Source organism: Pinus tabuliformis, chromosome X (genome assembly GCF_031772625.1).
Source record: "Pinus tabuliformis cultivar Carrire ecotype Pingquan chromosome X, CPIR1, whole genome shotgun sequence".
In the NCBI taxonomy this organism is placed as follows: Eukaryota; Viridiplantae; Streptophyta; class Pinopsida; order Pinales; family Pinaceae; genus Pinus; species Pinus tabuliformis.
This window is the reverse complement of record NC_142308.1, coordinates 1113300523-1113372611: the sequence shown is the minus strand read 5'-3', so window position 1 is coordinate 1113372611 and position 72089 is coordinate 1113300523. Positions and strand designations below refer to the sequence as shown.

General features: G+C 38.2%; 1 protein-coding gene and 2 pseudogenes across 1 annotated transcript; all 3 read right to left on the bottom strand.

Annotated features, from left to right (window-relative positions):
- Window positions 1–33912: 33912 nt before the first annotated feature.
- Window positions 33913–34709, bottom strand: LOC149143705 (BTB/POZ domain-containing protein At1g21780 pseudogene; annotated as a pseudogene).
- Window positions 34710–35494: 785 nt separating this feature from the next.
- Window positions 35495–36046, bottom strand: LOC149143704 (DCD domain-containing protein NRP-like). Its single transcript, XM_089451910.1, has one exon. It carries the CDS (start codon window positions 36044–36046, stop codon window positions 35495–35497), a length of 552 nt encoding a protein of 183 aa, XP_089308036.1.
- A 4108-nt stretch (window positions 36047–40154) lies between these two features.
- Window positions 40155–40978, bottom strand: LOC149143703 (BTB/POZ domain-containing protein At1g21780 pseudogene; annotated as a pseudogene).
- Window positions 40979–72089: the final 31111 nt, after the last annotated feature.

Genomic DNA, 72089 nt, shown 5'->3' with positions numbered 1-72089 from the left:
CTTCATAATCATATGAGGGATCAGATTCCATCTCTGCTAGTGGGTGAGCTGTCTTGATGAGAAGTAGGTGATTTATGATGTTCTTGATTTCTGCCACCAAGGGAAAAATATGTGAGGGACTGTGGAGGGAGGAAACAATGAGGGATTTTTGGGACTGTTGGGATAGGGTTTAGTTAGGGAAACAGGGGATTAGGGAGTAATTTGGGAGTTTTGGGTATAGCACTAGGGTTTGGGAATTTGTATTTAGGAGTTGGGAAATGGGAATTGGGATAGAAATAGATGATGTTTTAGGAATATGTGAGTTTAGGGAATAGGGGAATCAGGTGAAAAATGAGTGAAGGAGTGAAAGGTGAAAGAATGGGAGAATGTACTTGGCAGCCACAACAACCAATGCAAACCCTAGGCAACAGTTTCTTGGGAAATAGCAAGAGGGTAGGGTTTGATTTTCTTTAGACAACCACCATAAGACAACCACCATAAATTGTATGAAAAACTATTTTACTAGCAGTGATAAAGGCTCAACCTACTTGCACAAATGAAGATCCAAGCGTTTTGGGCGATTTGGAGTGAGTTGTTGAAGAATTCGGGCTTGGCAGCTCTATGCGCCGTGCCTCAAACCCAACGCACCGCACCCTTTATGTGCACTGCACCCGTTCACTTTTACACTGGAAATCGCAGCCCTATGCGCCGCGCCTGCTATGTGCGTCGTGCCACTTGCCCAGTGTGCCGCGCTTCTGAACTCAGACAACTTTCTCCAAATTTCTCTTGCTTGCTCTCAAACACAGCTTTGCTTGGCTCAAACTTTGTCTTTGAATGCATATGAGCCTTTCAACTGAAGAAATGACTTATATACAAAGACCTTTAATTTTTATTTCATAAAAACCCACTTTCATAATGTTTGGAATATGACTTTATTTTTTCAACTCTGTTTTTGAGCTTTTTCACTTTATTTGAGCTTGTGATGAACTAAATGTCTTGTGTTTTGTTTGCTTTGCATGGGATTGGATTGGAGCTACTCAGGCTAGGGAAAGTGACCAGGGTTGCAGGTGGAGTGATTTACATATGAAGGAAATAAAATTACATGAATTTATACAATAAAATCTGAAATATTATGTTTTTCCTCAAAAAATACATCTCTGAGCACTTGATTATGAACTTTATTGATACTGGAACCTCCTCATGTGCCTACTGACTATTATTGGACATTTTGAAACCTTTTTTGATGAAACCATAATGAAACCTAGACCTAATGACAATGAAACCCTAGAAAAGACTTTTACAAACTTTAAAGATAAAAGGTGACAGTACATGATATTGATGAGTAAACATGAGTCAGCAGGTAAATCACATGAGGGAAACTATAGGAGAAGCCACTACCGTCAGATGATCCATGTGCCTAATGGAATGCAGCTGACTGGGCAGGACACCTAATATGCAATGCAACAAGAGGATTTGATCTCTGACGGAGGGATGAAGATACCGAAACTAACATTGGCTCCAATGGGGATGGTAGCTCCTTGGAGGTGCCAAGAACTACAGATCTCTGGGAAAGCAGGCAATGCCTTTTTCCATTGGGATATGGAGTCAATAACTTCGACAAATAAAAACCAAACTCTTGACTCAAAACTGGACTCAATTTCAAGACTGAAAACGGACTCAAAACCGACTCAAACAAGACACTCAAAAGCTGAAACTGGACACTCAGCTGAAACTATCTTTAAACTGACTGAAACAAAAAAAATGACTCAAGACTAAAACACAACTAACAAACTGGAAAATATGCTCAAAATGGAGCTTATTCAATACAACCTACTTTAATTGTTCCTTTCATCACCTGATCAAGTGAAATGAAACAACCAATGCAACCAAGTAAGTATTCCGGCTGCTGTTTGAATTCTCCGCAAGTGCTTGCTTAGGAACAACAAGAGAGAACTACTGAAAGGCAACTCCCATGAAAACTTAAATACAGACCCGTTGAATACTATGGATTCTCTATCCACCTCCAAAAGCACTGCATAAGGATCTTGAAGTTCATGCACACTGGGACTTAGATCATCCAATGAATTACTTTTCTTCTCCTCATACCATGAATGCAAACTTTGATCTGAGCTTTGTGACGAGATTCCTGCTAAAAATGACAAAGAAACCAGCTGCCAGATCAGATTTATATCAGCACACGTTTCAAGCTCACATGTAGTCAATGGAGAAGGACTTGAACTGTAGACATCATCCAACACATCAGCTATTGGATCATGAAAAACTTGAAAAGACTGCTGCAACCCATTTTCTATTGGTTCCGATGAGATTCCATGATTTCCTACAGGCTTATCATTTGAAGATATATTATGAAATTTACCCTTCAAAAACTGAAATGATTCAAAACAAAATGGTACGGAATCATCTTGTATCATTTGATCGTATGTGCCAGCTTCCAAGTCTTCATCTGCAACTTGACAATCAATGGCATTCGGGGGCTGCAAATCTGGATATGAGAAGTCTTGAACAAGGTTTTCATTGCCCTCAAGATGGTCCAAATCAAGACTTATCGACGATTGACTTATGATTGCATGAATGTTGTCTCTGATGAATTGAAACGAAGCAAAACAAAAAGGCAAAGATCCTTCACTTACTTCAAAATTTTCTGCACTTTCCTCGTCATTTCCATAGCTGATATGTGATGGCTGAACATTGTATTCGAGCTGCTGAAAGTGAACTTCTTCCTCCCACAAACTAGCTGCTGATTTGTCTGCAAGATTAGCTTCTGTTTGGAGAACATAATCATCATCATACTGATCAAATTGAGGCAAATCATCAGTATAAAAGACATCATCAAGCGTACATGTCATATCAACAGATCTCTCTTCTCCAAGATGATATACAAAACTATCATTATCAGATCTATGACAACCGGGATAGGAAAGAAGATGTTTTGGATCAGCAACTTATTCTTCTTCAATCAGTGAGCCATGGGCTTGAACATCATAATCATTCCTTGCGGTGATCTTTTGCATCATCTCTTCCACAGCACTTGCCAAAATGTCAAGCTTTACCTCTAAAGATGTCGATTCCTCTGGATCTATGTTCTTCACCTCTTCTTCCTTCAAATTTTCCCTTCTGATCAGCAAATGAGCCTCTACATCTACTGCACTGTTCTGCATCTCTTCAAGTGTTGCAAGATTCCTTTCTCTCAGTTGAAACTCCATTTCCAGATCAAAGGCACCCGGGTAGTGCAAGAGAACGGATCCAGGGGGAGGTCTTATATTAGCCGGCATCGAAAAATAGACTTGATTAAATCTGGTAGAAAACTATTGTACTGTCTCCCCTGGAAATCTTTTTAGTTGGTTATACTCTTCTATAATCAAGAAAGGGTTTTGTCTTACCACCCACCTGTCGAGGAAAACTTTGATGAACTGCTGGAAATCTGAGATGCTCGCATCAAGCAGGGTTTTGAACCAACTTTTGACTTTGCCTTGCAAAGAAAGAGCAAAAAGCCTAATACTGACATCTTCTTCATAAACTTCAAAAAGGTTAAGAAAGGACTCAAAATTCAATACATGTCTCTCAGCAGTGATGTTGTCGCGTTCACCATCAAATCTTGGTAGATATAGGTCATGATTTTTAGGGAAAGAATGGGATATAGGAGGTAAAATCAGAGGCTTGTATCGATCTGGAATTTTACAAGGTATAGGGGTATGTACAGTAGGTATAGAATCAATCTTGGTCTCTTGAGGTTCATCAGTTTGAAGATGGTCATCACAAGATTTGGAAGAAAGGTCTTGATCAAGATCAAAGGCATACGAATCTTTGGTATTTACAATCTTCAAAGGGAAGGAATCAAATGCAGGCCGAGGATCTCTTCTCGAACATAATATACTGTGCAAAGCCTTCTTGACATTCTCGGGAAAATAGAAGAATAATTTAGAACAAAGAACAAAATGTCTTGGATGAAATTCCAACTTGAATACTTGATCTTTCCATATTGTCCTTCCATGTTTCTGCTGGTCAGGTTCATCCTCCAGTGGAGTCCTTAGATCTGATCTTGAAACTGATTTGGAATAGCCAAGTGAATGATTTCAGCCTTTCCAGTGTCTGATAGTTGTCCACCATCAACAATCAGATCTGAACTTGATACATGTTACTGGGGCAATTTGCAAGTCAGATGTTCAGCTTATAAGACTAGACCAGAGATTAATTGAAGCAGTTTTTATCTACTTATGCACTCGCAAAGCAAGTGCAGCTCGAAGGCTACCTGGCTAACTTCAGGCTCCATCTGTAGTTCATAAACTAAACAACAATAACAAGCAAACAAACTTGTTCTTCCCCAGTACGGTTGCCACTATGTTAGTGCCTAAATCTACCTTAGGCTAAGAAAGGTAGGATCTAGGACAACATCAAACCACGCTTAACCTGGTAGCTTGCCCTACCAGGTCGGGAGATGGATCTCTCCGGGTCAATCTCAGCAAAAGATGATAGCTAAGGCTCGAGATGACTGATATACCTACTGATCTTAGGCTAGGTATATGTGCAAATATTTTGATTGAATAAAATGATTGTTTTGTTGGCTTAGACGGAAAGGCAGATTTTGGGTGTGGGGAATGAGGCTTAGCCTTGCAGAGGTCTCAATGGGGCAAGGTAGGCAACTGATTTTGGCACTTCAAATAGAATGAGATGGAGGGATTATATAGGTGAGGAGTTGAAGAGGGCAAGAGAAGCCATGGATCCTCTCCAAACAGCTGAAAACATCAAGAAACTAAAGCAAACCTCAAGTAGAGTGTTGCAATTTCAATGGATTCTACTTTCACTCTTGTTTGATTTAGTTAGGAAGAAATAAGATAGATAATGTCATACATAACACATAAACAAATACAGAAGAAAGAACTGTACCAAAACAAAGTGCCACAGGGATCCCAAAGGGTGCTGCAAACCCTGGTCTCAATTCCCTAGCCAAAATGCTAATATGAGTGTACAATGAAGCTCCAGGCTTTCTCAAGAGTCCAACATGTTAATGACTGAAAAACCACATAATATAGACAAACCATAGCTCATCCTAGCCTTTAGGGGTCGAGCTCACATGTTTTTTAGTTGTTCCAACTAATTCTAAACTGAAAACTAGAAATTAGGCAGTGGAACAGCATGCCTCTAGAAACAAGGGAACTGATTCATTCAGTTTCAAACAACTTTTTAATTGATGAATCTACCTCCACAAGTGAAAATTTGACATATTTACATCATGATCCATCAATTTACATTAAATTACATCACAAAATTGACACTAAGAAGGTGAAAAAGTCAAACTGGCAAAAGTTAGGCGAAAAACAGAGCATTCCTGGTCAAACTGCGCCAAATTTCCTCTATGCACCACGCTTGATTCTCTATGCGTAGCGCCTGTTTGGACCCACTTCTGGAGGCCTTCTCAGTGTCAAAATTCACTCCAAGTGTGCTTTTTGGAAAGGTCTACCTGTATACTTTCCAACCCAAGTGGAATTTTTCAATTTGGCCTCCATTTGCCCCTCCAGAAGTCAGTTCGCCCAACACTGCTTCCTGTGTATCAAAATAGGGGTAGAAAGGTCATTTTTCGAGTGTTTTTGACCCTTTTGAGGGCTCAAAACCTATCTAAATTTCTTGGCCATTGGAAGGAAATCATATTTTTTCATGCCAAATCCAAAAATGCTAAGTTTTTGTGATTTGGAGGCTCCTATCAAAAGCGAGCGCCACGTGGCGCGACGCATAGAGCAGAAAATCCTGTTTTTTGTGCCAAAAATTCCAAAAATGCAAAAAGTGCCCCAAATTTTTTGAAATTTGGGTTGAGTCTTCTCCATCAAGCATTGTGTTGGGCCAAGGAAGCCTCAACCAATATCTGAAGTCCTTCATGCTCCTTTCGCCTCTTTGATGCCTTCTTCAATTTTGCCTTTAAGCTCCTGATTCTTGCCTTGCAAACTTTGTTTCTCGCCATATAATGATATGCCATATGTCTCAACAATGTCTTCTCCTTGTTGGCCTTCTCCAACAACCTCTCTAAGTGGATATTGGCTCTTTCAAGCCATGACTCCCGATCGGCATTGATCTCTTGCTCAAGTGAAGTGAGCTCCACCCTCCTCCTTTGGGCAGCTTGGCGATTCTCTCGAATGTTTTGCAACTCCATAATCACTTGTTGATCTTCAAGCTACTTATTTCTTTGCTCCAGGTACTTTATAATCCATTTAGCCCTTTCCAAGTTGAGGGACAAGGCATTGATGTCCATTGGATGATTTCGTTGAGATTTGTGCTTTGCGGGCCTACATCGGTATCATCACCCTCAACGAGAATGAAATCAGTCTCCCACTCACCTGATGGTCCTTCATCCTATAATGGCCTCTTGCCTTTGTGATGAACCTGTTGCGCTGATGACGGAAGTGAGACCCCATCCATCCCAAGTGGAGATAATACTCGCTTAGCTGCTGCGAACAACCGTCTAGTGCCCTTCTGATAAGTGATAAACACCGACATACTAGCGGTCTGTGTCTCATGACCCTCATGCTGATATGAAGGTTCACCTGTCTCATGCAAAACCTCGGGAGGTCCCTGAGGAGCTGTGAAAAACTCACGAGAAATGAAGTCCTCCCAAGTGATGCCCTGCAAGCCAAGCTGATGGATGACCACAATCTTAATGAGAGCAAAATGGTAAATACTGTTGAACTGCTGCTGAGGAGTCTTGTGCTGTACTAGGGTGGTCATTTTCTCAATATTTCGGCACATGAATTAGGGGAGGTTCATCATCCTCACCTTGGTAAAATGCATCAAATAGTGGGGCTTGATGTATGGCTCATAATGCTGCCGGTCAATTTGTTGCCTCTTGTTCCATTTCTCTCCAATGTTAGGAATATCGGTTGCTAGTGAAATAGATTCTAGTGTTAAAGTGAATGTGACACCAGCTAGAGTGGCTTAACCATCATGTAAATGAAGCACAAACAAACGAGCCAACTCATGATCAAACTGAATGCTAGCAACCATCTCACAAAATTCATAGCAGGACTGATGTTGGAAACAAGTGATGGCAAGAGGGCAGGCCTGTAACTCAGCAAGAGTGTTTGGTTCTTCTCGAATATGTTTGCCACCTCTATGAGGCCTCCTGGGGGCACGTACCTCTGCAGGTGAGTCACTGTGTGTCTCCTCTTCATAATCATATGAGGGATTAGATTCCATATCTGCTAGTGAGTGAGTTGTCTTTATGAGAAGTAGGTGATTTATGATGTTTTTTATTTTTGCCACCAAGGGAAAAATATGTGAGGGACTGTGGAGGGAGGAAACAATGAGGGATTTTTAGGACTGTTAGGATAGGGTTTAGTTAGGGAAATAGGGGATTAGGGAGTAATTTGGGAGTTTTGGGTATAGCACTAGGGTTTGGGAATTTGTATTTAGGAGTTGGGAAATGGGAATTGGGATAGGAATAGATGATGTTTTATGAATATGTGAGTTTAGGGAATAGGGGAATTAAGTGAAAAATGAATGAAGGAGTGAAAGGTGAAAGAATGGGAGAATGTACTTAGCAGGCACAACAACCAATGCAAACCCTAGGTAGCAGTTTCTTGGGAAATAGCAAGAGGGTAGGGTTTGATTTTCTTTTAGACAACCACCATAAGACAGCCACCATAAATTGTATGAAAAACTGTTTTACTAGTAGTGATAAAGGCTCAACCTACTTGCACAAATGAAGATCCAAGTGTTTTGGGCGATTTGGAGTGAGTTGTTGAAGAATTTGGGCTTGGTAGTGCTATACGCCGCGCCTCAAACCCAACGGGTCGTGCCCTTTATGTTCACCACACCTGTTCACTTTTACATTGGAAATCGCAACCCTATGCGCCACGCCTGCTATGTACGCCGCGCCACTTGCCCAGTGCATCGCGCTTCTGAACTTGGGCAGATTTCTCCAAATTTCTCTTGCTTGCTCTCAAACACGGCTTTGCTTTGCTCAAACTTTGTCTTTTGAATGCAAATGAGCCTTTCAATTGAATAAATGACTTATATACAAGGACCTTTAATTTTTTTTTCATAAAAACCCACTTTTACAATGTTTGGAACATGACTTTACTTTTTAACTCTGTTTTTGAGCTTTTTCACTTTATTTGAGCTTGTGATGAACTGAATGACTTGTGTTTTGTTTGCTTTGTAAGGGATTGGAGCTACTGAGGCTAGGGAAAGTGACCAGGGTTGCAGGTGGAGTGATTTACATATGAAGGAAATAAAATTACATGAACTTATACAATAAAATATGAAATACTCTGTTTTTCCTCAAAACAGAGTTTTGAGGAGAAATACATCTTTGAGCACTTGATTATGAACTTTATTGATCATGGAACCTCCTCATGTGCCTACTGACTGTTATTGGACATTTTGAAACCTTTTTTGATGAAACCCTAATGAAACCCTAGACCTAATGACAATGAAACCCTAGAAATGACTTTTACAAACTTTAAAGATAAAAAGTGACAGTACATGATATTGATGAGTAAACATGAGTCAGCAGGTAAATGACATGATTGAAACTGTAGGAGAAGCCACTACCGTCAGATGATCCATGCGCCTAATGGAATGCAGCTGACTGGGAGGGACACCTAATATGCAATGCAACAAGAGGATTTGATCTCTGACGAAGGGATGAAGATACTGACACTAACACAGGGTTAAAGCTTAGATTCCTAACTACTTGAGTTATTAAGTGTTGTTCCTTCTCTTTTTCCTCTAGTTGTCTCCATAATTTAAAGCTTTGCAATCCTTACTGGTTTGTTCATTCTAGTTTTAAAGAATAGGTTTTTGAAATAGAATTTTCATTACATTATTTACAATCGTGCCGCAAACAATCTTTTAAAATTTCCATCAATTTCAGTGAATGTCCTGGGTAATGACCTCCTACAACTAAAGTTCGTCTCTAGGGTACAACATTAATTAATATCGTTTTTGGGGATCAAAGGAATGAAGATATCTTTCCCTAGGTGTGAATATCTATTTCTTGAAGGAGAACAATATTTAGCTTATTAGTTACTAATTGTACATCTGATAAGCTCACTAGAAAATATTACACAAGGAAATGAGCAAGCTGTGGGGAAATACTAGGTATCAGATGCTGAGGTTTTTTAAGGAGTTTATATTCTATTTTATTAGCTCTATCATCTATTTTCCTCTATGTATCAAAAATATTATTTCCAACTTCTTCTTTTTTGATACTCTAAAATTTGAGAATGTATATTCTCCATTGAAAAATAAAAAAAGACTTATCTTCTTCCAACATTATTGATCTTGGGTTGATTTCATCCCATGAATCCAATGAGAAAAATGATATTTGAAATAATATTCCTCCAAAAAATGGCTAGTCAAGTCAACCTTGCTATCAACCTAATAAAGGTTTGGGTAAAGTTTTTTATGGTTACAATCAAGATCCTTTTTTTGTGGAAAGACATTATTGTTCCAAAAGAGGTTGCTGTAGAGCGACAAAACTTATTTTTTTTATAATGACAAACAACTTTTTTGGGATTTAAATTTGTGTCGAAAATTTTCATTACAGGGAGAATGCCATTAGTTTGAAGAGAAGTTTTCTGATTGTTCATTCAAGCTTGAATTCTTGCAAGCATAGAATGAAATAAAAAAAATTAATGTTCATCCGATGATCTGGAGTTCATGCAAAGGAAAACATATATTTTATGTCGAAAAAAATTCTTTTGAAAATCCAGTAGGATTTGATGGAGTCATACATTTCAAAGTTGTATTTTTCGTCAAAAGGTGTTATTCTATAATGTTTGTTCATCGGGTTTCCTGCTAAACCGGGCAAACATTCAAAGATCTGTCCTACATTCTCGTGAAGGTACCCCTAATGGATTCAATACCATATCAACTGGTATTCCATTTTTCAAATAGGGCATATCTTGTATGGGCAAACCTATTGAAATAATACCTTTATTACCATGCCTTCCAGCTACTTTATCACCCACTTTTATCTTACGTTTTTGTGATATATATACGTGTACTGTTTCCGCATTATCACCGGAATCATCTACTCTATTGATCCATCTCACGTCGATAACTCGACCCCTTCCACCTATAGGTGCTCTGAGACTTTTCTCTCGCAGTGGATACCTCAATACCAAATATGGTTTTTAATAATATTCCTTGTGGGGTACATAATGATTCTTCTATTGTTTGAGGCGTTAATTTACCTACCAAAACATCACCTGTTTCTATCCAAGATCCTAGCATTACAAGACCATTTTCGTCCAAATGATGAAGTGAATGAGCATCTAAATGAGGTATTTCTCTAGTGATTCTTTCAGGACCCTGGCTCGTCATACATATTTCAATCCTGTATCTTACTATATGGAAAGAGGTATAGATATCTTCATATACCAGACGTTCACTAATGAGTATTGCGTCTTCAAAATTTTATCCTTCCCATGGCATATAAGCTACTAAAACGTTTTTTCCCAAAGATAGTTCTCCGCCTATCGTAGTCGCACCATCCGCCAGAATTTGTCCCTTCTTTACACATTCCCCTTGATGAATTTGAGGTTTTTGATGCGTACAAGTATTGGTATTAGAACGTTGATATATAACCGATTCTGTTCGTACAGTGTCTCCATTAACCGATGAAGTTATATTTACAGCATCGATATACTCGATCCTTCCCTCTTGTGTAGCTATAGCTACACTTCCTGAATCTAGAGCTGCTTGACCTTCCAACCTAGTTCCGGCAATGCACTTCTTGGGTCGAAAAAGTGGAACTGCTTGACGCTGCATATTAGAACCCATTAGAGTGCGATTCGCATCATTATGTTCGAGAAAAGGAATAAGGGAAACTCCAATGGAAAAATATTGGAAAGGAAAAATACTTCTGAAATGGATTTGTTCCCATGCAATAACTATAAATTCTTGTCGGTATCGAGCTGGAGTAATTTGTTCCTCTTGAATTCCTTGATTTAACACCAAAGAATTTCCCGTAGCTATCCGATAGTATTCATCCTCATCTTCTCCCAGTAGTAGATAAACCATATGTTCTTCTCTTGATCTCTCGGAGATCTTATAGAATGGACTTTGTAAAGAACCACAATCATCAATCTTTGCATGAATAGATAATGATGCAACAAGTCCAGCATTCATTCCTTCGGACGCATCGATTGGACAAATACGCCCATAATAACTGGGATGAATATCCCCTGTCCGAAAACTAGCAATTCGCCCTGTTAAGCCCCCAGGGCCTAAATGGCTCAATTTTCGCCCATGAGCTATTTCCGTCAATGGATTAGTTTGATCCAAAAATTGGGATAAGGGGTGTGAACCAAAAAAATCTTGAAAAGTGTTTTTTAATAGAGTTGAAGTGACCAAGTTCTGAGGAGTTGATCTGCGCTTGGATAAAAAGAAGTGCTCAATCCTTTAGGAGAACTAAAAGTAATCATCTTTCTTCGTATCTCTACCATTTATAATGCGTAATGCCCAAACCATTGTGACAGATATACATAAAAAGAGCTGACTAATCTAGTGCAATTTGATCCTATTGATGAAACCCCCTTCTACATCTTAGTAGCTCAAAATAGGATCAATTCATTCAATAACAGCTTATATATGGTAATATTAGCCTGTATGTAATATTATTGGGAGCTATAAATATATTTGGATGTCTCCCATAAAATTGGAAGTCTAACATGATAATAATCATATGGGAGATCATGGATCATAAACATAGTTTCATTCTAGATATGTATATAATCAAACCATCCAATCAAAAAAATTATAAAGTGATGGTATAACCATTTATTGTTTGGAATCTAGTTGTTCCGATTCTTCCCATCGTAAGCGAAATAAGAGAAAATTTACATATATTCTTTGTACGATAACGCATGTGACTATTTCCAATTCTCTTTCGGAACAGCGGGATCTAAGAATACAAATTTTGGGATATCACTTTTATGTGTTTGTAACTATAAACTTCTAAAGAAGTTTTTGTGGCCTATGTTATATTATTTGCAGGTTTTTTTATTGGTTACACAAGAGAGATTTAATCTTTCGTGAAATTACTCACATGGCTACTCTAGAAATTTTCTTACACTCAATAAAATGAATGGATGTATATAAATAAGTTCACTTGATGAGCATTTAAGTTTCAACGTCGAAAAGTTTTTATTCTAGTTTTTCACTCTATGAATAAGGATTAAATATTTAGCAAATAAAAGTTTCAGGGATACTTCATACTTCATAGATCTCAGATCTTATTGCTGACATATTTACAATTTTTTACTCCAACGCCCAACAAAAGAAGACACTTGGTCTGTTGTTTTTAGTGTCTTGCAAGCAAGACATTGTCCCCAATTGGAGCTTGTGTTGTAGCGCGATTTTGGAATAGCCAAAATTTAAAAGCTTTGAATTGCTACAATGGGAGAAAATGTATAATTAGGGACAACTTTTGTAAATAATTTCATTTAAATATATTCACATTTCCTTTATACTCTCATGTTATTGCCTCAAACCCATGAAACACATTTTGGTTTGATGAATAAAAGTGCCTACTTACTTAGCTATTCAATTTCATCAGTGTAATCAATGTTGGGAATTTACAGATGTGGAATCATTTTCATATCGATTTTCTTCAAAAAGATGATTTGTTGGCATGCCCTAGATTTAGGTGTAGAGAAATGTGTAATGGTGGTTTTCCATTGTCTTCATGGTATTATTTCAGTCAAAGGGGAGTTATAGATTTATCATTGTAATAATCCTAGTTGCTAGCCTTCATACCCAACACCTCGATGTGGCATGTGTTGCAAGGATAATAAAAAGTAGTCACATTCAAAGAATTACAGTGCAAATTCATACATAATCAAGTTAGTTCCATACAATGTATTGGTTGGGCCAAAATTCTCCCTTCTTCATTACATTTAGTTGCTTTATGTTAGGAGATGTAATTCTTGTTCAAGTAAGACTATGAGAGTTTGGGAAGTTGCTTTTATCAACTGATTCCAAAGAAGGATATTATTCCTTGGATACTCCTCGCATCATTTAAGTCCACTGTTGAACCCTTTAAGTCATTGGGCATTGCTTTATTGAGCCGAAAGGCTCATTCTACAACCTAGTGTGAAGGCGATATGTAAGTATGTCCTTCCTCAATTTGAAGTTAGACACGTGTATCTCTTAAAATAAATATAAAAATAAAATATTATGTAAATAAAAAAGTAATGATGCCTGTAACCAACATATATCAGTGCACATTAAAATGGTTTGTTTTTGTTTTTAATATATTTTTAAGTATACATCAATATTAATTCATATTAAAATATTTTATTCATAACTCATATTGGTCATTTATCATATACAACATTAAAATATTTAAGAGCGAAATCTTCTGGTAAATCACATTTCAAATTCTTGAGTGAATGCATTTCGAACCACTAAGTGTGGTTCATCATCAGGACTTAGGTGAGTGTTCTGATCCAGACATGCTGATATATATTGTAAAGATGTAAACAATTAGAAAATAAACGTTGAAGGAAAATTAATAAAAAAAATCAGTTGAACGCTAAACAACTAAGGAAAATATTTTTAAATTTAATAAATTATAAAAGATTTAGTAAATTAATTTAAATAATAAAAAATGAACTAATAAATTATTGTTAAAATGAAACTTTCCCAGAATTGAATTAATAATAAGTCAAAACTTATTTTCTATACCTATTTTATGAAGTTTAATTAATACCAATTATTTTATTATTATTATAATGTTAAGAATTATTTACTAATAAAAAAATAGCCTCATGGATTAGTCCCATCCCACAGCCATAGCCGATCCACTAGCCGTGGGCTAGTGGATTAGGCTCATAACCCCCGATATATTGCTCTCTTATATGAAAGTGAAAACTAAATTGTTATTTGTGGTTTGTATCACATTTAGTGTTATTCACTTCCTACATGAGTCGCAACACGTGTCAACTATATGAGAATATCCTAACCCACACAATTTGGATGCTCATCACATTTCAGTTCAAGTGGCTCCAACCCTTTACTATTCGCCACAAGAAACAAGCATTTTTGTCCCCTTTTGCGTTTTTGATGTGCTTTTGAGAATGACAACCATAGTCTTCTGCGACTATCAATATTTGTGGAGCTATAGTTCCATTAATGCATTAGGACAATATATGCCAACCATTAAATTTAACCAAGTACAAAATCCAATAGGTGGCATATACTGCCCCAATGCATTAATGGAACTATAGCTCCACAAATAAATTTATACTCTAAAAAAACAAATAAAATGACATGAAATGAAATATTAATCTAGAAAAACATTGAAAATTTAATCTAGGAAAGCATTAAAAATTTAATCTAGGAAAGCGTAGAAAAATTAATCGAGGAAAGCATGTAAACTTAATCTATTAAAGCATGGAAATCTCTAATCTATAAAAGTGAGTAAATTTAATCTATGAAAGCTTGTAACTTTAATCTAGAAGGTATTTGAAACCTATTTCTATGAAAGAAAGCAACTCTAATCACAAATGATAATGTTTTCGAATTTAAAACTTTTTTTTGTTTTTTAAATGTTGGGTATGTGTTGAGGGGCCTTATAGGCCTATGTTTGTCATCATACATTATGTATCACGTAAATGTTATTACATTATGTACAATCACTCCAACTATATCATCTATGTATAAATATACTCAAAGCTTAATAGAACCTTGGTTGGAAGTTATTCCCAGTATTTTGTTGTTCTTTATGTATTCTCGTAATGTGTGTTCTTGTTGGTATCAAGATGTAGCTTGTTCTTGTTCATGCTTATTGTATGTTTATAACATCTGACATTGTTTCCTCTCCATTTGGCTGGGTGATAGAAGCAATGAATGGAGGTGGTTTGAACCTGTAGAAGAGAAAAGCAAAGAGGATGAATCAATTGAAGAAGTTGCAAGTCAATTTTTTTGAGACATACAAACTGATGTTCGTAAATGCTCATGGATGTTGCCAATGTTGATGTTGAAGACCTATAAAAATAAGAGAAAATTCAAGAAAATGTAAACTTGCAACAACGAAAAAGAGAATGAACGTACATGAACAAAATTAAGAGGATCAATTTGGAAATGATGATCTATCTAATAAGATAGTTCTCATGTCATGTTGGAAAATTGCTTGTGAATATGAAGAGTCTAAAAAATTGCAAAACAACGATTGTGAAAGTTCATAGAAGTTGATTAAAGAATCTACATGTGCCAAGCTTCTGTTGTATCACATATCATTTCAAGATCGGTTCCCTGATGTTGTTCATAAGTGCAACAATGTTGATACCTCATGTCTCACAAGAGGATTGATTCTCAAGAATCACTTGACGTGTTGGGTATTGATCAGGGCAATGAATTATGTCGCTTATACTCCACTAAAAATTCATTGGTGAGGCTACATAAGGAGTCAATTTAATTAGCCACAAAGTGGCATATTTGCATGGCAGAAAGGCTAAAACTTGATCAGTACAGAAATTGTACCTTGCCTCCACTCTCTCATTCACACCTCAAGGGCCCGTCTAGCTCTAGAATTGAAACTTGTCTCTAAAAACAAGCTTCAATGAGTTGCACCACCTCATTCGAACCAACCACCATTGGAGTAGTGTGTTATTGGTATGAGCATGCTTTGATATCAGAAGCACATCCCTCTTCGTTTCTAAGTTCATTTTTGGATTATTCCAGGATTCAATAGTGGAAGGTATATTTTTAAACTATGAAGAATACATTCTCAAAGATAGATAATAGGCATATAATTCATAGAGTGGGAAGGGGACCAACAGGGTTGCTGAGGAAAGAAGAAGTTTTTGATTTTGTTGGCTCAACTATGAAGTTGTTGATGACCATGATAAGTTACTAAAATTGGAATCGATTGGTTTGACTTTTATTATTGCACATTGTTGGCTTCAACTGCATATAAATCGACTTGTTGAACTTCAATTTCATAAAATTTGACCTATTAAACTTCCACTTCATTCTTGGACAATAGCATGTTCTTAAACAAGATGAAGACATATGCAAACACAACTCTTAATCCAACATTGCATTGATAAAAGTTTATTTGATAATTTTGAGGATGAACAAAATTCTGAGTGAATGGAAGAAATTTTCAATCGTTAAAGAAATAGAGAAACGATTCATCGCATACCGATCAAACTTACTGCCCATATCTTCCACGAAATTCTATATACATACAGATTCATGATTATTCTTTTGGAACTTTGTCATATGATTTTTTACATGGAGAGTTGACTAGTTACATTTCGACTAGATTTAATTATCTTCCTCTATTAGAGTCGACTTCTACAAGTTCATGGAGTTGACTTTCATTTCTTTAAATACAACTTTGCAAGTATCAAGAAAATTTGTTCATAAAGCTCAATTTGACTTGACTTTTTTATGCAACTTCGATGTCAACTTCCACCTCCGAGTCATGTTTATCGACCAATTTGGTCAAGGGCGAGGGAAGTGCGACATTTTCCATTGAGGTATTTTTTCTTCTTTTCGCCTTTTTCCAAGATTGAGATGAAAAATTCTTGAACGCAATTCTCCCATTTGAAATGAAAGCCAAAGAAGTGATCTATGAGAATTACCTAACAAAAGTCATTTACGAGGTCAACTTTGATTATAGAATTACACATGGAAGTCAACCACTTGGCCACATGGAGGTAATGTTTATGTTGTTTTCTGGAATCTCAAAAGATGAATTCGAAGGAAGGTATTAGTAAACAGTTACTTCACATGGTTTCTTCTATTTCCATGTTTATTTAGAGGTCAATTTTATTCGACAAAGCCCAATTCATGAAGCCCTATCCTTTATTTTGACTTTGACCTTATTATGAGTATTACATTTTTTTTTGCAATGTTTCATTCTCTACATATGATATTCAACTTCGATGGAATTTAGTCGGGCTGAAGTGATCATCTGGTAGAACTAGCTTTGAATCAACTAGCAAACAATCGATGGAAAAGATAGAGGAATTGAATGTCTTCCAGTAGCAATTTGACTCGATGGTTAGTAGAGCTATTCAAACTTAGTATATTACTAATTTTTTCAAAATATTATGTAGAGCCTTATAGAATTATATGAAGGGGACATTTCATAAGTTGAAATATGTCAGTTTTTTTAAATAATAGTTTCTGTCAACACTTGGTCAATAATAAATTGTTAGAAATCCAGTAGTTTGAGTCACTCCTTCATGTCATTTTAGGCCTATGTTTGTAATCATACATTATGTATCATGTAAATGTTAGTAATATTTGGTAAATTTCTAAGATAAAGTAAAAAAAGGTTGGTTGAGAGCGAGTATAACCACTCCAACTATATCATCTATGTATAGATATAATTAAAGTCTAATAGAACTTGGTTGTGATTTGTAACAGCCTCCTCCCACATCTACCTAAACAACCAGCCAGCTGGGGTAAACATGCGACGAAAGGCCACCATGATATGATTCGACCTCCTAAGTCATAATAAGGAAGTGGAACCAACAGAAACACACCATACAGACATTCAACATCATCTTCCATACCCTGAGGAACCAATCCAACACTTCAAACATCTTTCCCTTGGGTCCCATTGAACTTTTGGAAGACTTAAGCCTCAGTCGCTCTCATGCTATAGGCATGACAGCGTCCAGAAACCCAAAGTCGCTCTCACAGGCTTGCCTGCCAGCGTCCCTGGGATTTGAGTTACACCTCCAAATGAAATGACAGTACTAAAGAAAATGCTTGAATGAAACCTTGACTGGACCCCTACTAGCCATGACAGGCATTTCGTCCAACATATCACGAATATGTAATCTATATGTGTAAATAACAGTTTTAAGCATAGGGGCCTCATACTTAGTTGAGAATCACTAAGAACCATTGATGCCTCAATATATCAAATGTAATTCCATCCATTAGGTCATAGATAAATTAATCATTAAATTACAAGAAAAACATGGTGAAATCCATACATGGTTGTCATAAAACACATACATAACCAACATAATAGCAACATAAATACTCATGAAAATACATCCATACAGACTAAATATAATCCATCAAAATGATCATAGAAATACAAGGAGAAATAACCTTTCATTAATGATGAAAAATCCAAACCCGGGATGGGACTTCCATTTTCTACCCGCCCATAGAATGGTTGAGCCAAATCTCTCTTCAACCATTCACCATCGTGCCATATTCCAAGCATGAATGTGGGATCTCATAGAAAACATCAATCAAAACTCATCTAGGGCTTCTAGAGGCCATTCACCTCAACCCATCAAACAATTATTCCGCCTCATGGTCGGAAATCACAAAACCATCATCAGATCAGTATCTATCCCAGCCATCTAGGGCTCCAGAGTGTTTATCTGAACAAGGCTCTACGACTAGTAACTTAACCCACCAAGGGCTTCAAAGAATTTTTCCAACCAAAGATAGAGGACTAGTAACCCAACCCAAGATGTTACAGGGCTCTAGAGAATTTTTACAACCAAGGATCCAGGAACTAGTAACTCAATCCAAGCTAAGGAAACATGAGAATCAACCAAAAAAAACAATGAAAGTAAACCCACAATCACCATGGCTATCTAGGAAATGGAAAGGCTAGGCAATCAACTGTTGATCCAGGCAATCCTCCATGCAAATGACAGATCACAACCAACAAACCACATGCATATGTCATGCATGCCAAAACTAGTGAAGGAAACATACATGAAACTCGGTACCTGCAAGAAAATATGATATAGTGATCCTTATGCCCTCTTGTGCTTTCCTACTCTTCCTTTGTCTTCTTTCTCCAAGAATCCAAGTATGCCACACCCACCAAGAGTGCTCCAAGAAAACTCTAAGTCTCCAAGAGTATGAGAGAGATAATAGAAGAGAGCTCCACCAAATCCTGTCAAAAACTTGAGCCAAGAGCTTACCAACTGATCCTCAGAAGCCTTTTTATTAATGAGGCGTCTATTTTCTTCATTTTCCATTATTTTCCTTCATTTTCCTCCTCACATGTAACTTGTGACCTTTCACCTCACTTTTCTCCTAATTTCCATTATTTTCATAAGTAAATGTGCCAAAAATGCCATTTTGTCTTTTCAAATCCTTAGCCATTGCATTTTCCAATTTCCTTAGCTATAATAAACCGAATCAACACCCATTAGGATGTTCCCCCTGTGATCTGGATTTAAACAGGAATGTAACAAATTACAGAGATAACCATAAACACGGATATGCAGCGGAAATAATACTTCATTTCATTAATGTAAAATACTGAAATATGCTTACAAACAGAAATGGAAATAAACCAGCTAGGGCGATGGTAGATTATCTCTAAGAAGATATGTGGCGGCTACATGCCTCTGAACTGTGTTACAATGAGGCTTGAAGGCGTATTTATTGTTGAGAAACAATGGAAAACCCTATACATCCAAAAACCTAACCCTAGAAGATGAAATGCGAAATTGTGAGCCCCTTTTGGGTAAATTGGTACACCAACTTCCCGGGGTCGTAGCTTTGGCATACGATCTCTGTTTGACGCGTACAATAGCTCGTTGGAAAGATCTATCCAAGCACTACAACTTTGGGAAGAGAAACATGACTCTATGGACCCTTGTTTCTCCCATATTTCCCAAAAAAACGTCATTTAGGGCCTCAAAATGGCTCTGAAAGTTTAGGACCCGAAAAAAACTGCTAAAAATAGTAAATTGTGTTACAATTATGGAAACTGAAAAATTAAAAGATACAGTTGTGGGGGTCCAAGTGGGATAGGTGGGTGGCCACTAACATCCACCTGGACCATTCCTCCCCCCTTAGGAAGCAATTGTCCCCATTGCGTTGAGTTCCTCCATCTACAAAACTTGGTCCCTGGTGAGTTGTTATGCAATCTCAGATGTGTCCAGTAATGGTGGGAAGCATGGTCGAGGGCGGTCCACATTGAACACTTGGTGCAAGCGAAGAAATGGGGGAATACTGTGCTCCAAAGAATTGTTTCCCACAACCTTTTTAATGGTGTATGGACCATGTCGGAGTGGTCTGAGCTTCTGATGGGTTCTTGTAAGGCGTTCTTTCTGTAGATGCAACCAAACTCTGTCGCCCACCTGAAACTTATGTGGTACCCCTGTGGGTGAGGAGAAGTTGTTCCCGTGTTTTCTCATGACCATATCCCTCTGCTGCTATTGCTGCATCGAGGAACCCTTCGTGGGGGTCATGGATGTGGCGACGATCTTCCCATTACTTTGGGAGCGAACCAGACAAAAAATGATTTTTCTAGTCTAGGAGATGAGCTTGCTGCCTTTCTTAGCAGTGATCAAAGAGGTGGCAGTAGGTGGGGCTACCTTCAGTATCCTATATAATGAATTACCCAAAGAAATAATGACAACGCGAGGCCTTGCCTCATACATAGCATGTCGCCTCCACAAGTATGGCTGGCCTAATAATACATCACAAACATCCAGAGGTGTAACATCATACAATACCTCATCTGTGAAGGGTTTGATGCTATAGGGAAGGCGGCATTGCTGGCGAACTCGAAGATCTCGTCCTTGGTGAAGCCACCTGATACTATATAGCTGCGAGTGTGGTGTAGTCGGTAGGCCCAACCGCTTCACTACCTCTATTGAAATGAGGTTCTTTTGGCTGCCACTATCAATAATGAATTGCAGCGGTGAACCCTTCACCCACATCTGTGAGTGGAAAATTCGCTCCCCCTGTTGGCATTATGATGTATGTGTTGTAATTGATGGCACCCACTTGTGGTAGAACAACTCACTCACAAGTTAACTTACAGATTAGACTCCAGAGATTGAAGCAAGAGAGTGGTTTAAGAGGTATATGTTGGTTCACTTTGTCCAACCGGCGTATACACACGGGTTAACAGAATAAAAGGAGTGTATAACATACACACGCACTCCCATAGAAGGCAAAGCACATACATGTCGAAAACCATGGTTTTGGTCCAAGGTATTTGGTCCAAGGTATCTTTGGACCATGATATTGACCCAAGGTATTTAGTCCGAGGTATTTGGTCTGTGGTATTTGATCCAAGGTATTGGTCCTAAGTGGATTCGGTTCATGATATTGAGAAAGGCCAAAAACTATATAAATAAGAGAGGATCATAAGGCCAGGTGTGCAAGTGAATAAGATTCTAAGGAATACTTCTATCTGAAGCATATTTTATGTTGCAGGGTTATGTTTGGGACTAGATCTGAAATATTTATGTGCACCTTGAGTTCAATATTGGATCAGGATCATGAGACCTGAAATGACTTATTCTTGAATGATCTGATATTGGTTGAGGTTAGATTTGATGTTTTGTAAATGTTTTATTCATTATCTATCATGATCTGGGTTTGTCTAAAGTCTGGAATTGTAGCAAAGTTCTGAGTCAATATTTGCAAATCTGTACACAGGTTTGTCTCGGCCAAAGAGCGTATACACGTAGTTTCTATTCTTTCAAGTAGCGTATACAAAAGAAAGGCTTGATGTTTAGAGATGACTGATCCATTAGATCAGTATTGTTGATTTATTGCTACTGCTATTTTACTGTTGTCTGTCAATGAAGTCTTCTTAGATATGAATGTAAAACTGAATGAATAAGGAGGCTGGTATTTGATTGATTGATTGTATAAGCGAGAAGAAGTGATATCTATCGTTGTTTGTGTGAAGCTCTGTAAGCTAATAGTAGATATTTAGTATATTGTTGGTTGGTACAGACATGATTCAAAATTTTATGTTTGCAGTAGTTTTGAAGGTATACGCAAGTTTGATTAACGGAAGTAACGTAATACACGGATCTTGGGTTCAGCCAAGTAGCGTATCCACTCCGATGCATGGTTTTTGAGGTTACAACTAGTTCTGAATGATGATGCAGGTTTCTGGGTTCAGCAGAGTGTTTTGGTGACAGTGATATGATTGTTTCAGATTAATTGCTTGTTGGTTGATGAAGTTTGAGTTTCTAAATTTCAGATGGGTTATTGATGAGTCAAGGTCTTCATATGTCTTGATATATGCCAGGAGCATCCAGTCTGAAAATTCATGAAACGTGGTCCCTGGTGGAAGAGTGGAGTTTTCTGTAGGTTGGCACCTGCATAGTAGTAAACATATTGGCTAGTACAAGAGCTAGGGGGTTGTAGCTTCCTTCCAGTAGAAGCTAGAGAACGAGAGAATGTTGTAACCTTATGCAGGTAGAAGCCTGCGTACTGGTATGTGTTATCACTTAGAACTAAAAATTTGATGTATATCAATTTCTATCCTAGTCCGATGACAAAGGTCTGTGTTAAGTTTATTTCGTTTTATTTGTTTTCCCTCACTTAGGATTTGGAGTTTCAAAAAGTTTTAACTCAAACCATACTCAACTCCCATTGGTTCTCCTCCACCATCATTGTTCTATAGTCATATCTTGTCTTATCTGAGTCACCATGTCTTTTAGTAATTTCGCAGCGTAATCCCATTCGCCAGTTTCGCAGCGCAATCATGGATAAGCGTTTTCGCAGCGCATCATGATTAGGCCGTTTCGCAGCGCATCATTAAAATTTAAAACTAACAGCGCTGCGAAATCATGGATTCGTGCATTTCGCAGCGAATCTTTCCCGAAATGTCAAGTCCGTTAGGTGAGTCATCAGTTATGTCCTCTCATGTCAGTTTATGTACCTCTCGTATCACGTTTGAACGCTCATTTGCCACTATCACCACCACTATATCTGTTGATATGCACAGAGTATCATTCCCAAGAAATTTTACCGTGCATAAACCTTAATGATGGTCGTGAGTGTTGCATGAGTGAAAAATCTGCTAGATTATGTATTGAAAGGTTTTAAATGGAAGAGTTTAAATTTCAAGCGAGGCTGAATTAACAAGGAGCTGAATCACGATTTCAACCGGAGCTGTTACTATTTGTATGTGAAGATCTCGAAGAAAGAATGGAGAAAAAAGAGCACAGATCCGGTAAATGTCAGAGGACTGAACCTGAGGGCCTGGACATAACGCTGAGAGATGAAGGGGTGAAGAAAGCGTTTAAAGATGCCGGGTGCTGGAACTTTTGCAAAAAGCTACAAGGAGGACATGCGCAGGTAACTAAAGAATTTGCGCTAAACTTCACTGGTTTAAATTCAAAGGTAGCCATGTTAGAAGTGCAGGTTTCTCCAGAAGCAATATCTGCTGTGACAGAGATCCCAAGAGGACAAGAGGAATGGTTTAAGAATTTCAAATTTGACCTGAATCCTTGTAAGGAGTTTTTAAAGGATTCATATGTAAATGAGGATTTAACTAAAGCAGTGCCCAGGAGTTATGTCAAGGAACATTATGCTCTTCTACTCACCTGCATACAGAAATATTTAACCTGTGAAGGAAGGTACAACAAGGTTTATTCTTACCATTTCAAACTGCTTTTGCATTTCACTGGGAAAGTCTCCATAGATCTTCCTTTTTATTTGTTTCGCAGCTTGAGTAAGATGTGTGATAAGGTGCAGCTGAGGAAAGAGGACTGTGAAACCTCTTTGTTTCATCATGGTTTGATCAAGCTGCTGGTTTTAGATGGCCTCCAAAAGATAGACAGAGACTGGAATTCTTTTATTTTCATGGCTGGATTCCAAAGCAAGACTGGCCTCACTCCACAACCAGCCAGAGAATTTACAATAGCTGAGCTCCAAAAAGAAGCAAGAGCTAAAAGGGTTCCAAAGTCACAGCTAAGAAAACCAGTGAAGCCACTAATCATTCAAGATCAACCTCAGAAATCAACAAAGGAAAAAACTCATGATAAGAAGACTATACCTGAAACAAGCACATCTGAAGCAGTCTCAAGGGTAAGGACAAGAAGCCAGATAAATAAGGAAAAAGGTAAAGCCATAGCAGTTGAAGAGAGCCCAGTGTCTAAGGCAAGTTTGAATGATTTATTACAGGCCATTGAATTCGAGCAGTCTGAACCAGTCCAAATTGATTTGACACAGTCAGAGCAAGAAGGTACCAAGAAGTCTAAGGCCTCAAAAAGGCTTAAATTCGATGAGCCAGCTGAAGAATTCATTTTTAAACCCAGAAGACCTATAACAAGGAAATTCCAGCAAGTAAAGGAAGCACTGCCAAGAACAGAGGAAACAGGGAAAGGAACGCAAAAGGACACAAGCAAAACAGTCATCACATCTCAAGGAGATAATATAGCAGCCATAAAGAGTCAATTAGAAGCAGCTAAATATGAAATTACCAAATTGAAGAAGGCCGCTAGAAAACATGCAGTCATACATGCAGAGTATAGGAAAGCTCTATGGAAAGGGAGTGAAACCCTAGAAAACCAGTTGAATTCAGTGGTTGATGGCCATTCACAATTTCACACATGGACAGTACCAGCAATCAGAGAAGCCAGGTACATCAGAAGAATCAATATGCAACTGAGAGCTGGGAATAAAGCTATGAAGAAACAAATTGAAGATCTGAAGGCACAGCTAGGTCAGCTACCTGCTAAATGAGTTTTGAGGCCAAGTAAGATTTTGTTTTAAAATTTTGACAAATTTGCTTGACTTTGTCTTTTTGAGGAAACATAAATCCCTGTGCGACATGTGTAAAGTTTAAGGAAGTTTTGGGCAATCAAATACTCGGCTAATAAGGGTCTCGGGGCAAAAGCAAGCTGTTTTTTTTTTTTTTTAACTCAGCAGTTTCGTAGCGCGCTACGAAACTGCTGTAGGTGATGATTTTAACGCAAACAGGCAGTTTTGAATTATGAGCGGGAATTTTGAAAGGGAAACGCCTAAAGGGTGTGCAAACATCAGCTGGAGCAACAATAGTCAATCAGATCAAGACAGGTGGATGCTTAAAAAAGGTGGAATATTTCAACCCAATTTTAAAATTTCTGTTGTAAAGCCCCTTTATCACCGTTCAAGAGGTATCAAACGATTTGCATACAAGGAACTTTTGCCTGCATACATGTTCATCGATGAAGCTTACAACGCATCAAGAACGTGGCAGTTTTCCATGTTTTGGGTTATTAAAGGCTAGAAGACATGCTTCTGTACATTCGAACTTTTTGAGGAAAACTGAAGCCGAGAAGCAAGGGAAATCTCCTAATACTTCTGAGCAGTTAAAAGATTCAGCGTTCAAGGTCAATATGGAGCATTAAACATCCAGCTCACCCAAATCGAAAGAAGACCAGGTGTCAAAGAACAAGGAGAAGCCATTATGCATGGAAAATAGAGTTAGAGTCATAGTTAATTTAGAACTCTTAAAAAGCTCCAGTCAGCACTTTATTGTATTTATTAGTTAGTTAAATAGTTGATAGGTGTCATTAGAGGTAGTTATCGAATTCCCCTCATGCTGGAGGAGGAAGCTCGAATCAGTTAGAATAAGGACTCTATATATAGCTGAAACAACAATGTAATGAGGGTTGGGAAATTTTATAACAGAGCATTGTTTTGGCTTATGTAAAGACAGAGTTTCAGTAATATAATTGGGCTGCTTTACTTCTCAGGATTCATGAAGGATTTCTATGTTCAGAATGTGTGATTTTATCCTTTCCTTAATGTCTTTTACAGTTGCATAGATGTATAATCACTCAGAATTCACTGATTGTGCTCTGATTTCCTGTATGCATTTATGAGCTGTGGTTCCATATGTGTTATATTCTGAATACTCAAATGTTGAATGCCCTGACTTCTATGTAAAGGCAGTATCATTGTTTACTGAGGTGTTGTTGACCCCATAGGCCCAATGGAAACTTGTTTAATGTTTTTCTAGCATCCATATTTATCACAGATATATCACAAAGAGTTAGCCATCTTATCTTAAGTAAAAATCATTAACCCATTTAGAGAGAGCCCTCTCAGGTTGAGGAGGCTAAGCCTCAACCTAAAGTAGGTCTGAAATAGTTACTTGAAGTCTTCCTGGTCAGCAGCCTTCCAGGACCTGATTTTGAGATAACAGTATGATTCTGCATAAATACAAGATTGTAAACATATTTTCTTATTATTAAAAGAAGACAAAGACTACTGCAGCAGGTGGTTTTCACCCACATTGGGTTTCCACCTTAAATCTTGGTGTTCATGTGTGTTTCTTATGTGTGATGGCTTGTTTTGTTATTACTGCACATAGTTACTGTTTATATGGTTAATGAAGTACTCATGCACTAATTAAAAATCAACATATGATGAATTAACTGAATCATAAGCATGTTGGATATACACTGGTTGCCTTAAATACAGTTGCGTGTACACACGAGTTACCTTCAATGAAGTAGCATATATAAATCTGACTGTAGATTTGATAATACTGATTCACCCCCCTCTCAGTATTATTTCCAATAATTGGTATCATAGCAGGTCCTTCAGAATAAGCTTGATCGCTCGAAGGAAGATCCATCAAGATGAATAATCACGAAAGCATGGGATCCATCAGATCGCCAATCTTCGATGGGAGAAACTTTGTTTATTTGAAAATAAGAGCCATAGCCTATCTATAATCTCTTGGAACAGATGTCTGGGAAATTGTGGAAGGAGGATACAATTTTCCAACAGCAATTCCTACTAACATGGCAGGTAAAAAGCAATATGAAACCAATGCCAAAGCTGTCAATACTTTATTGGGAAGTTTGTCACAATCAGAGTTTGTCAAAGTCATGCAGCTCAAATTAGCCAAAGAGATATGGGAAAAAATCGTTCAAAGCTACGAAGGAGACTCTCAGGTAAAACGTGCTAAGATTCAAATTCTCAGAATTCAGTATGAAACTCTTAAGATGCATAGTGATGAGAGTATAGCTAGTTACTTCTTACGTATAGATGAGGTTTTTAATTGCATGAAGAATCTGGGTGAAGAAATAAAGGAAGTTACTTTAGTTGAGAAAAATTTGAGATCCTTGTCTGCTAAATTTGAATCAAAAGTGTCTGCCATAGAAGAAAAACAGGATCTACAGAATATCACTATGACACAGCTTCACGGAATCTTAACTGCTTTTGAGATGAGAAAAGGAGGTCCATCAGATATGAGAGAAGCTGCATTTAAAGCTTCGGCAAAAGGAAAAGAAAAGGAAGAACACAATGAATCAGGACACATTTCAGAAGAAGAAGATGAGGTAAATTTTGTCAAGAAGATTCAACGGGGTTTTGGAAGGTTCAGAGGTAAGCTACCTTACAAATGGTTTGCTCGTGGTAGAGTCGGTCATTTTGCTGCCAGATGTCCTCATAAAGATAAATATGAAAAAGGAAAATAACATGCAAAAGGGAATAGGAAACGAGTTGGGAATAGAAGGAGTTACTATACTCATGAAGATAATGATGGTTTATATAACAGTGATCAAGATGAAACTAGACAAGATTACAGACTTCTCATGGCTTATGATAGTAATGATTTTTGGGAGAATGATGGTTTATCTAATAATGATGATTATAAACTTCTCATGGCTTATGACAATGATGATTTTTGGGACGTTTTAGAAGAGGAAAACTTTCATGAAGAAATATCTAAACTCAAATCTGTTTAGAAGAAAAGAATATGATCATAGATACCTTGACATACCAACCTGCCGAAAAAGAAAAACTCAATCAAAAACTAGAATGTGAAATTGTGGGTCTAAGAAAAGATCTTGAGAAAACAAAATCTCTCAATCTTAGATTTGCTAAAGGATCAGAAAATTTAAATGAAATTATCAAAGTTTAGCGTTCTCCTCTGATAAAGATAGGTCTTGGATATACTGAAGAAGCATCTCAATCAGAGAAGTCGTCAACCTCCACCAAAAGCTATCTTGATGCGGCAAAGACCAGTGAACAATATGACAATCGTCAACAAAGGTATAAAGCTGATCACCAGGTAAATCATAGTCAATTTTCTCCAAGGATGAATATCAATAGAAGCCACAACCAACCTCAGGTAAATATCAATAGAAACTACAATCAACAGGTAAATAGATTCAACAGTAGCAGAAACTTATTTAATGGGAAATGTTTTTCATGTAATAATTTTGGGCACAAAGCTACTCAATACGTTGCTTACAAAACCATCATGACTAGAGAAGCACGAAATCAAAGGAATGTAACAAGGATAAAGAGAAATTCCTATAATAACTTTTCTCCTCTTGAAAATGAAATAGAATTCTCAATCTGTAACAACTTGGTCATGAAGAATCTGAATGTAGGAGAAAATTTCGGCAAGCACCTCAAAAGAAGCAAACGCCATTAAATCCCAAGATATGGAGAAGGCAAGAATTTCAAACAGAAAAGATGTGATATAACCTTGTATGCAGAAGGACAAGAAAATCAGTGGCACATCGATAGTGGATGCTCCAAACACATGATAGGTGACAAAGAGAAACTTCACTCATATAATGCCTTAGAAAAGGAGAAGAATGTCTCATTTGGAAATGACACTCCAACTGTCATAAAAGGTAAGGGTTCTGTTTTCTTGAAAGAAAAGGTTAAAGCTGGAAATGTTATGTATGTAGATGGTTTAAAGCATAACCTGTTGAGTGTCAGTCAAATGTGTGGTCAAGGAAATGAAGTGGTGTTTTGATCAAATAGATGTGTTGTTAGTGAGCTTGATACATGAGAAATCGTGATCAAAGGTACAAGAACTCCAAACAACTTATACATACTCAAAGGAGAACAACAATAGTGCTATCTAAGCAAAAATGATGAAAACTGGCTATGGCATAGAAGATTGGGACATCTAACCTTTTCTCAAATAAGAAAAGCATGCAAACTCAAGGTTGTTCATGATCTTCCAGATATCAACATCCCAAAAAATACAATATGCAAACCATGTTAAATCGGTAAGCAAACCAAAGTTCACTTCACGGAAAAAGAAGGGTCAGCTAGTAAGCCTCTTGAACTTGTCCATACTGATTTATGTGGACCAAGAAGGAAAAAGTCACCTCGTGGAGAAGAATACTTTATTTTGTTCATTGATGATTTTTCCAGAATGTGTTGGATAGGTCTTCTAAAGCATAAAGATGAAGCATTTGAAAAGTTCCAAGCCTTCAAAGCTTTGGTTGAAAATGAATCAGATCAAAAAATCAAATGCCTCAGATCTGATCGAGGAGGGGAATTTATATCGGATGAATTCTTTGACTTTTGTAAACAACATGGAATAAAAAGGAAATTTTCCACCGCAAGAACTCCTCAGCAAAATGGCGTGGTAGAAAGAATGAACAAAACAATTAAACAAATGACTCGAGCTATGCTAGATGAATCAGGAACTCCTGCAACCTTCAGGGGTGAAGCTGCATTCACCACCGTGACTATTCTCAACCAAGCAAATGTTCAAGTAAATAGCACTCAAAATCCACATGAACTTTGGTATGGGAAGACTCTTACTATAAAATAATTTAAAGTTTTTGGAAGCAAATGTTTTATCAAAAGGACTAATGAAAAACTTGGTAAGTTTGAACCTAGAGCAGATGAAGGTATTCTTCTTGGTTATTCTTCCAGAAGTAAAGGATATAAATGTTATAATAAAAGACTTGGGAAAATTGTTGAAAGCATTGATGTTGTAGTTGATGAAGCATGCAAAAACCCGAAACAGATAAAATCAATAGAAGATTATGACAATGAGGAAGATGGGGATTACTTTCCCACATCAAATCAAAATCATATTGAAGAAGAAACCAATGAAGCACCAAAAGAAGATATAATGATAGAAGAAAAGACTTCGTCTAGGTATGTTCAGAAAAATCATCCAGAAACTCAAATTTTAGGGGAAAAGGAGGCAGGTGTACAAACAAGAAGAACTATTACAGGGACCTCAAGCTATCTAGCATTACTATCCTCCACCGAACCTCAAAATGTAAATGAAGCATGAAAAGATGAATGTTGGGTCAAGGCTATGGATGAAGAAATTGAGATGTTTGAAAAGACTAACACTTGGGAATTAGTTCCTAGACCTCATGATAAAAATATTATAGGAACCAAATGGATGTTCAAGAACAAGTTGAATGAAAATGGAGAAGTCATTAGAAACAACGCCAGATTTGTTTGTAAAGGGTATGCTCAACAAGAAGGTATAGACTTTGAAGAAACTTTTGCACCTGTTGCCAGACTTGAAGCCATAAGAATGTTTATTGCTCTTTCTAGTTTTCAGAAATTCAAAGTATACCAAATGGATGTAAAATCAGCCTTCCTTAATGGAGATTTAGAAGAAGAAGTTTATATTAAACAACCAGAAGGATTCATTCTTGGAAATGATGCAAAATTTGCATGCAGACTCAAAAAGGCTCTCTATGGTCTAAAACAGGCTCCAAGGGCTTGGTATTACCGCCTTGACAAATATCTACACCAACAAGGTTTTACAAAAGGTTCTACAGATGGCAATTTATATACAAAGATTGAAATTGATAAATTGCTAATTTTTATCGTTTATGTTGATGATATCATTTTTGGTAGCAATGAAGAATCCATGAGTCAGAATTTTGCTTTAGTAATGCAGCAAGAATTTGAAATGTCCTTGCTTGGTGAACTTACCTATTTTCTTGGTCTACAAGTTCAGCAAACTAAAGATGGTATTTTTATTTCACAAACCAAATATCTCAAGCAGATCTTGAAAAAGTATGGAATGGAAGATTCTAAACCTGTATGTACTCTAATGGTAATAGGATGCAGTCTCAACTCAAATGATGAATCAGTAGCAGTACATCAACCAACTTACAGATCCATGATTGGCAATCTGCTTTATCTAACAGGTTCCCGACCTGACATCATGCATGTAGTAGGAATAGTTGGAATATTCTAAGCAAATCCAAAGGAATCCACCTTTAGGCAGTCAAAAGAATCTTCAAATATCTTCAAGGAACTCAGGACTTTGGACTATGGTATCTTAGAGATGCAGATCTCACTCATCATGCATATACAGATGCAGATTGGGCAGGAAGTGTTGATGATAGAAAAAGCACTAGTGGTGGTGCGTTCTATATGGGTTCCAGATTAGTGTCTTGGTTAAACAAGAAACAAAGTTCAATTGCTTTATCTACAACTGAAGTAGAATATGTGGTTGTTGCATCTTGCTACACACAACTACTTTAGTTGATGCAAACTTTGCAAGGCATTCAGATCACATGTACTCGACCCATCTCCATTCTATGTGATAATACAAGTGGCATCAGTATTTCAAGGAATTCGGTCATTTACTCCAAGACCAAGCACATACCCATCAAGTACCATTTTTTATGAGAACAAGTGCTTGAACAAAAGGTCAAATTGGAGTATGTCCCCTCCAAAGAATAGGTTGTTGATATATTCACTAAACCACTACCCAGAGAAACATTTGAATATCTCAGACAAAAGTTGGGAATAGCTGCGGCATCATCCTGCTGTTAAATCTATTTTTTCAGAGGAAGGTTATTATACGTGGGTTTCATGAAGTGTAGTCGTGTATACACGTGAGTTTCTATGGCTAAAGGAGCATATATGTTTTTCTGTCAGGAAAAATAGTGGTTCAGGCTCTGATATGGGTGCTTTGTCTGATGTTGATTATTACAGTCTAACGATATGCTCTGTTCATTAATTTTTATCTGACTGAAAAGTATGGCTTAATTAATGACTTGTTAACAATGCATAGGTAGCATAGGTTCAGGGGGAGCATTAGCCCTCACACGCATTTTGCATTGTTGGAATTATGGTTGCTGAGTCCAGCTATGGCTTCAGATATTTATACCATTTGTTTCTTAAGTCATGTAAAAGTCTAGGGTGTGATATGACTTCTCATACATTTGAATGAGTCCTATTGGACAAATGATGTAATTTATATCCCCACTTTGCATGGGATGGATGATGTAATATTTATTGTATTTCTGTCATGTATAAACAATTGGTATATCCCCACTTAGTTGGGTGAATGTGTCAAATTTGGTATATCCCCACTTGATTAGGAGATTGATGTATGTATGAGTCATTGGTGATAGGAAGGTCAAACTCACATAGGTGTGTTATAGAGTCATGTTATTCTTTTGTAAAATATTTTTGCAGACTCTGCATGTGCTCAGGGGGAGCATGGATGATTTAGTGCATCTCGGCATCAACGAGTTTCAGCATATGCCTTGGGGGAGCATGATCAATGTTTATATTCAGCTGATCAGATATGAAAGCCTTCACTTTGGTCACTCCTTTTCCCTTGATATCAAAGGGGGAGAATATCTTGGTCTCCCCTTTGCCCTTGATGATAAAGGGGGAGAGTATTTTGCTGTTGGTTGTTATCTCTAACAGTTTCTACAGCTTGCAGTAATCAACACCAACTTGGTTGCGATCAAGTCCAAAGGGGGAGATTATTGGAATTATGATGTATATATTGTACTTGATGGAAACCCACTTGTATCAGAACAACTCACTCACAGGTTAACTTACAGATCAGACTCCAGAGATTGATGAAAGAGAGTGGTTTAAGAGGTATATGATGGTTCACTTTGTCCAAGCGGCATATACACATGGGTTAACATAATAAAAGGAGCGTATAACATACACACGCACTCCCATAGAAGGCAAAGCATGTACATGTCGAAAACCATTGTTTTGGTCCAAGGTATCTTTGGACCATGATATTGAGCCAAGGTATTTAGTCCGAGGTATTCGGTCCGTGGTATTTTATCCAATGTATTGGTCCTAAGTGGATTCGGTTCATGATATTGAGAAAGGCCAAAAACTCTATAAAGAAGAGAGGATCATAAGACCAGGTGTGCAAGTGAATAAGATTCTAAGGAATACTTCTATCTAAAGTATATTTTATGTTGCAAGGTTATGTTTGGGACTAGATCTGAAATATTTATGTGCACCTTGAGTTCAATATTGGATCAAGATCATGAGACCTGAAATAACTTATTCTTGAATGATATGATATTGGTTGAGGCTAGATCTGATGTTTTGCACCTGTTTTATTCGTTATCTATCATGATCTGGGTTTGTCTGAAGTCTGGAATTGCAACAAAGTTCTGAGTCAATATTTGCAGATCTGTACGTAGGTTCGTCTCAACCAAAGGGCGTATACACGCAGGTTCTATTCTTTCAAGTAACGTATGTTAGCGCTCGAATCGGCCTCAGGATGAATGAAGGCAAAACTCGAGGCAACATCAAACCAAGCTCAACCTCGTAGCTAGCCCTACGAGGATAGGAGAGGGCTCTCTCCAGGTCTATCTCGATAAAATGACCAATAGAGTCCGAGATGACTTAAATGATAACTGATTTTAGGCTAGTAAAAAGATAAGAAAGGGTATTTTGATAAATGACTGGGTTTTCTGGGCAGCGTGGGGTCAAGGAACAACATGAACAGAGAAGTTAAATCAAAGACATAGATTATCTCCTGAGGCAAGATAGGCAAGAGATTTAACATCAAATTTGAAATACTGTGGAGTGGGTGAACTGTTGAGAGGTTGACAAGGGCATAGAAGATGAATCCTTGTCAAACAGAAGAAAACATTAAATATGAACACTTTCCCAAAGCAGAGAAATAAATTGGATTCTGCCTTTCTCACTTTAAAAGCATTCAGCTGAAAACGATTATGAATGAACTATGAAACAGAAACAAGAGACATATGAAACAGGAGAAGAAACACATGCTAAATTCATACCGCAAGGATCTCATGAAACAGAGCTGTACCATTCAATTATTTTCTCTGTCAAATCTGTACAATGAAGCGCTGGGTTTTTTCCTCCCACACTTTCCTCAGAACTCCAGAACCCTTTACAAATGATCTTTCATCTAATAAATAATCTCTGCCATTAGGAAATGTGCTAACCCAAACTGGGGATTGTATAATTATTATTGCCAGAAATGAACAGCCAACAATCAGTAACTGGAGCAGCGTTACATTTTAATTTTCTCTGGTGACCAATTAAAAAATCGAAAAAATGTAACGTGGATCCCATGGAATCATGATTGAGGACAAAAATGGGCGAGCGTTCCTATCTCTCTGCCACGGTAGATGTTTTGCGCTCTCATTTTGGCTTTCGATCCTTTCATCTTCCCGCTACCGTTTAAAACCAATTTTTGTAATTAGCGACAGATCCATCAAATTTAGTATATCTGGAACCTTGGATTCCTTCATGGCCTCTGTCGAATTTATCAGCAGCCCTCAATAAAGCTATTCTATGGTTCCAAAAGTCCTCATGTTTGATACCTCCATAGATGTAGCTTAGAAGAGCCATGCAAGCTTCCACAGATATGTCTTCAATATTAATTATCGATGATTCTATCTCTTTGAGATCATGCAAGAACATACTCTCAAAAACAGGGGATCGCGCTGCTAAAACAGCCCGATGTGCTCTAACACTACCATTAGCAGTATTAATAATTACATCCGTGTGAAGACCATCATCCAACATACGAGAAAGGCATTTTAATGCACCCTTAGTTGCTTGACACTGCATTGCTCCTTCATTGGGCCATATTGAACAAGCTTCTCCACCATTCATGGTAGCAATTTTCAGGTCCAGGAACTCCACATCAATTATAAAACGTCCATGAAAGCTAGAATCTATAGGCCACACAAAATCCTCACTGCTGCGGAGCAACTTATCATAGACTGGTGATGTCCAAGGTCGTCGACTTACTCCTGTTCTTCTCAATCGAAAAGTGCTAGTTCCAGATTCCGACTCTGAAGGCATCAGACCTCCGGTAAGAGCAGGAGCCCAAGCTTTCAATCCTCCATTGTGCAAGCCTTGCAGTTGTCTCTACCTTTGACTCGGTCATGTTTGTTGCTCTTCTTCAGTTCTTTTTTCTTTATGGCTAATGCCAATTGCAGTTATGGGCACAAATTTGCAGCTGGAAACAACAAGGGGAGAGGTTAAGGAAGGAGAACAGGCTCGTTGGGAAAGCATTTCATCGGGGGACTGCTCTTGTCTCCTGCTCATCCTATTGCATAAAAAAAAAAAATCATATGTGCCCAATCCGAATGATTTAGTCAAGTCCTTTGTTTGAAACGCTGGCGTCACTTCGCTGGATTTATAAAACAAGTTCTGTGGAGCCAACGAAATACTATTTGTACACCGAAATATCTAATGGAATTACATGTTTCCCACAAAGCCATGGATGAGAAAGGGCCTGAGCTGCACTCATTCTTTTGCCTATATCTTTGTTAAGAAGCCTTTTCACGAAATCCTTAGCCTCAGGAGAGATAGAAGGCCATGGTGCTAATCGCCTCTTATAAACTGTCACATAGGTTTCCAGTGATTGATCAACAAGAGGAACGGGATTTCTTTCGACACCATAGTGTAGCATCATTTCTCTGCCAGACATTGCTGGGACAGGATCATAAAAGGATGGTTGGGGATTACGAATGTCTCATGTGGTGGAGCTCCAGAAAGATGCATTTCTCTTTCAAACACAACTGGATGAGGGTTATGTGTCTGCAAAGATAGGGCATCTGGCTTATATGCCATATGCCCAGCGTCAACGTAACCTACATATTCATATTCAGCTCTGAACCTCTCTTCCTTATTTCTAATAGCTTCTTCCCTTAATAATCTCAAGCCTTCCTCTCTACTCCTTGCCGCTTCTTCCCTTAAAAGTCTCGATTCCCTTAACCATCTGTCCTCTCTTTCAGAACCAAAATCTAAATTACTGCCACGTCCATTCATTTGATGTTGCCTGCTCTCTCGCAACATTCGTGAGAAATAGGCGTGAAAGATTTTTGACCTGCTCTGCACTGAGTTCAAACTTGAATTTGTTTCCTCCATCGACATAATTATCTTTGATGGCCTTCTTGAATATTTCCTCAGACAATGGTACACAATCCCTATCAATACGAAATCGAACCTGAGCAGGAAACGACCTCCTGGATCCTCTGAATGCATTTTGTTCTAACTCGTTGCCACCCGCTGATGTAGCTTTATAAATGCCATACATTAATCTTATGTCGGAGTCAAACAAAAATAGCTTCATTCTGGGATGAACATTTTGTACAAGCTCCAATTTAGCTGATGGCATGCCAAAAACATGATATCGGAAACAATCCTGCTTAGTTGCTGAGTTGCACATAAATATCAACCCAGCAAATTTATTCTTCATACGAGAGACTCCATTAGGATTGCTTGCGACTGCAACATCTACACGAACTTCAAGTCCTTTATTTGCGCACTTGTCTTGACTTTCGTTATTTGGTTGTGCCATAGTGTTCCTTTGCAGTGAGAGACCCCAGAACATGAATTTTCTTCCCAAACAGCTACACGGCCTTCAACAATCTGACGCAAGTTAGAGGCGGTTTCTTAGAGTTTGAGGTCCCTGGTCGATTAATAAGCTCAATGCGATCCTCAAATATTCGTCCCAAGGCGAATTCGTGCGTTTTTGAGCAATTGGAGTGAATCTGGGCAATTCTCAGGTTTCCTGGTTGTGTGCGCCACGCAGCACACCCAGTGCGTCGCGCCGCACCAGTGCGCCACGCCAGAGGAAAAATGCACGGTGAATCTGCACCCAATGCGTCGCACGGCACATGTGCGTCGCACCATGTGCTCTATGCACCGCGCACCCAAATCCACACACAGTTTGCCTTGTGTGAATGTAATTGCTTTTGATTCTTCTAAAGCGACCTCTTCCACTGATTTGCTACTCACATCTTCATATTCATACACATTTTGTGCATGATTTTCCTTAGTAGTAAGAGCATGCTTTTTCAATTGCACTTTTACTGATTCTGCAGAATCTAATGAACTGTTCTCATCTTCAGAAAACCCGGAATTATCTTCATCCACAGAAGAAGAAATCGAAAAGTAATAGCTTGATTGTGATCCCTGTTATCATTTCCAGTATGCAATTCAGTGCACCTTGAAGATTCAGCAGAATCCTCTTCGCCATCGCCAACCTTAACAGACGTTGAAGACAGAGCAGACAAAGCACTCTCAAATTCTGGAGCATCCGAGCTGTGGACTAGGGTATCAACTCCATCCTCACGATCCTCGACATGCCCTGTATATTCCTCATCACCTGCTGATTCTTCATCGCATATACTGTTTGAACCATCCTTGAAATAATTCGAAGCATCTAAAATCTTGTTTTTGAGAGTTTTCCACGGCTCTACATTATCTAACTCTGTAGTTATGGAGTGTTCTACACGTTTGGAACTTTTGATGCTTAGAGAACCAAGCCTTGAATTTATTTCATCCAAATCATTTTTCGAAGATATCTTATCTTGTCTCTGTTTAATGCTAAACCCTTGGCATCCTGCATTGCTTCCTTCAGAATAACCACCATCATCTTTTTTACTAGTTGCCGATTCATTGGACACCAAACAATGAGAACTCAAAGTAATATCATCATTAGAAGCTTTACACAGTCTTCGTCTTCCAGCTACTCTGACTTTACCTGTTTTCTTCCCGCAACAAGAAAATTGGATTTGTTTTTCAAAATTGGTGTGATATCCTACTTGGATTATCCAACATTATTTGATGAAGTTTCCTTGGTGAATTTGATTTGGACAGAGGATTGACGAGACTGAGTCTAACATTGGCTCCAATTGGGATGGCAGCTGCCGCTCCGTGGAGGTGCCAAGAACATCAGATCTCTGGGAGAGCTAGACAGTGCCTTCGTCCATTGGGCTATGGAGTCCATTATTCCGACAAACCAACATGACTCAATTTATTGACTAAAACTTGACTCAAACTGACTCAATGCAAACTGAAATGACTGAAAAACTTGACTCTAACAAACTAACTCAAAATGGCAAAGACCTGGACTTAAAACTTAAAGCTTGGTGGCAGTACATGGCCACATGTGTTTCTTACAAGACAATATATCCTCAAACTACATCAAAATGCCAATGCAACCAATCAAGAAGATGGCTTCTTGACTGATTTTTCCTATCAGATCTTCTGGTCAACAGTACAAACTGATCACTGGGCATCCAAAAACATAGTTGACCATGATCTCCTTCATCACTGAACACTGCAATAAACACTTTCACTGCTGACTGCAATAAATCTGCCATTGGATCGTGAAAAACATGAAGATTTTCTTCTTGCTGAAGAAACAAGGTGTCCTTTGCTTCAAATTCCGATCTTCCTTCATCAATAAGAGTATGTTCCGGGTCTTCAAAAAATTCTGAACTAGTAAATGAGCAGATTTCTTCTTGGAAAAACATTTCAACACATGAAACATATGAAGAGGAATCTGAATGGAAATCCTGAATGTTTTGATCTTCTGTGGTGTGAATGTATTGAATGAAGGTTTGATCTTGTTTTTCATACACTGACTGGATCACCTCCTCATGAAGGTTGTATTCTAATGAACCGAGAACATTTGGATCCATAACTGTGTCTTCTGCACCCCAGATGATTTCAACAGCAAAGTTCTCTTTCATAGGATTCCATACTTGGCATTCTTGGTCATCACAATCTGAATCTGGAACTGAAATAGTTGTCCTGACATTATCACATTCTGAAATTAGAACTGAACTTACTTGCATGTCGTCTTCTTCTATTGATAGATCTGAACCGACACTTTTTATTTCATCACCTTCAGCCATATGGAACTCTTCAACATACTGACCTATTTCATATAATTCATGTTGACTGTAAAGATGCAGAATTCTTTGATCTTCCACCATACTACAATCTTGGTCATGTTGCAAATTTTGAAGATCATCTTCATGCTGCTGAAATGGGTTTTCACACAGGGCTTCCATGATCTCTTCATCCATGAAATTATCATCTTCATAATATTTCTCAAGGATTTCAATAAAACTATGAACATGGCTACAACAGTTCTGAACTAAAGTCAAGGATGGATATGATTCTTTGTACCTTTCAAGGAATACTACATGAAAATCCTTTAAACAATAAATAGAAGCAGGTGGCAAACTTTCATACCAAGATCGGGCTTCGTCTTCCAGGGTAGCCATAAACATTTTCATCAAACAGTCTTCAGGAATATTGATCTTTAACCTATGCACATGAATGTGAAATCTCACCAGATGAAGAGCAGCATCATTACCTTCCACATTTATGAACACAGGCAAATTCTTTGACCAATCTACCTTGGGCATTTTATTTGGAAAAGCTAGGATGTGATCTCGGCTCATGGGAGCATATATTCTTGCAATCCGTTCCATCTTGAAAATGTCAAAGCTATTGATCCCTCTGTAGTGGATTCACCATGAAGGATTGATTGCTGAATTCTTCAGTGAATGGAGTCGCCAGGTGAATGATTTCAGTCGTATTCTTATGTCTGATCGTTGTTCACCATCAACAATCAGCTCTGAACTTGAGATATGTACTGGGGCAAAACAATCCACAAGTAAACCATTTCGTTCCCCAGTGGAGTTGCCACTATGTTAGCGCTCGAATCTGCCTCAGGCTGAATGAAGGCAAAACTCGAGGCAACATCAAACCAAGCTCAGCCTCGTAGCTAGCCCTACGAGGACAGGAGAGGGCTCTCTCCAGGTCTATCTCAATAAAATGACCAATAGAGTCCGAGATGACTTAAATGATAACTGATTTTGGGCTAGTAAAAAGATAAGAAAGGGTATTTTGATAAATGAATGGGTTTTCTGGGCAGCGTGGGGTCAAGGAACAACATGAACAGAGAAGTTAAATCAAAGACCCAGATTATCTCCTGAGGCAAGATAGGCAAGAGATTTAACATCAAATTTGAAATATTGTGGAGTGGGTGAACTGTTGAGAGGTTGACAAGGGCATAGAAGATGAATCCTTGTCACACAGAAGAAAACATTGAATATGAACACTTTCCCAAAGCAGAGCACTAAATTGGATTCTGCCTTTCTCACTTTAAAAGCATTCAGCTAAAAATGATTATGAATGAACTATGAAACAGAAACAAGAGACATATCAAACAGGAGAATAAACACATGCTAAATTCATACTGCAAGGATCTCATGAAACAGAGTTGTACCATTCAATTACTTTCTTTGTCAAATCTGTACAATGAAGCGCTGGGTTTTTTCCTCCCACACTTTCCTCAGAACTCCAGAACCCTTTACAAATGATCTTTCATCTAATAAATAATCTCTGCCATTAGGAAATGGGTCGAACCAAACTAGGGATTTTTTAATCATTATTGCCAGAAATGAACAGCCAACAATCAGTAACTGGAGCAGCGTTACATTTTAATTTTCTCTGGTGACCAATTAAAAAATCGAAAAACGTAACGTGGATCCCATGGAATCATGATTGAGGACAAAAATGGGCGAGCGTTCCTATCTCTCTGCCACGATAGATGTTCTGCGCTCTAATTTTGGCTTTCAATCCTTTCACCTTCCCGCTACCGTTTAAAACCAATTTTTGTAATTAGTGACAGATCCATCAAATTTAGTATATCTGGAACCTTGGATTCCTTCATGGCCTCTGTCGAATTTATCAGCAGCCCTCAATAAAGCTATTCTATGGTTCCAAAAGTCCTCATGCTTGATACCTCCGTAGATGTAGCTTAGAAGAGCCATGCAAGCTTCCACAGATATGTCTTCAATGTTAATTATTGATGATTCTATCTCTTTGAGATCATGCAAGAACATACTCTCAAAAACAGGGGATCGCGCTGCTAAAACAGCCCGATGTGCTCTACACTACCATTAGTAGTATTAATAATTACATCCGTGTGAAGACCATCATCCAACATACGAGAAAGGCATTTTAATGCACCCTTAGTTGCTTGACACTGCATTGCTCCTTCATTGGGCCATATTGAACAAGCTTCTCCACCATTCATGGTAGCAATTTTCAGGTCCAGGAACTCCACATCAATTATAAAACATCCATAAAAGCTAGAATCTATAGGCCACACAAAATCCTCACTGTTGCAGAGCAACTTATCATATACTGGTGATGTCCAAGGTCATCGACTTACTCCTGTTATTCTCAATCGAAAAGTGCTAGTTCCATATTCCGACTCTGAAGGCATCAGACCTCCGGTAAGAGCAGGAGCCCAAGCTTTCAATCCTCCATTGTGCAAGCCTTGCAGTTGTCTCTACCTTTGACTCGGTCATGTTTGTTGCTCTTCTTCAGTTCTTTTTTCTTTCTGGCTCATGCCAATTGCAGTTATAGGCACAAATTTGCAGCTAGAAACAACAAGGGGAGAGGTTAAGGAAGGAGAACAGGCTCGTTGGGAAAAGCATTTCATCGGGGGGCTGCTCTTGTCTCCTGCTCATCCTGTTGCATAAAAAAAAAAATCATATGTGCCCAATCTAAATGATTTGGTCAATTCCTTTGTTTGAAACGCTGGCGTCACTGCGCTGGATTTATAAAACAAGTTCTGTGGAGCCAACGAAATACTGTTTGTACACCGAAATATCTAATGGAATTACATGTTTCCCACAAAGCCATGGATGAGAAAGGGCCTAAGCTGCACTCATTCTTTTGCGTATATCTTTGTTAAGAAGCCTTTTCACGAAATCCTTAGCCTCGGGAGAGGTAGAAGGCCATGGTGCTAATCGCCTCTTATAAACTGTCACATAGGTTTCCAGTGATTGATCAACAAGAGGAACGGGATTTCTTTCAACACCATAGTGTAGCATCATTTCTCTGCCAGACATTGCTGGGACAAGATCATAAAAGGATGGTTGGGGATTACGAATGTCTCATGTGGTGGAGCTCTAGAAATATGCATTTCTCTTTCAAACACAACTGGATGAGGGTTATGTGTATGCAAAGATAGGGCATCTGGCTGATATGCCATATGCCCAGTGTCAACGTAACCTGCATATTCATATTCAGCTCTCAATCTTTCTAATTCCCTATTTCTAATAACTTCTTCCCTTAATAATCTCAAGCCTTCCTCTCTACTCCTTGCCGTTTCTTCCCTTAAAAGTCTTGATTCCCTTAACCATCTGTCCTCTCTTTCAGAACCAAATTCTAAATTACTGCCACGTCCATTCATTTGATGTTGCATGCTCTCTCGCAACATTCGTGAGAAATAGGCGTGAAATATTTTTGACCTGCTCTGCACTGAGTTCAAACTTGAATTTGTTTCCTCCATCGACATAATTATCTTTGATGGCCTTCTTGAATATTTCCTCAGAAAATGGTACACAATCCCTATCAATACGAAATCGAACCTGAGCAGGAAATCACCTCCTGGATCCTCTGAATGCATTTTGTTCTAGCTCGTTGCCACCCGCTGATGTAGCTTTATAAATGCCATACATTAATCTTATGTCGGAGTCAAACAAAAATAGTTTCATTCCGGGATGAACATTTTGTACAAGCTCCAATTTAGTTGATGGCATGCCAAAAACATGATATCGGAAACAATCCTGCTTAGTTGCTGATTTGCACATAAATATCAACCCAGCAAATTTATTCTTCATACAAGAGACTCCATTAGGATTGCTTGCGACTGAAAAATCTACACAAACTTCAAGTCCTTTATTTTCACACTTGTCTTGACTTTCGTTATTTGGTTGTGCCATAGTGAGAGACCCTAGAACATAAATTTTCTTCCCAAACAGCTACATGGCCTTCAACAATCTGACGCAAGTTAGAGGCGGTTTCTTAGAGTTTGAGGTCCCTAGTCGATTAATAAGCTCAATGCGATCCTCAAATATTCGTCCCAAGGCAAATTCGTGCATTTTTTAGCAATTGGAGTGAATCTGGGCAATTCTTAGGTTTCCTGGCTATGTGTGTCGCGCAGCACACCCAGTGCGTCGTGCCAGAGGAAAAATGCACGGTGAATCTGCGCCCAATGCACCGAGCGGCCCATGTGCGCCGAGCGGCCCATGTGCGCCGCGCCATGTGCTCTATGCGCCGCGCACCCAAATCCACACACAGTTTGCCTTGTGTGAATGTAATTGCTTTTGATTCTTCTAAAGCAACCTCTTCCACTGAGTTGCTACTCACATCTTCATATTCATACACATTTTGTGCATGATTTTCCTTAGTAGTAAGAGCATGCTTTTTCAATTGCACTTTTACTGATTCTGCAGAATCTAATGAACTGTTCTCATCTTCAGAAAACCCGGAATTATCTTCATCCACAGAAGAAGAAATTGAAAAGTAATAGCTTGATTGTGATCCCTGTTATCATTTCCAGTATGCAATTCAGTGCACCTTGAAGATTCAACAGAATCCTCTTCACCATCGCCAACCTTAACAGACGTTGAAGACAGAGCAGACAAAGCACTCTCAAATTCTGGAGCATCCGAGTTGTGGACTAGGGTATCAACTCCATCCTCACGATCCTCGACATGCCCTGTATATTCCTCATCACCTGCTGATTCTTCATCGCATATATTGTTTGAACCATCCTTGAAATAATTCGAAGCATCTAAAATCTTGTTTTTTAGAGTTTTCCGCAGCTCTGCATTATCTAACTCTATAGTTATGGAGTGTTCTACACGTTTGGAACTTTTGATGCTTAGAGAACCAAGCCTTGAATTTATTTCATCCAAATCATTTTTCAAAGATATCTTATCCTGTCTCTGTTTAATGTTAAACCCTTGGCATCCTGCATTGCTTCCTTAAGAATAACCACCATCATCTTTTTCACTAGTTGTCGATTCATTAGACACCAAACAATGAGAACTCAAAGTAATATCATCATTAGAAGCTTTACACAGTCTTCGTCTTCCAGCTACTCTGACTTTACCTGTGTTCTTCCCGCAACAAGAAAATTGGATTTGTTTTTCAAAATTGGTGTGATATCCTGCTTGGATTATCCAACATTATTTGATGAAGTTTCCTTGGTGAATTTGATTTTGACAGAGGATTGACGAGACTGAGTCTAACAACATATAAAAAAGAAAGGCTTGATGTTCAGAGATGACTGATCCATCAGATCAGTATTGCTGATTTATTTCTACTGTTGTATATCAATGAAGTCTTCTTAGATTTGAATGTAAAACTGAATCAATAAGGAGACTGGTATTTGATTGATTGATTGTATAAGTGAGAAGAAGTGATCTCTATTGCTTCCTATGTAAAGCTCTGTAAGCTGATAGTAGATATTTAGTATATTGTTGGCTGGTACATACTTGATTCAAAATTTTACGTTTGCAGTAGTTCTAAAGGTATACGCATGTTTGATTAACAGAAGTAGCGTATACACGGAGCTTGGGTTCAACCAAGTAGCGTATACACTTTGATGCATGGTTTTTGAGGTTACAACTGGTTCTGAATGATGATGCAGGTTTCTGATGGGTTATTGATGAGTCAAGGTCTTCATATGTCTTTATATGTGCCAGGAGCATCCAATCTGAAAATTCATGAAACCTTGTCCCTAGTGGAAGAGTGGAGTTTTCTGTAGGCTAGCACTTACGTACTAGTAAACATATTGGCTAGTACAAGAGCTAGGGGGTTGTAGCTCCCTTCCAGTAGAAGCTAGAGAACGAGAGAAGGTTGTAACCTTCTGCAGGTAGAAGCCTGCGTACTAGTATGAGTCTGCACCAGTACAAGATTGTAAACAAATTTTCTTATTATTAAAAGAAGACAGAGACCACAGGAGCAGGTGGTTTTCACCGACATTGGGTTCCACCTTAAATCTTGGTGTTCATGTTTGTTTCTTATGTATGATGGCTTGTTTTGTTATTACTGCACATAGTTACTATTTATATGGTTAATGAAGTACTCATGCATTGATTAAAGATCAACATATGATGAATTGACTGAATAATAAGTCTGTTGGATATACGCTAGTTGCCTTAAATACAGCTGTGTGTACACGCGAGTTACCTTCAATGAAGTAGCGTATATAAATCTGACTATAGAAATGAAAAAGTTATAGATTTGATAATACTGATTCACCCCCCTCTTAGTATTATTTCCAACACCCCATCCTCTGGATCTTCGAGCTCATTCTTATGGATCTTGGCAGTGGCAATAATGGCGTTGGGCTCCGCATCAATGATCTGCTTACCTTAGCCATTCCCCTTGTCGAGTTCTCACTCAGGGTCGGAACATGCATCTGATTCTGAAGCCTTCAACTCGGCCACCAATGACTGCTTGGTCCTACACTCACTTGTGTTGTGAGTGGGGCTCTTGTGGAACTCACACCACTTTCCTATATCCTTCTTCGACTTCGTGGTGTTGTTCTTTTCTTGTGGCTTGGGCAGGTTGTCTTGGGTCACCCCGCCTTGGCTTTGTCCTTTGGTCTTTGGATTTGCAGATCCAAAGTCTCGCTTCTTTTGTTTAAACTTCTGCTCGATTTTGATAGCGTATCGGTACGTCGTGCCGAGCGAGGAGATGTTCAGGAACTCCATCTCTTCCTGGATGTACTTTTGTAGGCAACCACGGTATTTGAGTACCAGATGCAGCTCAGAATCCTTGATACCCAACTGTGTGCGAAGGGTATGAAAAATGTTGGTGAACTATGCCACATCTTGGTCCCTTCCTTGTCGCAGGGTGGTCCACTTTATGTATTTGTCCTCATAGATTTTGACAGGGTAGTACTGCTCCTTGATGGCATCCCGGAATGATTTCCAAGTGGGTGCGGCTGAAAATAGTGAGCTCGTACTTTCATCCTTCTGCTCGCAGTAGGTTTCCCACCAATCCTTGACGTGGGGGACTGCTTTGAGAAGAGCAAAATTAATTTTTTCCCGACTGGAAAAATCATGAACAGAAAAATACCCATCTAGCAGATTTAACCATTTATCTACGACATCTGTGTCTATTTGACCCTCAAAGATGGGGATTTCAAAATTAACCTGTACCTTAAAGGGTGTGGCATTTCCAGAGTAGCAGTTGGAAGTTGATGCGTCACCTTTAGGTAGCCGCTAAAGGATCTTGGAAAAGCTATCCATCATCGCATTCCTTTGTCACTCGAGGGCTTCTTCAAGTAAGATTTTGATAGGATCTCCTGCCCCCTCATCTTTCTTTTCATCCGCCATGGGAGGCCATCAGGATTTGCAAGGTTGGTCTTGCAAATGTTTGACTAGTTCAAGCCCTAACTCCTTATATCCCAACCTTGTTGGGGACATGCAAAGAAAAACAGAGAAAAAGTAGACCACTCTAATACCACTGATCCGGAATTAAACAGGAACACAACAAATTACAAAGATAACCATAAAGACAGAGATGCAGCAGAAATAATACTTCATTTCATTGATGTAAAATACTGAAATATGCTTACAAACAGAAATGGAAATAAACCAGCTAGGGCGATGGTAGCTTATCTCTAAGAAGAGATGTGGCGGCTACATGCCTCTGAACTGTGTTACAATTAGGCTCGAAGGCTTATTTATTGTTGAGAAACAATGGAAAACGCTAAACATCCAAAAACCTAACCTTAGAAGATGAAACACCAAACTTTGGCCTCGTTTCGATAAATTGGTACACCAACTTCCTGGGGTCGTAACTTTGGCATGTGATCTCCGTTTGACGCGTACAATAGCTCGTTAGAAATATCTATCCGAGCACTACAACTTTGGGAAGAGAAACATTTGTCTTGCTCCAATATTTCCCAAAAAACGTCATTTAGGGCCTCAAAACGGCTCCAGAATTTTAGGACTCGAAAAAACTACTAAAAATAGTAAATTGTGCTACAATTACGGAAACTGGAAAACTGAAAGAGATAGTTGTGGGGATCCAAGTGGGATAGGTGGGTGGCCACCAACATCCACCTGGATCACCCTGGTAGTGTTTGTCAGTCATGTCAGTCACCAGTGATCAAATATGCTCTTTCAAAGTTTTTGCTAGGGTCTTAGGTCAATTTTTTTATGGTTTCAGTAGGTCTTCAAATAAAAATTTTGATCATTGGTTGTTGAGTCTAGGTTAGTGCTACTCCCTTCAGTAATCATGGTTCTCATTAGTTTTCATGGTCATGTCATTGTTGGTCTTAGATCAGTTGAAGTGTCAGCATATAAGTCTTGGTCTAGGGTTTCCACTGGTGTTGTCATTACTATGTCCAAATTCAAAGCAAAGATCCATCATTGTTATGTGTCTTAAGTCTTCACACCAAGGGAGATATCATGTTAGGAAATAAAGGTAATAAAAGGTATCAAGCAACATTTATGAAGATATTACTACAAAACGAAGGGTATATTGTCATCCTTTGACATATACAAGAAAATGTGTTTTTGTAAGTTTTAAAGACATTCCAAACATCTTTTTCATCATTCACATGTACAAAAGACTCAAGTTGATCATCCATATCACAAAAGACTCATTCAACATCGAATCTCACTCTTATTGTGCATCTCAAACTCTCATGTTGCATTTTTACCCTACTCACTACGTTTTCATCTGGATGCTACGTTTTCTTGCAAGGGTGGCTTGAAACACATCTCCAAGCACTTTCTTCAACGTGTGAATGTCTTCTCAACTCAGTATAGGTATGTCAAAGTCAAACACTAGGTGTGGAACCCTCTCCTAGGGTTTCCACGCTATGTTTTAAGTTTTTCACTCCGTGAGTTAATTGGCACATAGCTAAACTAGTTTCCCCACATTTCCTACCCTTCCTCACACTGATATACATTTACCCTATCATTTCTAACCCTTCTCATTCATCCCCATAGATTCTAGGGAAAATCCTAGACCCCACACTATGTTTTCAGCAGAAAGGGTAGCATGGACTGTGTAAAAATTATTTGTTGTCCTTCACATCACTCCTTATCCTATTTCACACTTCCTTAAGGTCCCTAAGACCCCTAGCTACCTCCAAAATTTGTCCCATTTCTTAATTCCCTCCCTAACGTTTTTTCCCCTCACTTCAAATTACAAAACCTAAATCCCCGGTTTCCCTAATTAAAACTTTGTTTTTCCCATTCCTCATAACCTAGTTTGTTGTGCAACATTTGAACATGGAAACTGAAAATAAAACCTACAACAAGGGAGGACAAGTGTCAAGATTTGAACCCCTTAACACTCAGGAGTTGGTCTCCTCACCATTTGCTAAGCAATGTTTCTAGAATGTTGGTTGCCTAGGGTTTTGTGAGAAAATCCAACAAGTGGGTTATCATGCTAAACTAACCAGCTTGTTTGCCACAAACCTTAGAGGATATAAGGTCAAGATTGTAGGGGTGGACTTCATCATTTCATCATGGACAATAGCTACTGCCATATAGATACCAAACAATGGGAAAAAGTGGTTCAAAAACTCAGATTTGGACACTTCAAATTACATGGCTTTCATCAAAATTCAGTTCAAAGAGGCTCCCAAGAGTATTTTTCCTTTTGGATTGTTGCTTGAAAAGTTTGCTCCATTAATGAAGTTCATCATGAAATATTTTACATGTGAGGGTGTTGGGTTGTGTTATATTCTTTGGACCCTATATTAGGTTGGGCGGACCTACCTATGGTTTTGTGCGTGGTTTTCGCACATGGTTTTGGACGCGATGGTTTTCGGTCCATGGTTTTGGACACGATGGTTTTTGGTCCATGGTATTGGATGCTTCGGCATGTATAAATATGTATTGTAACATTGAAAAGAATATAATGAAAAATCAAGATAGTAGTCCTGGTTTTGGGATCCAGGGGAAAATATTTGTGTATATGTGTTTTATGTGTTACGCTCTCGCATTGTTTATTTTCTATGTTTTTTATTATTCATATGCAGGTAATTTATGTACGGGGTTAAAACCTACATTTGGTATCAGAGTTGTTTTGGCTTCAAGGGGACGCCTTTGTTGCTGAGGGGTTTCGCTCGGGCTTGTGGTAGACCTTGTTTAGTGGGAGATCTGCGGGATCGATTCTGGTGGTGAAAGAAGATGGTGAGCAATGGAAAGATAGAGATCGAGAAATTTAATGGTCAGAGTTTTGAGTTGTGGAAACTAAAGATGGAGGATCTGTTGGTGGATAAAGATTAGTGGATCACAGTAGATCCAGGTACTAAACCAATGGGAGTGTCCGATGAAGAATGAAAGAAGTTGGATCGGAAGGCAAAGAGCACAATACGATTGTGTGTCTCAGATTCAGTATTTCTGAATGTATCAGGGGAAGCTATGAATAAGGCTTTGTGGGACAAGTTAGGGACTTTGTACCAATCTAAGTCTCTGGCGAATAAATTGTTCCTATAGAAAAGGATGTATAACCCAAGGATGAAAGATGGAGACTCGGTGACAGAGCATCTGAAGACATTTAATACTGTGGTAAGTCAATTATTATTTATTGATATTAAAATTTCATATGAAGATAAGTGCATCAGTTTGTTGTGTTCTCTACCAGATTCGTGGGATAGTTTGTTTATTGCAATAGGTAGCAATGCAACTGCCTTACAGTTTGATGAAAGAGTCTCATCCTTGCTGACGAAGGAGATGAGACGGAAAAATATGGAGAGCTAGAATGGTGATGCCTTGTATGTATGAGGACGGTCCTAGAATAGAAACAAAAATAAGTCATTGAGTGGGAGATCTAAATCTATAGGGAGATCTAAATCTTCAGGAAAATTTTTAAAGGTAGTTTGCTGGAAATGTAGATAGGAAGGGCACTACAAAAGGGACTGTAAATCTAAAGCTCCTAACAAAGGAAAGGGATCTGATGATGCTCCTTCTGCAGAGGCGAAAACTACATCATATGAAAGTGTGGATGTGTACTTGGCTTCTTCAAGTACACATGTAGATCATGGGGCATGGTTGATTAACTCAGGTGCATCCTTTCACTTCACTCCCCATAGAGAGTGGTTTTGCGAGTATGAGAAATATGATGGTGGTGATGTCTTCTTAGGGGACGATAGGAACGCTAGAATCATTGGTCGCATAAAAGTAAAGTTGAAGTTGCAAGGTGGAAAGGTTAGAACAATTCTGGGTGTTCTACATATTCCTACATTGGCCAAAAATCTGATTTGCTGGATGATGCAGGTGTAAAAACAATGTTCGAGAAGGATACTTGCAAGATGGTTCGGGAAGCACTAGTATTGATGTGGGGAGTTCGAATTGGAACTCTGTACAAGCTGCAAGGTAGCACTATTGTTGATGGGTGCAACAGTTTTGTGGTTCCTGAAAGTGGAGCAAAAAAACTAGTGGTCTTTGAAGAGAAGACCATGTTGTGGCATCAAAGGCTTGGACATATTGGAGATAAGGGCCTTCGAATAGTTCATGGTAAAGGTATGGTAGAAGGTAAGAGTAATAGCTCTCTGGATTTTGATTTCTGTGAAAATTGTGTATATGGGAAGTAGAATCAGATGAGTTTCCCCTCTGGTGGTAAGAGGGCGAAACAGATATTAGAGCTTGTGCACAATGATGTGTTTGGACCTGTGAAGGTTCCATCACTTGGTAAGTCTGTGTACTACGTATCATTTATAGATGACTTCTTAAGGAATACATGGATATATTTCCTCAAGAATAAATCTGAAGTCTTTGACAGGTTTAAAGAATTTAAGGCTCTGGTGGAAAACCAGACAGAGAAGAAGATAAAGGTATTGAGGTCAGATAATGGTGGAGAGTTTTGCAGCAAGGAATTTGAATAATTTTGTAAGAAGTTTGGTATAGCATGATAGAATACTACTCCATACACACCTAAGAAAAATGCAGTTGCAGAAAGAATGAAGAAGGCGTTGATGGAAAGGGAAAGAAGCATGCTCATCGGTGCCGGGTTAGGACAAGAATTCTGGGTAGAGGCAGTGGAGACAACATGCTACCTGGTCAATAGATGACCTTCATGACCTTCATCAACGTTGGAGGATAAGACTCCACAAGAGGTATGGACTGGTAAGAAACCCTCTCTTTCACATCTGAGGGTATTTGGATGTGATGCGTATGTACATGTTCCAAAGGAGAAAAGAACTAAGTTGGATAGTAAATCTGAAAAGTGCATCTTTATTGGATATAAGGACGGTTTAAAGGGTTATAAGATTTGGAACCCAGTAACAAGGAAGGTTATGTATAGCCGAGATGTGGTGTTCAGAGAGGTGAAAGATGTTATTAAATATGAAGTCCAACCAAAGGAACCTGAGAAGATAGAGTTTGAGCTTAAGGAGGAAGAATCAGACTCTATAGCAGAGGAGGAATCAGAAGATGAAGAGCCACAAACTCCGGGTGTGAGAAGATCAATTCGAGAAAGAAGGCAGCCAGAAAGGTATAGTCCATATTCTTTCTGTTCAAATTTTTCTTTATCTATTACTGATGATGATCCCAAAACTGTGAAGGAAGCAGTAGATTATGAGGATGGAAAACTCTGGAAAGAGGCCATGGTTGATGAAATGACATCTTTGCACAAAAATGAGGCTTGGGATCCGGTGGAGTTGCCGGCTGGAAGGAAACCCATTGGAAGCAAATGGGTGTTTAAGAAGAAAACAAATGCAGAAGGAAAGGTGGAGAAATGCAAAGCTCGGTTGGTAGCAAAAGGTTATTCCCAAGTGCCAGGAATTGATTTTGGTGATATTTTTTCTCCTGTTGCAGAGGTAGCTTCTATTAGATTACTTCTATCTGTTGTTGCTGCTTTTGATTTTGAGGTAGAACAGGTGGATGTGAAGACACCATTTCTTCATGGGGATCTGGAAGAGGAGATCTACATGAAGCAACTTGAAGGTTTTGTGGTGAAGGGTTAGAAAGAACTAGTATGCAAGTTAAAGAAGTCTTTGTATGGGTTAAAACAATCACCAAGGATGTGGTATCAGAAATTTGATACATTTATACGGGGACTTGGCTTCACTAGAAGCAAAGCAGATCACTGTGTGTATTTTAAATTAATTGGTGACCATGTTATTTAGATGGTCTTGTATGTGGATGATATGTTGCTGGTTGGCAATGACAAAGAAATTATCCAGGATATGAAGACCCAATTGTCCTCCAAATTTGACATGAAAGATATTGGTGCTGCAAACTATATTTTGGGCATGGAAATTAAAAGAGATCGGGCAAAGAGGAAGCTCTGGTTAAACCAAAGGAAGTATGTTGAGACAATAATGCAAAGGTTTACTATGCTGGATAGTAAACCGGTGAAGGTTCCTATTCCTGTAGGTGTGAAGTTATCTGCTGAACAGTGTCCCAAGACACAAGAAGAGGAAGAGGACATGTCCCGTGTTCCATATGCAAGTGCAGTCGGTAGCCTGATGTATGCAATGGTTTGAACTAGACCAGACATTGCACATGCAGTGGGAGTATTGATCAGGTTTATGTCAAAACCAGGAAACAAGCAATGGACAACAGTGAAGCGGGTTTTCAGGTATTTGGGTGGCACTAATGATTATGGTTTGTGCTACCAAGGAAGACCAGGATTGGACAGAGTGTTGGATATTCGTGGCTTTGTTGATGCAGACTGAGCTGTAGATCTGGATCTGAGAAGATCTACAAGTGGGTATGTGTTTAACCTATTTGGAGGTGCAGTCAGTTGGATGAGTAAGAAACAATCTGTAGTGGCACTATCAACTACAGAGGCAGAATACATGGAAGCCACTCATGCAAGCAAGGAAGTAGTTTGGTTGAAGAGATTGTGTTCAAGTATGGGGTTAGTACAAGGAGCTATAAGGATAGACTGTGACAGCCAAAGTGCAATTTTCTTGGAAAAGAACCCTAATTATCATTCAAAGACAAAACACCTTGATGTTCAGTATCACTTTGTGAGGGATATGATAGAACACAAAAAGGTGTTGTTGGTAAAGGTGGATACTTTGAAGAATACTACAGATGCATTGACAAAATCTGTGAGCTCTGAGAAGTTCTCTTGGTGTAGAGAAACAATGGGCGTTGCAGGCCTGGATAAATGACTAATCTTTCCCGTGGCCCCCTGTGGAAAGAAAACAACAAGTGGGAGAATGTTGGGTTGTGTTGTATTCTTTCCACGACTAGCCCTATATTAGGTTGGGCAGATCTACCTATGGTTTTGTGCATGCTTTTTGCACATGGTTTTGGACGCGATGGTTTTCGGTCCATGGTTTTGGATACAATGGTTTTTGGTCCATGGTTTTTGGATCCAGGGGAAAATCTCTGTGTATATGTGTTTTATGTGTTGTGATCTCACATTGTTTATTTTATGTGTTTTAGAATTTGTATGTAGGTAATTTCTATACGGGGTTAAAACCTACATTCAGGTTTTCAACAGTGTATAAGTATCATATCAGATTTTTGATGCACTTCACTGTGTAAATCCTCTCAACCTACCTCACTACCTTTACAGAAATTTAGTTAAGATGGCAAAGAAAGTGCAAAGTAGAAAGGGTGATCACCAAGCTAGTCTATACCATCATGTTTTAATTAAAATCATTGGCCTACACCATCTTGAACAAAGGAACATCTCTTGGGAAACCTTCATGCAGTCCACAATATTTCTACCTTCTACTAGTTAGCCTACTAGCCACAGTACACCACCAACATCATCCAAACCAAGGGAGGTTGGCTCATCTAATAGAGTTTAGGTGAAGAAGACACCTAGGGAAGAAATCACTCAGAACCACATTAGAGGGAAGAGCCTTGTGTTTGCTTCTAGAGAAGAGGAAAGGGCCAAGCCTACTTTAGTTGACAGGGAAGCATATCCACATCACCATGAGACATCATTCCATGAGCATATTCATGAAAAACAGGGAAAATAATTGAAGTAGCTTGTCATGGAGAAAGAGGCTGAGATTAGAGGTTTGAAAGATGATTTGGCTAAATCCAACTACATGATTGCATTTTTGCAGCAAGAAAATAGGCAACTCAAAGTGAATCAAATGCTAATGTCAAAACCTAGAATGGGTGTAGAGGATGAGCCAGGCAAAGGTAAGAAAGTCATTGGTTTAGAGTAAATGGAGGACACTGAAGTTCAAGTCAAGCCAAAGAGGCCTAGAACCAAGGGCATGAAAAGGAAAGGAGACCAAATGAGTGAGCCATCTATACTTTTGGAGCAACAAGAAATTAGCAAATCCATTGAACAAGATTTTGAGAAAGATAGGGAGAATTTGAAAGAATAACTTCGGCGTAAATCACATGTAGACAGACATTTGTCGACGTGTTTCGAACCAACTAGTGTGGTTCATCGTCAGGACAAGTTGAAGAGACAGATCCAGCTTAGCATGATAAATAGTCTGAGCAGAGTCTCCAACGGCTAAATTGACTAACGGCTAATTTTGACCTTAGGACCCAAGTCAAATTATTATTTATTAATTTATTATTATTATTATTATTCTTATTATTATTTATGGAAATAAGTTAAATTAGGTAAAAATACATAAATAATTTAATGGTTGGTTTAAAAAAGGAATTTATTTACTTATTTAAATTAATATATATATATTAGGTTATTAAGATAAAAGTTAGGATTAATAATTTCAATGGTTAGTTTGAAAAGATTATTTATTTATTTATTAAAATTATTCAATAATTACTATTACTATTATATATATAAATTAAAATCATAATATTAGGTTGTTAAGTGACACGTATTTTCATTCAATAATAATTTAATTGTTAGTTTATTTTTATTGTTATTATTAATGGAATTATATAAAAATAATTTTAAAGGTTGGTTAAAGAAGTAACTTATTTATTTATTTAAATTAACTAATAATAATTACATATATATTTTAATTAAAGTTATAGTATAAGGTTATTAAGATAAAAGTTAGGATTAATAAGTAAAATAATTTTAATGGTTAGATTAAAAAGATAATTTATTTATTTATTTAAATTATTTAATAATTATATATATATATATATATATTAATTAAAATCAATTAGGTTGAGAATAATAATTTTTAATGGTTAGTTTTAAAAAGTAATTTAATAATTTATTTATTAATAATCAAATATATATATATATCATATAAAAAAAATAATAATAAAAATAATAATAATTAAAGTTTGGATAAATTAAATAAAATAATTTAATGGTTAGTTTAAAAAGGTAATTTATTTAATTAAATTATTTATTAAATATTGTTAATATTATATATATTATAATATTAGGATGCTAAAAATAAAAAATAAATAAATTATATATATATATAAACAAGGAGGGGACAGAAAAAATCGACTAAGAAGAGAGTGCTGGAATCCAACACCTACTGATTTTCCAACCATCATCTCTATTGAGATTGCTCGGCCTCTTTTCAATCTCAATAGCTTCCCTCAATTTACGATGGTGGAACTGAGCAACTTTGGCAACAACCTTAGCCTCCTCAATACACACCTGATGCTTGGTATTTTCCACATGCTCAGCTAATGCTGTAGACTTGGATCTCCCATGTCTTAGGTCAGCCACATGTTGCAGATCCTTTGATGGATGGAGCGTCCTATTTCCCCAATATAGGGGGTCCCACAAGAACAAGGGATCAAGTAGACACCCTTCATGTCCTTAGGGTTAATGGGATCTTTCACCGATCGGAGGGAATTGCGAAGGTCTTAACTTTGCCCTTGCCCCTAGAAAAATCCCGGTGGAGGACATTATTTGCGACGTGGAATTCGGGATTAGAGATCTTCCGGATAAAATCAAGGACACTATTAGACAGGATTGTGTTGTTGTCCTTAGGAAGGCTAAGCCCCCTCGGAAGAACCTCAGCCATGAGGAAGCCTCCGCCCTAAAATCCTTAAATCAGAACAAATATATTGTCGTTCTGAAGGCTGACAAAGGAGGTTCTACAGTCATCCTTAACAAAGATTATTACCGGAGGAAGATGCTAGATCATCTCCACAATAGTGGCAGTTATAAAAAACTACCCAAGAACCCTCTGAAGAAGATTTATAGGATTGTGGCTCTCGCCATTAAATCTAATAATTCAGTGAGTTCCCTGTGCCACAAGCTCATTGAAAGTAGTCCCATTGCTCCTAGGATCTATGGGTTACCGAAGATTCACAAGGAAGGGGCCCCTCTGAGGCCTATCGTCAACACCATTGGCGGTCCGACCTATCTTCTGGCTAAGTTCCTTGCCCTTAAACTTAAGCCCCTGGTTGGCTGCACTGAGTCCTTCATGAAAGACTCTGCATCCTTCATTAAGGAGCTGAAGGATATTAAGCTTAGCCCTGAGGACATTCTCGTCAGCTTTGATGTGGTCTCCCTTTATACTTGCATCCCTATAAAGGAGGCCTTGGAAGTGATCTATCGCCTAACAGATCCCGATACCGTGCATCTGGTGGAGATCTGTCTCACTTCCACGTTCTTCTGTTTCGAGGGTGAATTCTTTGAGTAGACTTGTGGTGTTGCCATAAGTTCCTCTTTCCCCTATTATTGCGAATCTTTTTATGGAAGATTTCGAAGCCAAAGCTTTATCCTCAGCTCATTTTCTTCCTAAGCTTTGGAAAAGGTATGTGGATGACACTAATGTCATCTGGCCCCATGGCCCTGAGGAGTTGGATCGTTTCTTTAATCACCTCAACAGTCGGTCCTCGGCCATCAAGTTCACCATGGAAAAAGAGGTCAATGGTTGCCTCCCTTTCCTAGATATTCTTATATCTCGGAATAAGGATGGCTTTCTCTCCCACTCTGTGTTCCGTAAGAAAACGCATACTGAGCAGTATCTTCATGCCGATTCCCATCATTTCCCTGCTCAAAAGTTGGGTGTTCTTAACACCCTCGCTACTCGTGCCCTTAGGATCTCTAATTGTGAGAGCTTTGATAAGGAGAGATCCCATCTCCTTAATGTCATTGTGGAGAATGGATATAGTAGACTCCTGGGTCAGAAGGCTTTCCATAAAGCCTCAAATAACGCGTTAATTTAGAAAGAGCCAAAAGAGCGTCGTCCAGGTGTCCATCTTCCCTATGTTCAAGGAACCACGAACAAGATTGCTCGGATCCTTAAAAGGTATGATATTCCCTCAACCTTTAGGCCCCTCAACACCTTTCGCAATTCCCTCCGATCGGTGAAAGATCCCGTTAACCCTAAGGACATGAAGGGTGTCTACTTGATCCCTTGTTCTTGTGGGACCCCCTATATTGGGGAAACAGGACGCTCCATCCATCAAAGGATCTGCGAACATGCGGCTGACCTCAGACATGGGAGATCCAAGTCTTCAGCATTAGCTGAGCATGTGGAAAAGGCCAAGCATGAGGTGTGTATTGAGGAGGCTAAGGTTGTTGCCAAAGTTGCTCAGTTCCACCATCGTAAATTGAGGGAAGCTATTGAGATTGAAAAGAGGCCGAGCAATCTCAATAGAGATGATGGTTGGGAAATCAGTAGGTGATGGATTCCAACACTCTCTTCTTAGTCGGTTTTTTCTACCCCCTCCTTGTTTTTGTGCTCTTTATATATATATATATATATATATATATTATTTATTTATTTTTATTTTTTATTTTTTTAGCATCCTAATATTATAATATATATAATATTAACAATATTTAATAAATAATTTAATTAAATAAATTACCTTTTTAAACTAACCATTAAATTATTTTATTTAATTTATCCAAACTTTAATTAATTTTTTTTATGATATATATAAATTATATATATATTTGATTATTAATAAATAAATTATTAAATTACTTTTTAAAACTAACCATTAAAAATTATTATTCTCAACTTAATATTATGATTTTAATTTATATATATATATATATATATATATATATATATATATATATATATATATATATAACTTAAATAAATTATCTTTTTAATCTAACCATTAAAATTATTTTACTTATTAATCCTAACTTTTATCTTAATAACCTAATACTATAACTTTAATTAAAATATATATATATGTAATTATTATTAGTTTATTTAAATAAATAAATAAGTTACTTCTTTAACCAACCTTTAAAATTATTTTTATATATTTACATTAATAATAACAATAAAAATAAACTAACCATTAAATTATTATTGAATGAAAATACGTGTCACTTAACAACCTAATATTATGATTTTAATTAAAATATATATATGTAATAATAATTATTGAATAATTTTAATAAATAAATAAATTATCTTTTCAAACTAACCATTTAAATTATTAATCCTATCTTTTATCTTAATAACCTAATATATATATATATATATATAATTTAAATAAATAAATAAATTCCTTTTTTAAACCAACCATTAAATTATTTATGTATTTTTACCTAATTTAACTTATTTCCATAAATAATAATAAGAAAAATAATAATAAAAATAATAATAATATTAAATTAATAAATAATAATTTGACCTGGGTCCTAAGGTCAAAATTAGCCGTTAGTCAATTTAGCTATTGGAGACTCTGCTCAGACTATTTATCATGCTAAGCTGGATCTGTTTCTTCAACTTGTCCTGACGATGAACCACACTAGTTGGTTTGAAACGCGTCGACAAATGTCTGTCTACATGTGATTTACGTCGAAGTTATTCTTTCAAATATTATGGATCACAGAAGCCTCAATTCAACTATTGATAGGGAGAATTTGCTGGATAAATTTAATTACCACTTGGAGAAACTCCTTGAAAGGGCCAACGAGGCCACCAAATTGCAAAGGCACATGGCTAGGCATTACTACACCCGGAACAAGATTTGTCAAATTAGGGTTAAGAGCATGAAGGCAAAACTCAAGAAAACCCTAAAGAAGCTCAAGAAGAAGGATAACTTGGAATTTCTTGTTGATGCATCCTTGATAGTTTGACTTATCTTTCAGAGGGTCAATGGAGAAAATTTTGAGCAATTTTGACAAATTTTTTTAATTTTTGGGCATTTTCCCAATTTTTAGCAGGTTTTGGCCAGAAAAGGTAGCGTGGCCCACGCTACGTTTTTGTTGGGGGCCTATATTTGAAAAATGGATTAGTGTTATGGATTACTTTTAACCTCTACATCAATCCTAGAAAATCAGACTTCCACTATAGCATGATCTGGCAGGTCAAAAAGTCAAAAAATGCCTAAAGAACACCATTTTGCCCTCTTTTTGAGCAGCATACTATGTTTTTGGAGTAGATGTGGGAGAATTGAATTTTAGAAAGCTAGAATCAGTACTTTTCAATGCTTAAGGACTCTATGGTGTAATAGACAGATAGAGAATTCCAATGAGCTATTATGAGATAAATTTGGAGCTCAGGAACCCCTCCAAAAGTCACTTACAAGTAGCATGTTACGTTTTCTCCAAGCACACTCCGTTTTTAGGCAATTCACTACATTTTTGCCTAGAACTCACTTTTCTCAGTTTTCTTAGTCTAGTTCCACTTTTTTTGATGTAATTATTATTTTATGAGTTGAAATGATGTAATAGGAGGTAAATAATCTTGTTAGAGTAAATTTCATGTAATTTTAGGCCTCATTTATGAGGAGCAATTTAGTCAAAGTTTAAAAGGAGGGTTTGTTTTAACCTCCCTAGACATTAGGGTTTGTTGAGCACTTCAAGTGATCATTTCCTAAATTGTAGGATTCAACCCTAAGAGAGGGGCAATGGTTATTTGGTCTATTTGTATCTAGTTTTCAGTCAGATTCAAGGTTGGGACATTAGTGAGTAGAACTCTTGGAGCTTGTACTTCATCACTTTTTACAGGAAATCAAAGGACAGTTGCAACTATTATTCAATAATTCTTGTGTTGCGAGTTTGTGATAATGTTTTATCTCTTTTATAGTTTTATATGAATGATAATTTCATCTTCTTACCATATATATGCTTTTGAGTGACTATCCTAAGAGGTTTTAAACATAATTCTTAAGTTTAAGCTCTGTTTTGTTAGTAATTTCATGTTTATGTCACCTATCTTTTGATAAATGAATTCATGCTTGCCATGCTCATTTTGAATCTTTGTTTTTCCACCCTACGCTACATCGAAAAAAACCCCAAATTATCACAAAGGCATACCTACCCTGCTCCTTTATATCTCTTGTAATTGAAACCTTTGATCTTTTGACCTAGTTCCCTGATTTTCACTCTTGATCCAGCAAAACCCTAAAATATTTAAACCCTTGTGCTATAATAACTAGTCTAATATATTTTTCCCACTCCAGTCATCACTGGCTATAATCTCATAGAGAGATCCCTCTCTGGTTTGGCAGGGATAGCTACTAAACCCTAAGTGGTATGAGGTTACCTCTGTTGATCTCCTTTCTCAGCCTTGGTATATTGTGGAGGATAACACCCCCCACCATTCAACTTGGAATATGTGTCCCATCACCGTGGCCTTATATATATTTACATGAGTTTTTAACTAGGTTTGTTACAGAACCCTCCCCCTTGGGGGAACACCGTCCTTGATGTTTATTGACACCTATAACCAACAAGACTGTTGAAAACAAAACATACTACCCATGGAGATTTATAACATAACTCATTGCAGTATTTACAATGACCACTACTAAAACATGATCAACATACTGTTTATTAGAGCTTTATAACACAATTCATTACGGTATTTACACTAACCACATATACACATACACATTTGCTTCAACCAACAAATAACCATAGTACTATTTTTGGAGCTTTATAAACTAGCTCGATACAATATTTACAATAATACAAAAATATACACATATGCACATTTGCTCAACCAACAAATAAAAGGGTATGATGCCTTCATCCACAACACGGGAATCCAGAGGCTTACACCTCCACCCTCAAAGTAATACCAGGATTCACCTCCTTCCCAAGAAGTCCAGAATTCACTGCAAAGTCAAATCTGCATCCAATGGCCAGCGCTACAATCCTGCATCACTTGTCCTCTGAGTGAACAGTTATCGGCTCATTGTTCTAGGCCACACTCCCAGTGTGCATATGATTCCATCTAGCAATGCTAATGACCAAAAAAAGCATATCTACAACCTTCCCTTCTCTGCTACACAGACCCTCGGGAAATCCAGCCACCACTTCCATGCAGTCAATCACCTTTCAAGTTCTTTTGGCACCCCCATATCGAGCAGTCCATCCCTTGGCAAGGCTTCCTCACATCGAAAGATACAAAAACGAAGGCATATCCCATCATACCATTCATAGAATGCTCATGGAAATCAATGGACACTATTGGGTACCAATGTCCCACAATGGCCCTAATCCTGAAGTTCTTTACCAGCATACTATTTCTTTTTCCAATTTCCTTTACTGTTGCTGCTAATTCTTGCAGTTGATTTCAACAACCCAACCGGGTATGTTCATGCATTCCTATACCAAGCACATAATTTCCATTAGGTTCAAAATAAATTGAAATAACTTCAAATCGTACCTCATTGGTAGCTCGTCAATAAGGTACACTTGCAATCCTATTTACTTCCTATCATAAAAAGTCAAACTAGCATCTTGACCAAATCATTGTGTATAAACATATCACATCATCTTAGCGCAAAACAAAACCATCATAGATCAAAATCATAAATCATATGTAACCATCATAAACTAGAATCATAGATCACATGTAATCACCATAGACCAAAATCATTGATCCGGATTTAAACAGGAACGCAAAAAAATACAGAGATAACCATCTACACAAAGATGCAGCAGAAATAATACTTCATTTCATTAATGTAAAATACTGAAATATGCTTACAAACAGAAATGGAAATGAACCAACGAGGGCGATGGTAGCTTATCTCTGAGAAGAGATGTGGCGGCTACATGCCTCTGAACTCTCTTACAATGAGGCTCGAAGGCCTATTTATTGTTGAGAAACAATGGAAAACCCTTCACATCCCAAAACCTAACCCTAGAAGATGAAACACAAAATTGTGGGCCTCGTTTGGGTAAATTGGTACATCAATTTCTCAGGGTCATAACTTTGGCATACGATCTCCGTTTGACGCGTACAATAGCTCGTTAGAAATATCTATCCGAGTACTACAAATTTGTGAAGGGAAACATGTTGCCCCCAGATTTCCTAAAAAACGTCGTTTAGGGTCTCAAAATGGCTCCGGAAGTTCAGGGCCCGAAAAACTGCTAAAAATAGTAAATTGTGCTACAATTAAGTAAACTGAAAAACTAAAAGAGGCAGTTGTGGGGGTCCAAATGGGATAGGTGGGTGGCCACCAACATCCACCTGGATCATTCCTCCCCCCTTAGGAAGCAATGGTCCCCATTGCGTTGAGCTTCTCCCTGAGATGAGGAAGCTTCTGCTGAGCTGGGTCTCTGGTGAGCTGTTCTGCAGTCTATGATGTGTCCAGTAATGGTGGGAAGCATGGTCGGCGACGGTCCACATCGAACACTCGGTGCAAGTGAAGGAATGGAGGAATGTTGTGCTCCAAATAATTATTTCCCATAGCCTTGGTAATGGTGTAAGGACGATGTCGGTGTGGTCGCAGCTTCTGATGGGCTCTTGTAAGGCATTCTTTCTGCAGATGTAACCAGACTTTATCGCCCACCTGAAACTTGTGTGGTACCCTTGTGGGTGAGGAGAAGTTGTTCCTATGTTCTATCATGACTGTATCCCTTTGCTGTTACTGCTGCATGGACGAACTCTTCGCGGGGGTCATGGATGTAGCAACGATCTTCCCCTTACTTTGGGAGTGAACCAGACAGAAAAAAAAACCTCCTAGTCTGTGAGATGAGCTTGCTGCCTTTCTTAGCAGTGATCAAAGAGGTGGCGGTAGGTGGGGCTACCTTTGGTATCTAGAATCACCCAAAGAAATAATGACAGCACGAGGCCTTGACTCATACACAACATGTCTCCTCCACAAGTATGGCTGGCCTAATAATACATCACAAACATCCAGAGGTGTAACATCACACAATACCTTGTCTGTGAAAGGCTTGATGCTGTAGGGAAGGCGACACTACTGGCGAACTTTGAGATCTCGTCCTTCATGAAGCCACCCGATACTGTACGACTGCGGGTGTGGTGTAGTCGGTATGCCCAATCGCTTCACAACCTCTGCTGAAATGAGGTTTTTTTGGATGCCACTATTGATAATGAATCGCAACGGCGAACCCTTCACCCACATCTGTGAGTGGAAAAGACATTCCCCCTCCTCTGGATCTTTAGGCTCATTCTTCTGGATCTTGGTAGTGGCAATAGTCACGCTGGGCTCTGCATCAATGATCTGCTTCCCTTTGCCATTCCCCTTGTCGGGTTCTGGCTAAGGGTCGGAACATGCATCTGATTTTGAAGCCTTCAACTCGGCCACCAGCAACTGCTTGGTCCGACACTCACTTGTGTTATGAGTGGGACTCTTGTGGAACTCACACCACTTTCTTGTGTCCTTTTTCAACTTCGAGGTGTTGTTTTTTTCTTGCAGCTTCGACAGGTTGTCTTGGGTCACCCCGCCTTGGCTTTGTCCTTTGGTCTTCAGGTTCGCAGATCCAAAGTCTCGCTTCTTCTGTTTGAAATTTTTCTCGATTTTGACAGTGTATCGGTACGTCGTGCCGAGCGAGGAGATGTTCAGGAACTCCATCTCTTCCTAGATGTATCTGTGTAGGCAGCCACGGTATTTGAGTACCAGATGCAGATCAGAATCTTTGATACCCAATTGTGTGCGAAGGGTATGAAAAATGTTGGTGAACTCTGACACATCTTGGTCCCTTCCCTGCCGCAGTGTGGCCCATTTGATGTATTTGTCCTCATAGCTTTTGACAGGGTAGTATTGCTCCTTGATGGCATCCTGGAATGAATCCTAAGTGGGTGCGCTAAAAATAGTGAGCCCGTACTTTCATTCTTCTGCTCACAGTAGGTTTCCCACCAGTCCTTGACATGGGGGGCTGCTTTCAGAAGAGCGAAAACAATCTTTTCCCGACTTGAAAAATCATGAACAGAGAAATACCCATCTATCAGATTTAACCATTTATCAACGACATCTGTGTCTATTTGACCCTGGAAGATGGAGATTTCCAAATTAACTTGTACCTTAAATGGTGTGGTGTTTCCAGAGTAGCTGTTGGAAGCCGATGCGTTGCCTCTGTGTAGCCTCTGAAGGATTTACGCAAAGCTATCCATCATCGCGTTCCTTTGCCGCTCAAGGGCTTCTTCGAGCAAGATTTTGATAGGATCTGTTGCCCCCTCATCTTTCTTTTCATCTGCCATGGGAGGCCGTCGGGATTTGCGAGGCTGTTGTTGCAAAGGTTCAACCAGTTCAAGCCCTAACTCCTTATATCCCAACCTCGTTGGGGACATGCAAAGAAAAAAAGAGAAAAAGCAGACCGCTCTGATACCACTGATCCGGATTTAAATAGGAACACAACAAAATATAGAGATAACCATATACACAAAGATGTAGTGGAAATAATACTTCGTTTCATTAATGTAAAATACTGAAATATGCTTACAAACAGAAATGGAAATGAACCAGCTAGAGCGATGGTAGCTTATCTCTGAGAAGAGATGTGGCGGCTACATGCCTCTGAACTCTCTTTCAATGAGGCTCAAAGACCTATTTATTGTTGAGAAACAATGGAAAACCCTTCACATCCTGAAACCTAACCCTAGAAGATGAAACGCCAAATTGTGGGCCCCGTTTGGGTAAATTGGTACATCAATTTCCCGGGGTCGTAACTTTGGCATACGATCTCTATTTGACGCGTATAATAGCTCATTAGAAAGATCTATCCAAGCAATACAACTTTGGGAAGGGAAACACCGGTCCATGGATCCATGTTGCCCCCAGATTTCCCAAAAAAGGTCGTTTGGGGCCTCAAAACGGCTCTGGAAGTTCAAGACCCGAAAAACTACTAAAAATAGTAAATTGTGCTACAATTAAAGAAACTGAAAAACTGAAAGAGACAGTTGTGGGGGTCCAAATGGGATAGGTGGGTGGCCACCAACATCCACCTGGATCAATCATAAATCTCATGAATAATAAAACTGAAATACAATATCGATACTTGTCCTTCATCGATCCTTACTCATGCCTTTTTCTTTCTGTACAAACACCAGATCGAATTCCATACCCGACAACACTTAGTGCCTTCTCCTCAACCATGTGCACCTACATATAGTGTGCATCACACCCATACCACCACAGATGACATACAACACCATGCAATAGATGCATCTACACCTAATGTACAACACAACACAATACATACTCCTACGTCCAGTGTACGACACAACACAACACATATACATACACAATGTACATCACAAGACATACATCTGCACACAACACGCGACACCACAAAATGGATACACATACGCCCGATATACAACCCATCTCATACATCTATACCTGATGTATAACATCACACAATACATGCACCTACACCTGGCATACAACACAACAAAATACATGTACTACACAGAGTACAACACAATGAGTATGCATGTCACAATACCACAACTACACAATACACATACATAGTACCGCATGTACACAACACAACATGTATGACACGCACACAATACCACATGTACACCAGTACCATATGTATGACACGTACACAATACCACCTGTACAAAGCACCACATGCACAATGTGTACACAACACCACATGTACATCGTACCACCTATACAGCATGTACACAATACCACATGTACATAGCACGACATGTACACGAAACCACATGTACAAAGCTCCACATGCTCAACATGTACACAACACCACCTGCACACAATGCCACTTGTACCACATGTACATGACACCACATGCTCACATCACCACTTGTACAATCATGCACACAACACCATATGTACATAGCACCATATGTGCAACATGCACACGATGCCATATGTACATAGCTCTGCATATACAACATGTGCATAGCACCATAAACAACACTTCATATCCAACATGTGCACAACACCATATTCACACAACACCGCATATCCATCATGTACATAGCACCGTCTATACCCAACATTGCATATGAAACATTCACACAACACTATATGTACCACCCTATACACAACATTGCATAAAAATATACACACACTATATATACACAACAACGCATGTGCACAACATCACAGATGAAACATGTACAACATATACAACATATGCACAACAACAGTACCACACATCCAAACCACATTGTCTCTACTAGGTAACCTTGCTTCTTGTGTCTCTTCACCATCCATGCTTATACTAGCATGCCACAGACCACACGGATTTCATTCTGCTGATGCATCCCTTGGTATAACCTGTCCATAACATAGACGTAATATAATCACATAATATCAACTCATAACCTCATGATACTGACCTCATAGATGTGTCAGACTACTCTTCCCACTTATTTCTTCATGAACCAGGAATCTCTTCATGCCATTCCCCCGCAAAAGCAATCATTACTACAAAAAAATGATTCTTGATGACCCTGTCAAAGAGTGACATAGATACATAGATACATACATATATATCATTAGCATAAAAAAATGATCATCTTGTCAGATGACGACATACATACATACATACATATATAATCATTAGCATAAAACAATTATCATCCTGTCAAACGACAACATACATACATACATGTATACATATATAAACATCAACATAATCATGATCATAACATAATTACCAGATAACATAAGGTATAGGTTAAGAGAAGTTCCTTATTTGTGCACAACATGCACAACACTGAGAACAATAGTTCCCAATATAGCCAAGGCATCCGAGACCCCAGACCCATTTACTTTACCATTTTTGGTTACCCTTCTCATGTCTGTACTGCCACCATCCATTTACCACAATGGACCTAGCCAGTCCTACCGACTGTCATAGTCTTACCTTCCACTGCGCTTACTCATGCACCAAGCTTCATCTGAATCTTACATTACCTTTCAGGTACCACACAGCTCTCCCTGAGCTCCATTAACTTTCCTCTTTCTCAACCAATTCCCAAGACTCAAAACTTAAAATGCAAGCACAAGAAACAAACAAGAAGAAAACCATGAAAACCAATAACAACACGACTCCACAAACAAAGTGGTATGGCCATACACTAGACATAAACAAAGATGCCAATCAAGTGAAACCAAATCACAAAAGACCAAAATCATATGACTAACAAAAAACACTATGAGTCAATCCCCATGGTTCCCAAGGAAAGCTCAACTAGAGCCTTCTTCAAAATTTCATGGAAATTTCTTTGACATGCAATCCCCTACATCATACCACCATAAAAACATAACTTCCAGTGCATAAATAAATACAATCATATACCAGATACCTTATCTTGTTGTGCCAAGCACATTGCCTTGTAACTGAACACGTCCATGCCATCTCTCAAGGGACTCCAATTCCCTTGACAAATCCACCTGTAACTAGAGACTAGCTAATATACTTGTCAATTACATGTCCATGAATATAGCACATATCCACATAATTTTAGACAAATCAAGGTTAAGAAGAATTCTTGTGTGCAAATTACTCATTCATTTGGAATTATGGTTTCCAAACATAGCTAAATGAATTCTTTCCCAATTCCTTTCCTTTACCTTTTACCTTGCTGCAATCGAGGCTTACTATGTATTGTCACATCACCCAACTGTTAGTTATATAAACACATCAACTATTACCTTGTCACACTAATACCAAGCATGTTTCCTGCAACTGCTCACACATGTCAACCACATGTTCCAAATATCAAGACAATCATATCTATCAATTTGAAATCAACTTTTACAAAAAATCATGTTACAACCCATAGTCAACTCATAGTCATTAGACATAATGCTACAACTTTCATCTACATTCCAGTACATATCAATTGTCTTAACACATGTGTTAGTACAATCATCTTGAAACAATATCATTGGAACTCATACTCATATTATGAAATTCATCAAACATTCAACCAAATTGCAAACATACCATGTTAAATAAATCAACTAGACACCAAACACTCAAGCACCAAATAGATGTCATAATCAACTAGTCCAGCACAAGGTAGATGACATAGGCAAGTTCATAACTTAGTGTATCTCAGGGGAGGCTATATTATCTGCATAATCAATCTATTTAGCATGATATAACGTCACAACATATCAACCCAAACATAAATAAGATCATGATATCCATAATAGTCACTAACTAGCATGTTCACATCATAAGCTTATAAAAATTTGTCATTCATGCATAACAATCACATATGTATGATCAGTCTAGACTAGTACAACACCATGTCACAATAAGTCAACTCATACCTGAATACCATAACCATCTGCATAGGCCAATCAAGGTTAACACAATACATATAACATCAAGATATTAATGTAATAACATTAATCATCAAGTTACCAGCATATATCAACAAAAAGTTAACCTATAACATACTCATCAACAAATATAACATAATCATAAAGATAGCTATCATAAAACATCAATAGCAATGCATGCAACCACATGTTACTATCATTCTTGACTATTCGACACATGTTCATATGACTATACTAACCAACTATCATCTATCATGTATGTAACCATAACATCAAAAGACATGTACATAAACCTAATGCATATAAAAATCCTTAACTTACTTAATTGCATGCCCAACATGCAAACCTCTATGAAGATCTACTCTTATCCCAAAGTTTGATGCTGCAACCTCATTATGACGATCTACATCTCCTACTCTATCTCATCCCTCACATTAACATCATAACAACTAATAGCATCATGATGATCTAAATTACATACAATTACTGCACAAGGAATTTTTTACGTACATTTCATGCATAACTATAACCAATACCATACATGCATAATGAGTGCATATAAACATTTAACACATGAGTACGAAACCATATACACATCATTCTAGCTAGGGTCTAGTCATCAATGCATGATCATATCAACTACACAAACCATGACCTCATGCATGAAAACAACAACCACATCACGTGCACTTGATAACATGTGAAAATTGACGTGCCTAACACTTCATACTCAACCATACACACATAAATACATATTACATGGAAACACCTTCAATCTTCACAAGGTGACATCACCATAACCATGATCAACACCATGCAAATGAAACAATCACATGGACTACAAGCATAAGGAACACACATGCAATCGACATGAATGCATTACCAACACACAACCCATCCAGTCCGAGGGGTGAACCATGCTTTGATACCACTATGTAACACCCTCCTCCCACATCTACCCAAGCAACTAACCATCTGGGGTAAACATGCGACGAGAGGTCACTATGATATGATTTGACCTCCTAAGTCACGTTAAGGAAGTGTAACCGATGGAAACATGCCATACAAACATTCAACATTAGCTTCAGGACCCTAAGGAACCAATCCAACACTTTAGAAATCTTTCCCTTGGGTCCCACTAAACTTTTGGACAGCTTAAACCTCAGCCGCTCTCATGCTATAGGCATGACAATGTCCAGAAACCAAAAGTCACTCTCACAAGCTTGCCTGCTAGTGTCCAAAGACTAAATTTTTTAGTGCTATGCCAACATCCCTAGGATTTGAGCCACTTTTTCAGGCCCAGAGCTGAGGTCACTACCCATAATCTCATGACACCTTCAGAACAGTAAAATAACATCGAAACGACAGTACTAAAGCAAATTCTTGAATGAAGCCTTGACTGGACCCCTGCTAGCCATGACAGGAATTTCGTCAAACATATCACAAATATGTAATCTACAGGTCATATCAACTTCAATTCTAACCATTAGGTCATAGATACATTTATCATTCAATTACAAGTAAAAACATGGTGAAATACATGGCTGTTGTCATAAAACACATACATAACCAACAAAATAGCAGCATAAATGCTCATGAAAATATAGCCATATAGACCACATATAATCCATCAAAATTCTCATAGAAATACAATGAAAAATAACCTTTCATTAGTTATTCAAAATCCAAAACTGGGATGGGACTTCCACTTGACCGTAGAATGGCTAAGCCAAATCTATTTTCAGCCATTCACCCTTGTGCCATATTCCAAGCATGAATGTGGGATCTCGTAGAACACATCAATCAAAACTCATCCTGGGCTTCTAGAGGCCATCCACCTCAACCCATCAAACAATGGTTCCACCTCATGGTCGGACATCACAAAACCATCATCAGATCGGTCTCTATCCCAGCCATCTAGGGCTCTAGAGTGTTTGTTCGAACCAAGGCTCCAGGACTAGTAACTCAACCCACAATTGTCGTCGGGCTCCAAATCCTTTGTCCAACCAAGGCTCCAGGACTAGTAACTCAGCCCACCAATGGCTCCAGAGTGTTTGTCCAACCAAGGATACGGGACTAGTAACTCAACCCAAGATACTATAGGGTTGCAGAGCATTTGTCTAACCAAGGCTCCAAGAACTAGTAACTCAACCCAAGCTAAGGAAACATGAGAACCAACAAAAAACAAACAATGAAAGTAAACCCACAATCACCATGCTTATCCAGGAAATGGAAAGGCTAGGCAATCCATTATCAATCTAGGAATTCCTCCATGCCAATGATAGATCACAACCAATAAACCACATGCATATGCCATACATGCCAAAAATAGTGAACGAAACATACATGCAACTTGGTACCAGCAAGAAAATATGATGTAGTTACTAATCTTGATGCCCTCTTGCGCTTTCCTGCTCTTCCTTTTCCTTCCTTCTCCAAGAATCCAGGTATGCCACACCCACCAAGAGCGCTCCAAGAAAACTCTAAGTCTCCAAGAGTATGAGAGAGAGAATAGAAGAGAGCTCCACCAAAACCTGTCAAAAACTTGAGCCATGAGCTTACCAACTGATCCTCAGAAGCCTTGTTATTAATGAGACCTTTATTTTCTTCATTTTCCATTATTTTCCTTCATTTTCCTCCTCACATGCAACCTATGATCTTTCACATCTTTTTTCTCCTAATTTCCATTATTTTCATAAATAAATGTGCCAAAAATGCAATTTTGTCTTTCCAAAGCCTTAGCCATTTCCTTTTCCAATTTCCTTAGCCATAATAAATTGAATCAACACCCACTATGATGTTTCCCCCCACCATTCAGTTTGTAATACGTGTCCTATCATTGTGGCCTTATATATATTTACATGAGTTTTTAACCAGGGCTGTTACAGAATTCCTTCCCAATATTATGTTGTTCTTAATTTATTCTCATATTGTGTGTCCTTGCTGGTATCAAGATGTAGCTTATTCTTGTTCATGCTTATTGTATGTGTTATATTCTTTCCATCAATAGCCCCATTACGTTGTGTCATGTGCAGCGGATGGGTCACAAGGCGGGGTAGCCCCTTTGCATGGGGTCCATGGCAGCTCCCTGGAATTTTTTCTTTTTGGAGGAACCAATAATGGTTGGGAAAAACCACCTATGGTTTTGCACATGGTTTTGGGCATGATGGTTTTCCCATGGTATTTTTCAGATTTGGTCAAGGGAACTATTGTTATGTTCTAATCAAGGGTTAATGGATTGGAGTTTATGAATACTTCAACATCTATACAATGTATTGCAACATTGAAAGGAATATAATGAAAAATCAATTTGGTTTTCTTGGTTTTGGGTTCTAAGAGAAAATCTCTATGTATATTTTTATGTTCTCGCCATTGTATATTTTTCAATTTTTAAGAATTCGTTTGCAGGTAATTTCGGTACATGGTTAAAACCTACAAGCAATAGAGGTTTCAATGGATGCTAGTGTAGCCTCACCAGTAACTTCAGGGACTCATGCAAGTTGAGGTAAAAAATGTGGATCTACAAGTAGGGGCAGGGGTCCGAGGTGAAGGAGATATTTCTTAAGAACCCCAAAATATTTTTTTCAGAGTCTAACACATCACTTGTTGGGGATGTGGGGGACCTCACTACTAGTGTGACTACACTAAGTTACAAACTGATAACAACCATAAAGAAGAAAAAACATTAATGGGAGGAGAATGCATCCACCATCATATCTATGTAATGGTTGATAACTACAAAGATTAACACTAATCCACCATGGTAGAAACCTCAAGTATGATAAACCATGTAAAGGTTAAAATTTTGTTTAATTATGGTGCTACAGATAGTTTCATTTCACAAATTGCATTAGAAAAAAATGGGTTGGCATCGTACAAGCACGTTGAATTTAAACAAGTCGAAATGGTTTATGGGGTAAAACAATTATTAGGACATAGTGTTGACCAATATTGAGTAAACCTTGAGGTGTGTTGTAATACCCTTACCGATTTATGATGATGGAAATACATGTACAATAATATTAGGCTGGTGAGCTAGATGTATATTATGGTTAGGTTGGTGAGTCAAAATTATTTTGCAAGCCTGTGTTCCTATGCATTTGTGTTATATATTTTGGGTCTTGCGTGCCCAAATATATATGTCATTTTGATTAAGTAGATGGTGGGTCGAGATTGTAAATATGATGTATAAATTTTTATAGTATTATAAAATGGGTAGGTTGCAAATCCCACTCCATGGTAAAAATTATGGGGGTGGTGCAACTCCATGGTGCTAGGCAACAGAGTGTTTGGTGTTGGGAGAAAAGGGCACTTGGGGCCCACATGGCTTCAGTGTGTGCCACATACAAGAGAGAGGCCATGTAGTGATGACAAGTATATGTTTTTCTGGAAATGAGATGGAGGAATTATAATGATAATTATTAT

Excerpts from the sequence above, each read along its gene's own strand:
- LOC149143704 (XM_089451910.1), bottom strand. The coding sequence starts at position 36,046 with ATGGCACAACCAAATAACGAAAGTCAAGACAAGTGCGCAAATAAAGGA.